This window comes from Triticum aestivum, chromosome 7D, assembly GCF_018294505.1.
Source record: "Triticum aestivum cultivar Chinese Spring chromosome 7D, IWGSC CS RefSeq v2.1, whole genome shotgun sequence".
In the NCBI taxonomy this organism is placed as follows: Eukaryota; Viridiplantae; Streptophyta; class Magnoliopsida; order Poales; family Poaceae; genus Triticum; species Triticum aestivum.
The window spans coordinates 431,557,514-431,629,602 of record NC_057814.1 but is presented as its reverse complement, the minus strand read 5'-3'; the positions used below and the strand labels follow the sequence as shown (position 1 = coordinate 431,629,602).

Sequence of the window (72,089 nt, the reverse complement as noted above, 5' to 3'; positions counted from 1 at the left end):
CTGGCCCTTCTTCGTCGGGGCGACGGTGTCTTCGTCCGTGGAGTCGGTTTCCGCACCAACGTCCTCGCTGGGGTACTTCCTCCCCTCTTCAGCTCGAGCGCACCTATCGGCCAGAACTTAAAGTTCGGCCACATCTTTGACCTTGTTCATCGCCAGCTCTTCACGCATCTTCCGGTTGCGCACATTTTGATGGAATGCGCTGATCACGGCAGTGGGATGAACATCTGGGATGTTGTACTGCACCCGGCTGAAACTCTATATGTACTTGCGCAGGTTTTCACCTTCCTTCTGGGGGATGATATGCAAATCGCTTGCCTGGCCATGAGCTTGATGGCCCCCAGTGAAGGCGCCAACGAACTCATGACACAAATCCGACCAAGAAGAAATGGAATCCGCCGGCAAGTGCATCAACCATGACATGACATTGGGCTTAAGTGCCAACAAGAAGTAATTGGGAAGCACCTTGTCATCGCGGGCTCCAGCAGCTTGCATCGCGATGGTGTAGATGCTGAGGAACTCCGATGGGTGAGTCTTGCCGTTGTACTTCTTGCCAACGTCGGGCTTGAACGTGCGGTGGCAGGGCCACTGGAACTGTCACAGCTCACGGGTAAAGGCTGGGCAGCCCACCTCGTAGGGTAGGCCACCATAGCCTCCCGGTGCCTTGTGGTCCATAGTGGGCCCTGCTCGCCTATCTGACTGGTGGCGCGCTTCACACCGGCATTCGATGGTGGTTCGAGCATCTTCAATGGGTTCATTCCCAGAGAACTTGGCGCTGATCGCAGTGGGTCCGTGGGTCGGACGACGCTATGGAAATGTTATCACAAGCGTCATCACGATGAACCGACACCCGCGGTAACTAGCGTGGGGGAGAAGAGTGCACCGTGGTTGCATCACCTCCGGCCCTTCCACCACTGGCATGCGGTGACTCGATGGAGCGTCGGCCTAAGGGCCCCGCCGGTCGCGGCTCATCTTTGTTGGCGACGCCGACGAGGCTCCGGATGGTGGCTCTCCACTCATCAAGCTTATCCACAGCAGGAGGAAAGTCGAGAAGCAGCTACGCGTGCGCCAAAGCTTCTGCTGGCGTGGGCGGCGGTGAAAGCTGCGTGGACCGTGATGCGCTCCGACTTCTAAGCACGTTAGAAGGAGCTCTATCACGGCCTTGCGGATGTATGCCATTTTCACCAGCACTTCGGCATGCACGCTGGCCTCCTTCGTCCCGCGAATGATGCGTGAGGCTCTTGCCACGGCGGAGCCCGGGGTCACCGGCGTGGTGACACTGCTCATCGCGCACAACTTGGGAAGAGCGCGTCATGGGTGCCGGCGTAGGTGTCTTGGAGGTCGTCACGCCGCCGGTAGGTGGCACGACGCCGCCCTTCGAGGGCCCCGCGCCGCCTGCGGGGGCCCCAGCTCCATCTTTGGATTTGGCGGCGTGCGGCCCGTCGTCTCGCGCACGAACGATGCCGCTCGCCAGGCTTTGACTGCCAGAGCGATGTGGGTGTTCGCGGGCCACACCTCGGCTTCCGTCCGCGACCGCCCTGCTACTTGCCCACCCTGGTACGGGCTGCCCGGCTACGGATGAACCGATCGCCGTCGTCTTCTTCTTCTTGGGAGCCATGGCGATGAAGAACTGCCAAACTAGCTGCTAAACCGGATTTCACAACTGCGCACCCCTACCTGGCGCGCCAAAGATGTCGGTGGAAAACGACACCTATGGGATCACTGGAATCCCTACTACGGTCGGCGGGCGCGAGGTTGTGGAAAGAGCGGGTTTAAGAGTCAGCACAAAGATCGTTTACCCAAGTTTGGGCCGCGAGGATGCGTAATACCCTAGTCCAGCTTTGGTGTATATTTGGGTGTTCTTGAGTCCTTGAACTAGCTATGATGTGTGGCTTGTCCAAAAGAACCGAATCCCCCTCTAGTATGCCTCGGGCCTCCTTTTATAGTCAAAGGGGACGCCACAGTGGCACACAGGAGGTGGAAAGGTGTACAGTGGCTGAGTCTATCCTCTGGCACCGTCGGACAAACGCATTTAATGCGCTGCCGACGTGCCCTTCTTGCTTTATCGGGGACGACAAGGAAGCTCGTCCCAGCTGTCGCCGCCTCACCTGGCTCTGACGCGCGTCCGAGCTCATGAGGCACTGCAGTGCCACGTTGGCTGGCTGCTGGGCCGGTGCGGTGGCAGAGTCTTCTCGAAGATCTGCATGCCACCACGCAGGTGCTTGCTGAGTCGGTCTAGAGGCCGCACGTCGCCACGCAGGTGCTCGCCTAGTTGGTGGGCTGGCAGTTGTATGGGAACGGCGGTGGAGTCTTGGCAAATGTGGGCCTGGCTGCGGCCCCGCGGATGTCTCCGACAAGTCTTGCCGGGGCCCCGGCACGGGTCTTGCCGTGGCATCACGGTCGTCCCCGGCAAGATCAGGGTCTTGTCGTGGCATCGCGGTCGTCCCCGGCAAGGATCTTGCCGGGGGTCTCGTGGGTATCCTCAGCAAGGATCTTGCCGAGGATCGCCGTCTTCTGGTTCTCATCTGATCGTGTGTGCTTCTGGTCTTCAGAAAGATCTACATGCCACCACGGAGGTGCCTCCCGAGCCTTGGTTCCAATGTGGTTGATGGTGTTGGAACCCTGGGCTCAAGGGTGGCGCGCTCTACTGGCGTTGGGCAAGTTGCCCCAACGAAGCTCTTGCCGGGGCTACGGAGGCTGCCCCGGCAAGGGTCTTGCCGGGGGAGTCCGCCTCGCCCTCTTACTCTTTGTGTCTCTGGTCTTGGCGTTGCTTTGATTGTCTTGTGCCTTCGGCTTCCCTCCTCTGCCCTGCTAAGTGTGGCCGCGGGCGCGGCCCTAACTGCCCGTGCACAAGTAAAGGGGTACAAAAGAGAGCCCCAACTTTTGTACACCGACATGAGAGTTCATAAATTTCTATAAAATAAAGCCACCACCGTGCTCTAAAAAGATATAAGTGAAGCACTAGAGCAATATTGCCTAGCTCAAAAGATATAAGTGAAGCACATAGAGTATTCTAATAAATCATGATTCATGCGTGTCTCTCCCAAAAGGTGTGTACAGCAAGGATGATTGTGGAAAACTAAAAATCAAAGACTCAGATCATACAAGACGCTCCAAGTAAAACACATATCATGTGGTGAATAAAAATATAGCCTCAAGTAAAGTTACCGATAGGCGAAGACGAAAGAGGGGATGCCTTCCGGGGCATCCCCAAGGTTAGGCTTTTGGTTGTCCTTGAATGATACCTTGGGGTGCCTTGGGCATCCCCAAGCTTAGGCTCTTGCCACTCCTTATTCTATAGTCCATCAAATCCTTACCCAAAACTTGAAAACTTCACAACACAAAACTCAACAGAAAATCTCATGAGCTCCGTTAGTATAAGGAAATAAACCACCACTTTAAGGTACTGTTGCAAACTCATTCTTTATTTATATTGGTGTAATATCTACTGTATTCCAACTTTTCCATGGTTCATACCCCCAAACTGCCCATAGATTCATCAAAATAAGCAAACAACACGCAAAAAACAGAATCTGTCAAAAACAGAACACTTTGTAGCAATCTGTAACTCTCCAATACTTCTGTAACTCCAACAATTCTGAAAATTTAGGAAAACCTGAGAAATTTGTGTACCAATCGAGAGCAAAAATAATCATATCAAAAGCATGTTTCGTTGATTTATGAAAATTATTTTCCTCGTCACAAAAGTTTCTGATTTTCAGCAGGATCAACACAACTATCACTATAAGCTACCCTAAAGGTTTAACTTGGCACAAACACTAATTAAAACATAAAACCACATCTAACCAGAGGCTAGATGAATTATTTATTACTAAACAGGAACAAAAATCAAAGAACAAAAATAAAATTGGGTTGCCTCCCAACAAGTGCTATTGTTTAACGCCCTTAGCTAGGCATTAAAACGCGAATAGATATAAGTATTGTCATCTTTGGTATGCAATCCATAAGTAGCTCTCATAATAGATTCGTTTGGTAATTTAATTTTCTTCCTAGGAAAGTGTTATATGCCTTTCCTTAACGGAAATTGGAATCTAATGTTTCCTTCTTTCATATCAATAATTGCACCAATCGTTCTAAGGAAAGGTCTACCAAGAATAATAGGACATGTAGGGTTGCAATATATATCAAGAACAATGAAATATATGGGAACATAATTCCTATTTGCAACAATAAGAACATCATTAATCCTTCCCATAGGTTTCTTAATAGTGGAATCCGCAAGATGCAAATTTAAAGAACAATCATCAAATTCACGGAAACCTAACACTTCACACAAAGTTTTTGGAATCGTGGAAACACTAGCACCCAAATCACACAAAGCATGTCGTTCATGTTCTTTAATATTAATCTTAATAGTAGGTTCGCACTCATCATAAATTTTTCTTGGGATAGAAACTTCTAATTCAAGTTTTTCTTCAAAAGATTGCATCATAGCATCGACGATATGTTTAGTAAAAGCTTTGTTTTGATTGTAAGCATGAGGAGAATTCAACACGGATTACAACAAGGAAATACAATCTATTAAAGAACAATTATCATAATTAAATTCCTTGCAATCCAAAAGAGTGGGTTCATTGCTACTTAAAGTCGTGACCTCTCTAATCCCACTTTTATCAATTTTTGCATCTAGATCTAAAAACTCCGAAGCATTGGGATGCCTTTTAACTAAAGTTGACTCATCTCCAGTCCCATATTTATCAAGATTAACATTGGAAAACAAATATTCAATAGGAGTCACATCAATAATCTTTAGATCTTCATCATTATTCTCATGAAAACTAGAAGAACACGCTTTTACAAACCAATCCCTTTTTGCACGCATCTTAGCGGTTCTTTCTTTGCACTCATCAATGGAAATTCTCATGGCTTTGAGAGACTCATTGATATCATGCTTAAGTGGAATAGATCTATGTTCCAAAGAATCAACATCAAGCGAAATTCTATCCACGTTCCTAGCCAAATCATCAATCTTGAGAAATTTTTCTTCAATCGAAGCATTAAAATTCTTTTGCGAACTCATAAATTCTTTAACACTATTCTGAAAATCAGAGGGCATCTTATTAAAATTTCCAGAAGAATTGTTGTAGGAATTGCCATAATTTTTAGAGGAATTACTAGGAAACGGCCTAGGATTAAAATTGCCTCTATACGCGTTGTTACCAAAATTGTTCCTACCAACAAAATTCACATCCATAGATTCATTATTATTCTCAATCAAAGTGGGCAAAGGCATATCATTAGGATCAGAAGAAGCACTCTTATTAGAAAATAATTTTTTATATAATCATCCACAAATTCAAACCATGTGTAGGGCAATTTTGTATCATCAATTTCATCCTCTCCCAAGATTGTGCAACATGCTCATGATCAAGTTGCTTAAATTTCATAATATCGTTCCCAAGGGAGATGATCTTAGCGGGAGGAAAATACTTAGAGATGAAAGCATCTTTACACTTATTCCATGAATCAATACTATTTTTGGGCAAAGATGAAAACCAAGTTTTAGCACAGTCTCTAAGCGAAAATGTAAATAGCTTCAATTTAACAATATCATTATCCACATCTTTCTTCTTTTGCATATCACACAAATCAACAAAATTGTTTAGATGGGATGCGGCATCTTCACTAGGAAGGCTAGAAAATTGATTTTTCATAACAAGATTCAGCAAAGCGGCATTAATTTCACAAGATTCAGCATTAGTAGTGGGAGCAATCAGAGTGCTAATAAAATCATTATTGTTGGTGTTGGAGAAGTCACACAATTTAGTATTATCTTGAGCCATCGTGACAAAGCAAGCAATCCAACACACGAGCACACAAAAAGCAAGCGAAGAAGACGAACGAAAGAAGAGGGGCGAAGAAAAGGCAAATCTTTTCAAAAATCGTTTTAGAGGTGGGGGACAGGAAAACGAGAGGCGAATGGCGAATAATGCAATGCAAGAGAGAAGAGTTTATGATGAGTACTTGGTATGGCTTGACTTGGCGTAGATCTCCCCGGCAACGGCGCCAGAAATTCTTCCTGAGGTGGCGCTGGTTTTTCCCTTGAAGAGGAAAGGGTGATCCAGCAAAGTAGAGTAAGTATTTGCCTCAGTTTGAGAACCAAGGTATCAATCCAGTAGGAGACAACGCACAAGTCACCGAATACCTGCACAAACAATCAACAACTTGCACCCAACGCGATAAAGGGGTTGTCAATCCCTTCACGGTTACATGCAAAAGTGAGATCTGATAGAGATAGATAAACGGTAAAGTAAATATTTTTGGTGTTTTTGGTTTATAGATTGGAAAGTAAAAGATTGCAAAATAGTAGATCAGAAACTAGTATGATGTAAAAGAGATTCAATATAATGGAAAAGAGACCCGGGGGCCATAGGTTTCACTGGTGGCTTCTCTCAAGATAGCAAAAATTACAGTGGGTGAACAAATTACTGCCGAGCAATTGATAGAAGAGCGCATAATTATGACGATATCTAAGGCAATGATCATGAACATAGGCATCACGGCTGTGTCAAGTAGACCGAAACGATTCTGCATCTACTACTATTACTCCACACATCGACCGCTATCCAGCATGCATCTAGAGTATTAAGTTCATAAAGAACGGAGTAACGCATTAAGTAAGATGACATGATGTAGAGGAATTAACTCAAGAAATATGATGAAAACCCCATCTTTTTATCCTCGATGGCAATGATACAATACGTGCCTTGCTGCCCCTACTATCACTGGGAAAGGACACCACAAGATTGAACCAAAGCTATGCACTTCTCCCATTGCAAGAAAAACCAATCTAGTAGGCCAAACTAAACCGATAATTCGAAGAGACTTGCAAAGATATCAAATCATGCATATAAGAATTCAGAGAAGAGTCAAATAATATTCATAGATAATCTGATCATAAATCCACAATTCATCGGATCTCAGCAAACACATCGCAAAAGAATATTACATCGAATAGATCTCCAAGAACATCGATGAGAACATGGTATTGAGAATCAAAGAGAGAGAAGAAGCCATCTAGCTACTAGCTATGGACCCGTAGGTCTGTGGTAAACTACTCACGCTTCATCGGAAGGGTAATGGTGTTGATGTAGAAGCCCTCCGTGATCGAATCCCCCTCCGGCAGAACGCCGGAAAAGGCCCCTAGATGGGATCTCATGGGTACAGAAGGTTGCGGCGGTGGAAAAGTATTTTCATGGCTCTCCCTGATGTTTTTGGGGTATAAGAGTATATATAGGCGAAGGAACTAGGTCAGGAGACCCACGAGGGGCCCACGAGGTAGGGGACGCGCCCTACCCCCCCCCCCGGGCGTGCCCTCCACCCTCGTGGCCGCCTCGTTGCGTCTCCGACTTCATCTCCAAGTCTCCTGGTTTGCTTCTGGTCCAAGAAAGATCATCGCGAAAGTTTCATTCTGTTTGGACTCCGTTTGGTATTCCTTTTCTGCGAAACTCTAAAACAGGCAAAAAAACAAAAACTGGCACTGGGCTCTAGGTTAATAGGTTAGTCCCAAAAATAATATAAAATAGCATGTAAATGCATATTAAACATCCAAAACAGATAATATAATAGCATGGAACAATCAAAAATTATATATACGTTGGAGACGTATCACTGACTTGTGTTAAGTTGCTAAAATCTGCCAAGACTTAAAACTGGGAAAAGGCTAGAGTTTTATTTGGTAAAGTAGTCTAATCACCCCCCTCTAGACATACTTTCAATCCTACAAATGCATAAAGCGTACGTGGCGGAAACGGCACGAGTGGTGGACGAGTAAAATGGCAGTTACCACCCCATGAACGTGGGACGTGGGCAGCCTGTGGGTCATGATTAAAATTACCCCACGTCGTCTCACATGACAAGCGGAAAAGACGGAAACTGATTCCATCACAGGTTAATGAAGAAGCAAGAAAAATGTCGAGAAGGACTTGGATCCCACCGCGGATGGACCAAAGTGTTCTCCTGTGTATTTGTTAGGGCCTGCCCCAACGATGCCTGGCGACACGTATGGGCCAGGCCCGGGGGCTCCTGTCAGTGCAAGGAACATTCATGTTTGTTGCCCGGACTTATACACAGGCACAATCGCATCCTATATCCATCACCAACAATACAAAGCCAAACTAAGCCAGAAAAGCAGCTCTTTGTGAGGTCAAAGAGTGGATCAAGAAGACCAAGATGACCAAGATAGTAGAGCACCACCTTGGGAAAGCCTCCCTTGTTGGGAAGGAGAGCCTGGCCGGGTCGAGGCCACCCCCAAGGACAAGTCCAAGATTTCCCTAGCAGGCTTGTTGGGTCCGCCAAGGGCAAATCACCCCGCGAAGGCACCATCGCTCTACCGCACCACGAATCAGCTATCAGTGCGGTGTCGAGCCTCCAAGTGATTAAGTGGCTTCCGCTAAGCACGTGGCAGCCATTTGGAAGACAGATTACCCGCATGACACCCGTCCAGAGGCGTGTTACGCAGATAAGCAGAAGGTGATTAAGCGCGCGACAGGCTTGTTGGGCTGCATCCTCAGCACGACACCTAGCGGTGCATTTAATGCACTTTGTCCTAACTGCCAGAGTTAAGTATGATAGCACTGTTAGCTATCTAATAAACAGATAAAGACTGTTTTGCCACTGTGTCACCCCTTAAGCTATAAAAGGAGGTCTGAGGCAACAAAGCAAAGGATTTGGACCCTAGCATACTTGTACATGCATAGCTGCTCTCCCCGAGGCCACCTTGTCGGGCTTGAGCGTTGCGTGTTCTTGGTGTCCTCCCACTCAATCCACCAAAAGCAGGAGTAGGGTTTTACGCCTCACGGCGGTCCGAACCTGGGTAAAAAGCTCCAGCGTCACCATCTCGTGTTCTTCATGGTCTCCGCTCTTTCTGCAATGTGAACTTCCCCCTTGCCGAACCACAAAGGGGCCAATGGCATTCATAATTTCTTGATATAAAATAAAAGGGATAGCACTCACACTAGCACCTAAATCACATAAACCATGATAACAATGATCTCCTATTTTAACTGAGACAACAGGTATATGTTTATCTTTTCCATCAGGTTTGACAATTCTAGCAGCTTCATCACATAAATAAATAACATGTCCATCAATATATTCTACCAAGAGATCTTTAACCATAGCAACACTAGGTTCTACTTTAATTTGTTCATAGGGTTTAGGTGCTTTAATATTACTTTTGCGAACCACGGTTGATACCTTAGCATGTTCCTTTATCCTAACAGGGAAAGCTAGTTTTTCAATATAAGTAGTAGGCACAACTGGATCAACATTGTAAATGATAGTTTCATCTTTAACTATAGCCGGTTCTTTAATTTATTCTTTAATAGGTAGATGATATTTAAACCACTTCTCTTTAGGGAGATCAACATGAGTAGCAAATGGTTCACAAAAGGAGGCTATTATCTCAGAGTCAAGTCCATATTTAGTGCTAAACTTGTGAAAAGCATCGGTATTCATAAAATATTTAACACAGTCAAACTCAAGCTTAATACCTGACTCTTTACCTTCGTGAAGTTCCCAATCTTCAAAGTTGTGTTTAATTCTTTCTAAAATATCCCACCAGATTTCAATAGTCTTCTTCATAAAAGAACCAACACAAGAAGTATGGAGAATGGATTGATCATTACGAGAAAGCCGAGCAAAAAAATTATGACTGGTAATTTCTCTTGAGAGCTCATGATTGGGGCATGAATATAACACTGACTTAAGACTCCCCCAAGCTAGAGAGATACTTTCCCCTTCACGTGGCCAAAAATTATATATATAATTCCGATCATGATGAACTAGATGCATAGGATATATAATCTTTGGTGAAATTCCAATTTCAGTCGATTCCAGTTCCAAGATCCAATATCATCGCATAGCCTATACCATGTCAATGCTTTTCACTTCAAAGATAAAGGGAAAACCTTCTTCTTAACTTCATCTCCGGGTAAACCTGCAAGCTTAAATAATCCACAAATTTTATCCACATGTATCAAATGCATATAAGGATGTTTCTGTTGGGGAACGTAGTAATTTCAAAAATATTCCTACGCACACGCAAGATCATGGTGATGCATAGCAACGAGCGGGGAGAGTGAGTCCACGTACCCTTGTAGACCGAAAGCGGAAGCGTTAGCACAACGCGGTTGATGTATTCGTACGTCTTCACGATCCAACCGATCCAAGTACCGAACGTACGGCACCTCCGAGTTCAGCATGTTGGAAATATGCCCTAGAGGCAATAATAAATGGTTATTATTATATTTCTTTGTTCATGATAATTGTCTATTGTTCATGCTATAATTGTGTTATCCGGAAATCGTAATACATGTGTGAATACATAGACCACAACGTGTCCCTAGTAAGCCTCTAGTTGACTAGCTCGTTGATCAACAGATAGTCATGGTTTCCTGACTATGGACATTGGATGTCATTGATAATGGGATCACATCATTAGGAGAATGATGTGATGGACAAGACCCAATCCTAAGCATAGCACAAAAGAACGTGTAGTTCGTTTGCTAGAGCTTTTTCCAATGTCAAGTATCTTTTCCTTAGACCATGAGATCGTGCAACTCCCAGGTGCCGTAGGAGTGCTTTGGGTGTGCCAAACGTCACAACGTAACTGGGTGACTATAAAGGTGCACTACGGGTATCTCCGAAAGTATCTGTTGGGTTGGCACGGATCGAGACTGGGATTTGTCACTCCGTGTGACGGAGAGGTATCTCTGGGCCCACTCGGTAGTGCATCATCATAATGAGCTCAATGTGACTAAGGAGTTAGTCACAGGATCATGCATTGCGGTACGAGTAAAGAGACTTGCCAGTAACGAGATTGAACAAGGTATTGGGATACCGACGATCGAATCTCGGGCAAGTAACATACCGATTGACAAAGGGAATTGTATACAGGATTGATAGAATCCTCGACATCGTGGTTCATCCGATGAGATCATCGTGGAACATGTGGGAGCCAACATGGGTATCCAGATCCCGCTGTTGGTTATTGACCGGAGAGGCGTCTCGGTCATGTCTGCATGTCTCCTGAACCCGTAGGGTCTACACACTTAAGGTTCGGTGACACTAGGGTTGTAGAGATATTAGTATGCGGAAACCCGAAAGTTGTTCAGAGTCCCGGATGAGATCCCGGATGTCACGAGGAGTTCCGGAATGGTCCGGAGGTGAAGAATTATATATAGGAAGTCAATTTTCGGCTACCGGGAAAGTTTCGGGGGTCACCGGTATTGTACCGGGACCACCGGAAGGGTCCCGGGGGTCCACCGGGTGGGGCCACCTATCCCGGAGGGCCCCATGGGCTGAAGTGGGAAGGGAACCAGCCCTTAGTGGGCTGGGGCGCCCCCCCTTGGGCCTCCCCCTGCGCCTAGGGTTGGAAACCCTAGGGGTGGGGGGCGCCCCACTTGCCTTGGGGGGCAAGTTTCCCCCCTGGCCGCCCCCCCCCCCTCTTGTAGATGGGATCCAGGGCCGCCCCCCCTCCCTCCCAGGGGGCCTATATATAATGGGGGGAGGGAGGGAAGCAGCACCACAGCCCCTGGCGCCTCCCTCTCCCCTGCAATACCTCTCCCTCTCGCAGAAGCTTGGTGAAGCCCTGCCGAGATCCCCGCTACATCCACCACCACGTCGTCCTGCTACTGGATCTCCATCAACCTCTCCTTCCCCCTTGCTGGATCAAGAAGGAGGAGACGTTGCTGCTCCGTACGTGTGTTGAACGCGGAGGTGCCGTCCGTTCGGCACTCGGTCATCGGTGATTTGGATCAAGGCGAGTACGACTCCATCAACCCCGTTCGTTAGAACGCTTCCGCTCCCGATCTACAAGGGTATGTAGATGCACTCCTTTCCCCTCGTTGCTAGTATACTCCATAGATGGATCTTGGTGATGCGTAGGAAATTTTAAAATTCTGCTACGATCCCCAACACAGCACACGTTCAGCTCGATGACGTCCCGTGAACTCCGATCCAGCAGAGCTTCACGGGGGAGTTCCGTCAGCACGACGGTGTGGTGACAGTGATGATGTTGCTACCGACGCAGGGCTTCGCCTAAGCACCGCTACGATATGACCGAGGTGGAATATGGTGGAGGGGGGCACCGCACACGGCTGGAATAGATCAACAGATCAACTTGTGTGTCTAGAGGTGCCCCCTGCCCTCGTATATAAAGGAGCAAGGGGGGGAGGCGGCCGGCCAGGAGGAGGGAGCACCAAGGGGGGAGTCCTACTCCCACCGGGAGTAGGACTCCTCCTTTCCTTGTAGGAGTAGGAGAAGGGGAGGAAGGGAGAGAGGAGGAGAAGGAAAAAGGGGGGCGCCCCCCTCCTTGTCCAATTCGGACTAGAGGGGAAGGGGCGCGCGGCTACCCTGGCCGCCCCTCCTCTTCTCCCACTAAGGCCCATTAGGCCCAATATACTCCCCGGGGGGTTCCGGTAACCCCCCAGTACTCCGGTAAATGTCCGAAACCTCCCGAAACACTTCCGGTGGCCGAACATAGTCGTCCAATATATCGATCTTTATGTATCGAACATTTCAAGACTCCTCGTCATGTCTGTGATCATATCCGAGACTCCGAACTACCTTAGGTACATCAAAACACAAAAACTCATAATACCGATCGTCACCGAACTTTAAGCGTGCGGACCCTACGGGTTCGAGAACTATGTAGACATGACCGAGACACGTCTCCGGTCAATAACCAATAGCGGAACGTGGATGCTCATATTGGTTCCCACATATTCTACAAAGATCTTTATCGGTCCAACCGCATAACAACATACATTGTCCCCTTTGTCATCGGTATGTTACTTGCCCGAGATTCGATCATCGGTGTCTCAATACCTAGTTCAATCTCGTTACCGGCAAGTCTCTTTACTCGTTATGTAATGCATCATCCCGCAACTAACTCATTAGTAACATTGCTTGGAAGGCTTATAGTGATGTGCATTACCGAGAGGGCCCAGAGATACCTCTCCGACAATCGGAGTGACAAATCCTAATCTCGAAATACGCCAACTCAACAAGTACCTTCGGAGACACCTGTAGAGCACCTTTATAATCACCCAGTTCGTTGTGACATTTGGTAGCACACAAAGTGTTCCTCCGGTAAACGGGAGTTGCATAATCTCATAGTCATAGGAACATGTATAAGTCATGAAGAAAGCAATAGCAACATACTAAACGATCAAGTGCTAAGCTAACGGAATGGGTCAAGTCAATCACATCATTCTCCTAATGATGTGATCCCTTTTAATCAAATGACAACTCATGTCTATGGTTAGGAAACTTAACCATCTTTGATTTAACGGGCTAGTCAAGTAGAGGCATACTAGTGACACTATGTTTGTCTATGTATTCACACATGTATTATGTTTTCAGTTAATACAATTCTAGCATGAATAATAAACATTTATCATGATATGAGGAAATAAATAATAACTTTATTATTGCCTCTAGGGCATATTTCCTTCAGTCTCCCACTTGCACTAGAGTCAATAATCTAGATTACACGGTAATGATTCTAACACCCATGGAGTCTTGGTGCTGATCATGTTTTGCTCGTGGAAGAGGCTTAGTCAACGGGTCTGCAACATCAGATCCGTATGTATCTTGCAAATCTCTATGTCTCCCACCTGGACTTGATCCCGAATGGAATTGAAGCGTCTCTTGATGTGTTTGGTTCTCTTGTGAAATCTGGATTCCTTTGCCAAGGCAATTGCACTAGTATTGTCACAAAATATTTTCATTGGACCCGATGCACTAGGTATGACACCTAGATCGGATATGAACTCCTTCATCCAGACTCCTTCATTTGCTGCTTCCGAAGCAGCTATGTACTCCGCTTCACACGTAGATCCCGCCACGACACTTTGTTTAGAACTGCACCAACTGACAGCTCCACCGTTCAATATAAACACGTATCTGGTTTGCGATTTAGAATCGTCCGGATCAATGTCCAAGCTTGCATCGACGTAACCATTTACGACTAGCTCTTTGTCACCTCCATAAACGAGAAACATATCCTTAGTCATTTTCAGGTATTTCAGGATGTTTTTGACCGTTGTCCAGTGATCCACTCCTGGATTACTTTGGTACCTCCCTACTAAACTAATAGCAAGGCACACATCAGGTCTGGTACACAGCATTGCATACATGATAGAGCCTATGGCTGAAGCATAGGGAACATCTTTCATTTTCTCTCTATCTTATGCAGTGGTCGGGCATTGAGTCTGACTCAACTTCACACCTTGTAATATAGGCAAGAACCCTTTCTTTGCTTGATCCATTTTGAACTTCTTCAAAACTTTATCAAGGTGTGTGCTTTGTGAAAGTCCAATTAAGCGTCTTGATCTATCTCTATAGATCTTGATGCCCAATATATAAGCAGCTTCACCGAGGTCTTTCATTGAAAAACTTTTATTCAAGTATCCTTTTATGCTATCCAGAAATTCTATATCATTTCCAATCAACAATATGTTGTCCACATATAATGAGCTCTCACTCACTTTATTGTAAATACAGGCTTCTCCAAAAGTCTGTATAAAACCATATGCTTTGATCACACTATCAAAGTGTTTATTCCAACTCCGAGAGGCTTGCACCAGTCCATAAATGGATCACTGGAGCTTGCACACTTTGTTAGCACCTTTCGGATCGACAAAACCTTCCGGTTGCATCATATACAACTCTTCTTCCAGAAATCCATTCAGGAATGCAGTTTTGACATCCATTTGCCAATTTTCATAATCATAAAATGTGGCAATTACTAACATGATTCGGACAGACTTGAGCATCGCTACGGGTGAGAAAGTCTCATCGTAGTCAACCCCTTGAACTTGTCGAAAACCTTTCGCAACAAGTCAAGCTTTGTAGACAGTAATATTACCATCAGCGTCAGTCTTCTTCTTGAAGATCCATTTATTCTCGATGGCTTGCCGATCATCGGGCAAGTCAACCAAAGTCCATATTTTGTTCTCATACATGGATCCCATCTCAGATTTCATAGCCTCAAGCCATTTTGCGGAATCTGGGCTCATCATCGCTTCCTCATAGTTCGTAGGTTCGCCATGGTCAAGTAAGATGACCTCCAGAATAGGATTACCGTACCACTCTGGTGCGGATCTTACTCTGGTTGACCTACGAGGTTCGGTAGTAACTTGATCTGAAGTTTCATGATATATCATTAGCTTCCTCACTAATTGGTGTAGGTGTCACAGAAACCGGTTTCTGTGATGAATTACTTTCCAATAATGAAGCAGGTACAGTTACCTCATCAAGTTCTACTTTCCTCCCACTCACTTCTTTCGAGAGAAACTCCTTCTATAGAAAGGATCCATTCTTAGCAACGAATGTCTTGCCTTCGGATCTGTGATAGAAGGTGTACCCAACAGTTTCCTTTGGGTATCCTATGAAGACACATTTCTCCGATTTGGGTTCGAGCTTATCAGGTTGAAGTTTTTTCACATAAGCATCGCAGCCCCAAACTTTAAGAAACGACAACTTTGGTTTCTTACCAAACCACAGTTCATAAGGCGTCGTCTCAACGGATTTTGATGGTGCCCTATTTAACGTGAATGCAGCCGTCTCTAAAGCATAACCCCAAAACAATAGCGGTAAATCAGTAAGAGACATCATAGATCGTACCATATCTAGTAAAGTACGATTACGACGTTCGGACACACCATTACGCTGTGGTGTTCCAGGTGGCGTGAGTTGCGAAACTATTCCGCATTGTTTCAAATGTAGACCAAACTCGTAACTCAAATATTCTCCTCCACGATCAGATCGTAGAAACTTTATTTTCTTGTTACGATGATTTTCCACTTCACTCTGAAATTCTTTGAACTTTTCAAATGTTTCAGACTTATGTTTCATTAAGTAGATATACCCATATCTGCTCAAATCATCTGTGAAGGTGAGAAAATAATGATACCCGCCGTGAGCCTCAATATTCATCGGACCACATACATCAGTATGTATGATTTCCAATAAATGTGTTGCTCGCTCCATAGTTCCGGAGAAGGCGTTTTAGTCATCTTGCCCATGAGGCATGGTTCGCAAGTACCAAGTGATTCCAAAAGTCCATCAGTATGGAGTTTCTTCATGCGCTTTACACCAATATGACCCAAACGGTAGTGCCACAAATAAGTTGCACTATCATTATCAACTCTGCATCTTTTGGCTTCAACATTATGAATATGTGTGTCATTACTATCGAGATTTAACACGAATAGACCACTCTTCAAGGGTGCATGACCATAAAAGATATTACTCATATAAATAGAACAACCATTATTCTCAGATTTAAATGAATAACCGTTTCGCATCAAACAAGATCCAGATATAATGTTCATGCTCAACGCTGGCACCAAATAACAATTATTTAGGTCTAAAACTAATCCCGAAGGTAGATGTAGAGGTAGCGTGCCGACGGCGATCACATCGACTTTGGAACAATTTCCCACGCGCATTGTCACCTCGTCCTTAACCAGTCTTCGCTTAATCTGTAGTCCCTGTTTCGAGTTGCAAATATTAGCAACAGAACCAGTATCAAATACCCAGATGCTACTGCGAGCTCTAGTAAGGTACACATCAATAACATGTATATCACATATACCTTTGTTCACCTTGCCATCCTTCTTATCCGCCAAATACTTGGGGCAGTTCCGCTTCCAGTGACCAGTCTGCTTGTAGTAGAAGCACTCAGTCTCAGGCTTAGGTCCAGACTTGGGTTTCTTCTCTTGAGCAACAACTTGTTTCCTGTTCTTCTTGAAGTTCCCCTTTTTCTTCCCTTTGCCCTTTTTCTTGAAAGTGGTGGTCTTGTTGACCATCAACACTTGATGCTCCTTCTTGATTTCTACCTCCGCAACCTTTAGCATTGCGAAGAGCTCGGGAATTGTCTTATTCATCCCTTGCATATTATAGTTCATCACGAAGCTCTTGTAGCTTGGTGGCAGTGATTGAAGAATTCTGTCAATGACACTATCATACGGAAGATTAACTCCCAGTTGAATCAAGTGATTGTTATACCCAGACATTTTGAGTAATGTTCACTGACAGAACTATTCTCCTCCATCTTGCAGCTGTAGAACTTATTGGAGACTTCATATCTCTCGATCCGGGCATTTGCTTGAAATATTAACTTCAACTCCGGAACATCTCATATGCTCCATGACGTTCAAAACGTCGTTGAAGTCCCGGTTCTAAGCCGTAAAGCATGGCACACTGAACTATTGAGTAGTCATCAGCTTTGCTCTACCAAACGTTCATAACGTCTGTAGTTGTATCTGCAGCAGGCATGGCACCCAGCAGTGCTTCCAGGACATAATTCTTCTGTGCAGCAATGAGGATAATCCTCAAGTTACGGACCCAGTCCGTGTAATTGCTACCATCATCTTTCAACTTTGCTTTCTCAAGGAACGCATTAAAATTCAACGGAACAACAGCACGGGCCATCTATCTACAACAACATAGACAAGCAAAATACTATCAGATACTAAGTTCATGATAAATTTAAGTTCATTTAATCATATTAATTAAGAACTCCCACTTAGATAGACATCTCTCTAATCATCTAAGTGATCACGTGATCCAAATCAACTAAACCATAACCGATCATCACGTGAAATGGAGTAGTTTTCAATGGTGAACATCACTATGTTGATCATATATACTATATGATTCACGCTCGACCTTTCGGTCTCAGTGTTCCGAGGCCATATCTACATATGCTAGGCTCGTCAAGTTTAACCCGAGTATTCTGCGTGTGCAAAACTGGCTTACACCCATTGTAGATGAACGTTGAGCTTATCACACCCGATCATCACGTGGTGTCTCGGCACGACGAACTTTGGCAACGGTGCATACTTAGGGAGAACACTTTTAGCTTGAAATTTAGTGAGAGATCATCTTATAATGCTACCGTCAATCAAAGCAAAATAAGATGCATAAAGGATAAACATCACATGCAATCAATATAAGTGATATGATATGGCCATCATCATCTTGTGCTTGTGATCTCCATATCCGAAGCACCGTCATGATCACCATCGTCACCGGCGTGACACCTTGATCTCCATCGTAGCATCGTTTTCATCTCGCCAACTATTGCTTCTACGACTATCGCTACCGCTTAGTGATAAAGTAAAGCAATTACAGGGCGATTGCATTGCATACAATAAAGCGACAACCATATGGCTCCTGCCAGTTGCCGATAACTCGGTTACAAAACATGATCATCTCATACAATAAAATATAGCATCATGTCTTGACCATATCACATCATAGCATGCCCTGCAAAAACAAGTTAGACGTCCTCTACTTTGTTGTTGCAAGTTTTACGTGGCTGCTACGGGCTGAGCAAGAACCGTTGTTACCTACGCATCAAAACCACAACGATATTTCGTCAAGTTAGTGTTGTTTTAACCTTCACAAGGATCGGGCGTAGCCATACTCGGTTCAACTAAAGTTGGAGAAACAGACACCCGCCAGCCACCTGTGTGCAAAGCACGTCAGTAGAACCAGTCTCGCGTAAGCGTACGCGTAATGTCGGTCCGGGCCGCTTCATCCAACAATACCGCCGAACCAAAGTATGAAATGCTGGTAAGAAGTATGACTTGTATCGCCCACAACTCACTTGTGTTCTACTCGTGCATATAACATCTACGCATAAACCTGGCTCTGATAACACTTGTGTCCTACGCACACGCAAGATCATGGTGATGCATAGCAACGAGCGGGGAGAGTGAGTCCATGTACCCTCGTAGACCGAAAGCAGAAGCGTTAGCACAACGCGGTTGATGTAGTCGTACGTCTTCACGATCCAACCGATCCAAGTACCGAACGTACGGCACCTCCGAGTTCAGCACATGTTCAACTCGATGACATCCCGTGAACTCCGATCCAGCAGAGCTTCACGGGAGAGTTCCGTCAGCACGACGGCGTGGTGACGGTGATGATGTTGCTACCGACGCAGGGCTTCGCCTAATCACCGCTACGATATGACCGAGGTGGAATATGGTGGAGGGGGGCACCGCACACGGCTGGAATAGATCAACAGATCAACTTGTGTGTCTAGAGGTGCCCCCCTGCCCCCGTATATAAAGAAGCAAGGGGGGAGGCGGCCGGCCAGGAGGAGGGCGAGCCAAGGGGGGAGTCCTACTCCCACCGGGAGTAGGACTCCTCCTTTCCTTGTAGGAGTAGGAGAAGGGAAGGAAGGGAGAGAGGAGGAGAAGGAAAAAGGGGGGCGCCCCCCTCCTTGTCCAATTCGGACTAGAGGGGGAGGGGGCGCGCGGCTGCCCTGGCCGCCCCTCCTCTTCTCCCACTAAGGCCCATTAGGCCCAATATACTCCCCGGGGGGTTCCGGTAACCCCCCGGTACTCCGGTAAATGTCTGAAACCTCCCGAAACACTTCCGATGTCCGAAAATAGTCGTCCAATATATCGATCTTTATGTCTCGACCATTTCAAGACTCCTCGTCATGTCTGTGATCGTATCCGAGACTCCGAACTACCTTCGGTACATCAAAACACAAAAACTCATAATACTGATCGTCACCGAACTTTAAGCGTGCGAACCCTATGGGTTCGAGAACTATGTAGACATGACTGAGACACGTCTCCGGGCAATAACCAATAGCAGAACATGGATGCTCAAATTGGTTCCCACATATTCTACAAAGATCTTTATCGGTCAAACCGCATAACAACATACGTTGTTCCCTTTGTCATCGGTATGTTACTTGCCCGAGATTCTATCGTCGGTATCTCAATACCTAGTTCAATCTCGTTACCGGAAAGTCTCTTTACTCATTTTGTAATGCATCATCCCGCAACTAACTCATTAGTCACATTGCTTGCAAGGCTTATAGTGATGTGCATTACCGAGAGGGCCCAGAGATACCTCTCCGACAATCGGAGTGACAAATCCTAATCTCGAAATACGCCAACACAACAAGTACCTTCGGAGATACCTGTAGAGCACCTTTATAATCACTCAGTTACGTTGTGATGTTTGGTAGCACACAAAGTGTTCCTCCGGTAAACGGGAGTTGCATAATCTCATAGTCATTGGAACATGTATAAGTCATGAAGAAAGCAATAGCAACATACTAAACGATCAAGTGCTAAGCTAATGGAATGGGTCAAGTCAATCACATCATTCTCCTAATGATGTGATCCCGTTTAATCAAATGACAACTCATGTCTATGGTTAGGAAACTTAACCATCTTTGATTTAACGGGCTAGTCAAGTAGAGGCATACTAGTGACACTATGTTTGTCTATGTATTCACACATGTATTATGTTTCCGGTTAATACAATTCTAGCATGAATAATAAACATTTATCATGATATGAGGAAATAAATAATAACTTTATTATTGCCTCTAGGGCATATTTCCTTCAGTTTCGTTATGTCTCCTGCATAAGGATTAGTTAGCAGTTGTTCTATCATACCCGACGGAATTTCATAACTAACATTTTTAGTAGGTGCAATAGGTTCAGGGGCAACTCTTTGTGTTTCCGGTCGAGGTGAAGATACCCCGAACAAACCCCTCAAAGGATGGTATTCCATAGTAACAAGTGACAATAAATCTTAGCACGTAATATAAATTTTTCCTTACCGATTTCCACTTACCAAGAGCGCTTCACTCCCCGGCAACGGGGCTAGAAAAGAGCCTTGATGACGCACAAGTATAGGGGATCAATCTTAGTCCTTTCGGTAAATAAGAGTGTTGAACCCAACGAGGAGCGGAAGGAAATGACAAGTGGTTTTCAGCAAGGTAATTTCTGCAAGCACTGAAATTGTTGGTAACAGGTAGTTTGATAGCAAGATAATTTGTAACGGACAAGTAATGGTAACGGTAAATAAAGTACAGCAAGGTAGCCCAATCCTTTTTGTAGCAAAGTACATGCCAAAACAGTCACTTATAATAAGCAAAGCTTCTTGAGGGCACGTGGGAATTTTATCTAGTCACTTTCATCATGTTGGTTTGATTCGCGTTCGCTACTTTGATAATTTGATATGTGGGTGGACTGGTGCTTGCGTGTTGCTCTTACTTGAACAAGCCTACCACTTATGATTAGCCCCCTCGCAAGCATCCGCAACTACGAGAAAAGTATTAAGATAAAATCTAACCATAGCATTAAACATATGGATCCAAATCAATCCCTTACGAAGTAGCGCATAAAGTAGGGTTTAAGCTTCTGTCACTCTAGCAACCCATCATCTAATAACTACTCCACAATGCATTCCCTTAGGCCCAAAGATGGTGAAGTGTCATGTAGTCTACGTTCACATGACACCACTAAGGGAATCTCAACATACATATCATCAAAATATCGAACACATATCAAATTCACATGATTACTTGCAACATGATTTCTCCTATGACCTCAAGAACAAAAGTAACTAATCACAAATGATATTCATGCTCAAGATCATAGGGGTATTAAATAGCATAATGGATCCGAACATATAATCTTCCATCAAATAAACCATATAGTAATCAACTACAAGATGTAATCAACATTACTAGTCACCCACAGGTACCAATATGAGATTCCCGTACAAAGATTGAACACAAGAGATGAAGTAGGGTTTAAGAGGAGATGGTGCTGTTGAAGATGATGAAGATTGGCCTCCAAAGATGAGAGGGTTGTTGGTGATGATGATGGCTTCGATTTCCGACGGAATCGCTCCACCGAAGGGCAAAAGTGCTCCTGCCCAAGTTCTGCCTCCAGACGGCGGTGCTCCCTCCCGAAATTCCTCCCCCTATTTTTTCTAGATAAAAAGACCTTATATACCACAAGATGGCCGGAGGTGGGCTGTGCTGCCCACCACCCACCAAGGCACGCCCTGGTGTCTTGTGGGCACCAGGTAGCCCCCGTCGGTAGTTCTTTTCTCCAATATTTATTAAATATTCCAAAATAATTCTCCGTAAAATTTTAGCTCATTTGGAGATGTGCAGAATAGGTATCTCTGACGTCTCTTTTTCAGGTCCAGAATTCCAGCTGCCGGTATTCTCCCTCTTTATGTAAACCTTGCATATTATGAGAGAAAAGACATTAGAATTACTCCATAAAGCATTATTATGCATAAAAATATTATAAATAACAGTAGTAAAACATGATGCAAAATGGACGTATCATGTCGCCATAGGATGTTGGAACATTTAACTCAAAAAATTGTTTTGAAAACAGTTGCACCATGCAATACTAAAGTTGCACCATATAGTAATAGAGTTGCACCATGTAACTTCAAAGTTGGCATTGAAAAACCCATCAAAACATACCCATCCGGGACCTTGTTTCGAGGAGCACGTCGCAAGGATTCCAACGGTGAAAATGGATTTGAATTCCGACAGGTGGTTTAAAAGTTATAGCTTTTTGAATTTTATTTGAAACAAAATTAAAGGCAAAACAGTCAAGGCATTAACTGTTGGATCCATTTCCTCAAAATGGGCAAGTCCAAAATTGACGTTGACGTGACCCGACAAGCTGACACATGCGCTCTGTTGGTGTGGGTTTTTTTGTCGCATAGGCCGGCCGCTCCAATTCACCAAAAAGTGCATGCGCACTATGAAGCATTTAGGCTTTTATTTTACGTCAAACTGAATCTCTGTGCAGACCAATGAGGTTGTGCTGCTAGCAATCAAATATTTATGATCTCTTCATGGAGATATTAGAGATTGGATTCTGCATCTAAGTTTTGTTATGCAAATGATTGTACCGTGTTCTTTTAGAAAATAATATTAACAGTAGCACTCTCAGAGAATGATGTCACTCACAACCTCTACACTGAATGTAATCTTTGGCCAACTTTGGGGACAAAAGTTTAGTAGTAGATGGTACCTGTGCAACTCTGAAATAATCCCGTGTTGAAGCTGCAGATGTGACTTTTTAGGAAACTTTGTTCTCAGAAATAGACTTTTCATGAACTTTTTACAACTTGAATTTATTTTGTACTATAAGTTATGGTGAAATATGAAAGTGTATGTTTTTCTGGCCTTTACATTATTTTGTTCTGTGGGTTTTGTGGCTCTCTCATGCATGAGGTTGTCTTCCCCACATATTAGTATGATGAAAATTGAAGCATTCTGATTATTCATTTATTTGAATTGTTATTTGTGAGCAAAGGGACATCTTTAACTTTTGGTTCAATAAATCAATATACAGTGTGCTCCTCTTCAACTTTCTGGTATGCCGGTTCTTGAGCCTTTCCTCAAACCCCTCTTCCTTAGATTGCTCATTATCATATTGTGTCTTTGAGACCTCATAAAATGGATTTACAACATGGATGAATATTTAGTTTTGATGCTATGACTCTCTAAACTCTAATTGTGCTTCAACATGATTTATATATCAAACCAAGTTATTTAATTTTTCACCGTTCTTTGCTATCTCTTAAGTTTTGCCAATTTGTGTTGTTTCATGATTGACTTCAGAAGACTAACGACTCTATCTCCTCCCTTTTTAGGTAAACAACTCTTATGTTCTATTTGGCTACCATTTGTAGACCAAAGCCCGAAATGACCATCAAAATTACAAACTTGCTCAAGCATTTTCACCAAACAACCATCCTTAGATATAGTAGTCCTTTTCTTTCGTCGCACAATAAGGATTCTTACTCTTTCGGAAGAAACTATATATTGAACTAGAGAATACCCCGCGCGTTGCAGCGAGAACCGATTGCAATATATTTCAGTGATTTGATTGTATGAGGCTTCCATAGCTGAATTAATAATATATGAACTAAAGCTAAAGATAAATACTATATATTGTGTTTAATTATTGTGTAGTCAGAAAATATTTTAAATATAAGTGGCATGACGTATGGAAAACTTTTTTCATGCATGTTGAGTGAACCGTTGATGAGGTGCTATGTGTGGTGAGGTGAAAGGTGTGCGTGATATCATCTAATTATGAGAACTTTTTATCATGCATGTAGTGAGGGATCAACTTCTTATGTAATAGGATTTGGTTCCATATAGCACATGATTAACTTTTTTTTATTTTGCGGGGAGTTACCCAAGATTATCTTGATTGAAAACATATATTTCATTTGGACCATGCTCATCTATTAATGTTGGATGAATTCGCCCCTATACCTACACCAAATTGCATACTCATATTGCGGCAGAAACGAGCAATTTCTTACTCTTTTTCTCCTTACCATGTGCCCCTCTCTTTCAAATAGTTTATTACATTATCATCCCGCTGGGGGTGTTGTAGTATGACTAAAGTTTGGGGAGAAGTGTGGTCTTGTAAACTTCCAGTAAAAATTAAAAATTTCACCAAGAAGTGTGTACACGGCATTCTGCTAGGCGCTAGCCATGTTTTAAAGACTAGTCTGCGCCCTATTTGTCAAGAACCCTGTGAGGACATCGAGCATGTTTTTATTCGAATGCAAAGAAGCTAAAGTAATTTGGAAGAAGATGGGCTTATGGCCGCAATTGTAGAAGCATGCGCCTATGACCGGTCTGGTAGTGTTGTGATTGATTTTTTGATCGCTTGCAAATTCATTAGTTCAACTGAGTGTTCTATGACGGATTTGAGAGAGGTGATTCTCACTACAGCATGGTACATTTGGTGAATTAGAAGAAAGAAAGTTCATGGAGGAAAGGTACAACTGATACCACGTGTGATTATATTGATTCAGGTTTTGATAGCAAACCTTTCTCGAGCTTCAAAGAAACTAGAAGAGAGGAAGAAGAGTAACCGGAGCAGAGCAAGGGGAGGTTTTGTCTCTTTCTATGTGGACGCTGGGTTTGATCAGGATATTGGACACGGAGCTACAGGAGTGGTTATCAGATTTGATAAAGGACGTTTTCTTGCAGCGAGTAATCAAAAGCTTGATATAGCTCTAGATGCACCTACGTCAGAAGCTACAACAATTCTGCATGGGATCTAGTAGTACCTAGCTAACCAAGTTGGTGCCCAGAGGCTGATTATCCAATCTGACTATCTAGAAGTCATCAATACTCTGAAAGAGGAGGTTTCTCGGCTACTGCTGCTGCTCCAATATTACAAGATATTTGCATTCAAGCTTCTTCTTTTGCTAAAGTTTTGTATGAATTCTGTCCTAGGGAATATAATATGGTCGCTCATACTTTAGCCAAAGAGAGTGTTTCCCAACCGCATGTTTGGTTTGAGAAACCACAGAGTTTTATCGTCCCCTTGTGTGGTCAATTTAGTGAAACTAGCCATGATGGCATTCCTAAAAAAACAATGTACTGCATAGAGGGAGTACAGGTAAACTACATGGAGGAGTACAAGTAGATTGTGGATGAGTACAATTGCACTACACATGGGCACATTGTCCTGGGGAGCATAAATGCAATATATAGCATAACACAAATATACTACAGTTTCAGAATATAATTTGCATCCCAAAAAATTAGTCAAAATATATCAACATGGAATCTTATTTTGAACATCTAGATGAGGAACACAACCGTGAAAATTGTTCACATTTGATCTCAGTTCAAGAGATGATTCATTTTGAAAAACAATGATCTAAAAGAAAACATGTACATCCCCTCCCATGAAAAACATAGCCTAGACGCTGTTGGCGGGTGTTCCACCATTTGGGCACTAGAGGTGTTCGAGGATAACCTTCGCAAAATGTATTTTAAGTAGTGATTTCACTACTTTGAAGATGAAAGTAACATAACAGGCCAAATATAAATTTTAAATAAAGTGGATTTTTCAATTTCCAAATACAGTTTATATGTATCAATCATGTGTTTCAACACAAAAACATCAAATAATGCACAGTGACAGAAATACAGAAAATAGATTCAATTTTCTTGGCGCCCTCGTCACCAGTACCTCCAGCTAATTCTTTTGATCTGAAAGCAAAGGTGGCAAAGGATGGCCATAATAAGTTGGCCGGGACTCGCAACGCACATAAATTGCAGTTTGTATGTATTCCCTCCATCCCAAAGTTGTACTAAATCAGCTACACTTATTTTGGGACGGAGAGGGTATTTTTTAGGCGGCTTAGATAAAGCTTTGTATTTGCCCTCTCCACACAGTGCGAATTAGTTGCGTAAGCACCAATTCAAATAACAAAAAGCATTTCATAGGTACCTAGGCAATACAAATGTCGAGGGGCATAATTAGGAGAAGCTTGGCACTCCTGAGAAGGCATGCCATTATCAACGTAATCAGTGGAAGCGCCTAAACAACTTAGGTAGCGACTAGTAGAAGTGGGAGACGCTAGCAGTCTGTTGCGGGAAGTGGAACACACTAGTCGTGAAGAGAGTTACCACTGTCAAGATAACAACGCAGGGCTAACTACTGACCAAGAATGTGACCGATCTCCTTTCTTCCTTCAGCGGTAGTTTCTTGAGCCTGCGTATTTTCCCGGACAGCATTCCTTTCAGCAGTAACTTCATTTGGAGTGGTTGGCAAGATCTCCGCACCATATGGAGTGGTTGGAATGAGCTGCGGAATGTGAAGAGGCTTCCATTCTTGATAATGACAAGGGGGCACCTTCTGAGCAATAATGCGACTGAGCTCCTTTCTTCCTTCAGCAGTACCGAGGTTTATTCTTCCTCCAGCAGTACCAAGGTTCATTCTTCCTTCAGCAGTACCGAGGTTCATTCTTCCTTCAGCAGTACCGATCTCCTTTCTTCCTTCAGCAGTAGTTTCTTGAGCCTGTGTATTTTCCCGGACAGCATCCCTTTCAGCAGTAACTTCATCTGGAGTGGTTGGCGAGATCTCCGCGCCATCTGCATCTGCTAGAAATTTTCAACAAATCAGTAATTAACATTGGGACAGCAATAACTAAAATATATTTTTTGCAACCCTTCCCCGGACCCTGCGCAGGCAGGAGCTACGTGCACCGGGCTGCCCTTATGAAATAGGAACGCTCTAATACTGGAATTACTTATGCAAGAACTATCAGCCTAAAACACAACGCTAACCTCTGAAGTTACCCATTATCCATGGTCATGAAAAAGGGCTTGTTTGTAGATGTATAAGAACTGAGATGATGTACAGTAAGGTTAGGTAAGCCTCTTAAATCCAAAAAACAATTTATTCAAAAAAATTAGCAAAACTGTACTAGACAAAACACTATAATACTAGCCGTGAAATAGTGTTGAGATCGTTCTGTGATTTTTCAGTGGTTGCCACAAGGAATGGCACCCCCTAAAAATATTATTGAAAAATATTAGCAACTAAAGGATACTGCATAATCAAGCAAGCATTTCAGGATATTTATGTGCAGGCTTAGCCGCTTAGGGCCAGAGCTTAGGGTTTCTCACATTGATGAACTTCTAAAGTTTAGTAACACCTTAGACCCTACAGCATGCTTTCCATCATCCAAACTAGAGTACACAAGTGACTTCCTCCAAGGCTTTAGCACTTTACTGATATTCTTTATAATCCATAAAAAATCACTACAGAGTACATGTTTTGAATTTTTAATCTTCAGCAATGAACTGAGAACTTTAAAATAATAAAAAATATACACCAGTAAAAATTGCACTGTCTTCACCAAGATAACACAACCAAGAGCTGAGAATTCTCACCTGTGATAGGACAGTGTTGCTCCTTATAGATGCTGCTTTGGTTGGGTACTGTCAGACTCACCGCTGTTGAAGATGTACAGTCAGTTTGCTGCTTGGAGTCAACACTTAATGTTGCAAGCTTCTCCAGCACTTCTTCAGTTTCCAGTGCTCCTTTAGCCTCCTCAACCAAGCAGTCCAATTCGTACAGCAAATCCATCTTGTCCTCACGGAGAACAACAGCGTCATTGTACATTGCCAAGACAGTTTTCTTATCAAGAGTACCTTCATATTTAGATGCGTCACGCCCCATCACTATTAACTCGTCATGTGTGAACATCTGAAATAAACATACTTCAGACCATAAATAAATGACAACTCACTGCTAAATGGTAAATTTCCAGCATATGCATGCTAATTTTTCGCAGAATAAAGTTAAGACTCACCTCATAAGGGTCACCAGCTTTAAGTCCTCCATGAGGATCAATCATTACTTTCAAAGCTAATGCTAGTTTGAATAAACTCCATTCCTCGGTATCAATTTTAGAAAACTCCTCGAAATAGGCATCAACCATTTCGTGCAACACAATTGCAACTGCATCTTCACGTAAATCAGTATTACGTACATCGCGGGTCTTCTTAATAATATGCTCATTAAGCTGGATAAAAATGAGAAATGCTTAATCACTGAAAGAAGCATGCGAAGGCAAAAAATTCTAGCAGATGAATAAAAAAATTGAGATTCTCAAATGTTGGCTGCTGATTTCTTTGTTTCAAGGGAAACCTTTCATCACTTGAAATAAAGTATTATGAGTGCACAATCAATCAGAAAGGAACATTACATGACAAGATAGCAATAAAATATAAAACATTGCATATCAGACCACAGAATGACAAGCACTAAGCTCACCATCTCTGCCTTGATCTTAATGCCGTGTCGATCTAAGACCATATACAATCCTTTGCTCACGAGGAGCTGGTCATCCCTAGACATCTTAGATTTTTCTTCAGGAAAAGAAGTATGCATGAGATTCTGCAGACCCCACATCACCTCCATCACATGATCATTGTACACACAGGTTAGACCCTGAAAAAGAAAATGGTGATCAATACTGTTGCACATGCACAAACAACAAGGGACCTTGCAGAGATGCACAAACCAGTGATTCTTCAATTATTTCTTTATATTCAGACCTTCCAACAACTAGTTTGTCATCATAGAAGGAGCACTTCATGATCATCTGGGCGAGTTTGGCGCCTAATCGCCGGGTAGTAAGGTTAATGGCACTGGATTTGTCCTCAAACATTTGGAAGTCGTGAAGCCAGATGATCTGAGGAACAAGGGCAAACATGTTTAGAGACAAAAACACAAAGCTTGTCAAATACTCATAATTGTGAAATGTGTCTCAGTTGTGACAGGAGGCGGGGTAATTCAGTAGGATTGTCTCAACCACAACAGACCAAATATATAGCCTTTCTCAAATCTTCGTTTATTCATGCCCATTCAATAGAACTCTTAACCTGTTCATGCGTTATGTAGTGCTTACTGCTTGGTATTTTTTATTTAAAAAACATTGTGGCAGCAGTAGTATCATGTCAGTGCTCGAAATTAGTTTTCAGGCACAGACCCGAATGATTCATGGGTTTTGTCTTATCATGAGTTCACTTAGCAACAGTGGCGATTCTACTAGGGGGGCTTTAATAGGCTTAAGCCTACCCTCCAAAAATCCTATTTCAGCTAAACATGCTACTTGACAATTATACTGAGATGTTTTACATGTAAATTTTGATGCATTTGCTAATTAGGCTTAGTAACTTGATGTTTTGAGCCTATCCGTCATTTTCGTGCTAGATTCACCACTGCTTAGCAACCCTAAGAAGTTGCACAACTCCCCAACAACCAGCCTGCTACACTTATAGGCTACTATGTTTCTTGATGTTTGTCACTTCAGTTTGAAGTAATAACTAATGTGTAATAAGTTGATGCACATATTATACCCCCATATTGCAAAAAAAAAAGAGTGATGGAAGCCGTACAATTAATTCCGCAAGCATTACTCTATTCAATTGGCAAAAGGCTGAGCAAAGAAGAGGAAAATTGTGGGGTTACTAACATATTCAAGCCAAAATTCACTAACGAAGTATGTCCAGATGTCCGGCAGAGAAAACAGAATAAGTTAAATGGATGATGCTGGACTTTTCATCAACAAAGAAGAAGTTAAGGAGCATCAGCGCCGAATAAAGAACAAGTAGCACCTGGATATCTTTGTCGAGGTAATCCTCGGCAAAAGAGAAAATTGCGAAGCCGGAGGGTGTCTCCAATAGCAGCTTAACTACGCCAGGAACACCGTGTTCCTTGTCTGCGGACAAAACAAGCAAACATAAGTAAGCGTGGTGCCGGGCGGTGGATCCGAGGCTGTGGGGCGGCTTCGGATTCACCGGAGGCGGAAGGGGAGGGTTTTCCGGGCTGTGAGGAGGCGGCGGTTGCGATAACCGCAGACGAACTCACCGGGCCCTCCTCACGATCCGCGTGTAGAGAGAGATGGCGGTCGACGGGCGTTGAAGCCATGGTGCGCTTTCGCGAGAATCAGCGGCGAAAAGAGATGCGGCAGGATGGGAAACTAGGGTAAACACAATACAAGGGAGTCCCTTTTGGGGATAGAGGAGAGTCGAGTCGATGTGGGAGCGGAACGATGGACAACCTTCTAGCCCGGCTGAGCCCAAACTTCCGCGAGAACTCTCGGGCTGCTAACGGAAGCGGCCCCAAATAGCCCAAAGCGATTAAGATATGGGCTTGCCACGGTTTCCCTCGAATCAGAAAAAAATAAAGTAGCGCACGGTTTTTTTTCCTGCTTATCACTAGTATATTTTTTTCATGGTAATATGTGTCTTATATATTTGTATCATAAGAAACACTAGCACAAATGCCCGTGCGTTGCACCAGGTGAAAAAAAATCATAATCTTTAATGGCGATGACCAAATTTTGTTCACCTCTCATCGCATGATTTTGAAATTTTGTTCCCAAATGCAAGAAAATATTTTTTGAAATTTACTCAGAAAATGGGGCAATGTTCAAATTTTCGAAAAAATCTTGTGGTTGTCAAAAAACTTTGTAATTCAAAGAATTATTCTGAATTTCAAGAAATGTTTTTCAAAAACATACTATAATATTCTGTCCATCCCGGTAGTTAATTCTTCAAAAATCACACGGGTATTTAGTCACAAAGACTCAGAAGCATTACCCTTTAACTACGTACCTTCAATCATTCATGAACAATTTTACAAATTTGGGAACATATTTAAATATCATGAACATTTTACTATTTACAAATATTTTTTAAAGATTGTGAACTTTTTTATATTGCGAACGGTTTTAAAGCATTTTCTTTTTGAATTGGCTAACAATTCTAGAATAGACAAACATTTTTTTCCGAAATTGGTGGATTTTTTTTTAAATTCACCAACATTTTTTGAAATGCATGAACATTTTATGAATCCATAAACACTTTTTTAGTTCACGAACTGTTTTTAAAATTTTAGGTCATTATTTAATATGCATTAACATTTTTTGAATTAGCAAACATTTTGTTCAATTTCATTAGTAATTTTTAATACACGGACTTTTTCAAAATCGTGGACTTTTTTATTCTATGAACATTTATTTCAAAATTGCGAATAATTTTTGAATATGCGAACATTTTTAGACAAATCCCGAGCATTTTTTGAATTCACAAACATTTTATGTGAACATTTTACTTCATAATTCTCAAATTTTCTAAATTTCAAAAGTTTTCTGAAGTTCCAAACTATTTAAAGTAGAAAAAACAAAAATGGAAAAGAAAAATAAAAATAAAAAACGAAATTAAGAGAAAGTCGCCCGCACATGGGCCGGCCCCAATGGGCGCGTTGTGTCTTCTCCAGCATGCAGAGCGTGGTATAGTTTCCCTATGCATGGGCTGGCCCAGGCAGGGGGATTCCCTGCAAAACGTTTTTTGTCACTTATAGGTGGCATTAATGTGTAATATTTTGCCCGTGCGTTGCAACGGGAGAAAAAAGAATATCTCGGCTGAATCCTTCTTCATGGAAAATTCCGAAGAATTATTGGCATCGGGTAATACCACATGAAAAAAAACCTAAGGATTGAAATAGATAGGGCTTATAAATCCTTTACATTTCTAGTTCTTTGATTTGGAAGTTTGGTAATCCGAGTGAACCCTAAAATTACAGGAGCTATGGCTCAAAGTTTGTTTAATATTTTCAATGGTCAAGCAAGTCAATGAAGACGACATTATGTGGATAGTCAAGTTACATATCTAAATACAACCTTTTAGTTGGCATTAGTGTTTGGAGTGCAGTCAATTACTACACCTTAACACCAAAGGATGAAGTGAATCTTATTTTTGGGGATCGATCCCATGCGCTTCGCTTCGAACGTTCTTCCCATCTCTTTCGCTCTCTCATCCTGATCGATCTCGCACGGGCCGTCCTCACTGCCGTCGTCATCGTCGCCTAACCAATGGCACAAAGATGGGCGACATGGTGGCCACGACAGAGCACATCGGCATGTGCCCGTGCACTAAGCATCGGAAGGCGGAGGGAGTGTATGAGGCTTCCGTTGCTGCTAGGGTTGGAGAGGGAAGGAATACTTGGATAATGACTAAATGTTGATCTCGTGACACACCAAACAGATCAGATTCGGCTATTTTAATGAGCAGATGGGCTAGACATTGAAATTTTGAAACATTGAAGAAAAAATGCTGCAATAATTATAAGAACAGAACACTCCCAAGGATCTTCTTTTTTTAAATATATTCAATGACCTTAATGTAAACAACATGTCTTAAAGTAGTTCATGGCCATGGGCTGCAAACTAAATAAATATGTCAAACAGATCTCTTCCAAGGTTCAAATGGTTCTTTGAACCATCTATCACAATGAAAATTTGCATAATCTAGGGCAGCTCGGCGGCATACGTCTAGCTAATATGACTCATATGGAACAATAAATCATTTTTGTATGTTGATCAATGAAGCAAATAATCAAACTGAAATTCTATTTATATTTAACACTCAATTCCATCTCGGTAATAAAGAAAACTGAAATTCAATGCACTTCATTATTACGATGAGCTTTACATGTATTTTTCTTCATAATGTACTCTTCCTGCTGGAAACAGATTCCTCTGCCTCGCCAGTCAAAACTGCAGCCTTCTCGCTACTGTTGCTTCCATCGAGAGAGACCGAGTGTACCAAACAATTGGTACAGCGAGCGGAGAAACTTTACATAAGTAGGAAAAGTGTTTCAGGTGGTAGAAAAAACTAAGATATGCTGGTGTCAACCTTCTCACGCTTTTGATTCAGGCTCGCAGCCAAGTGTGCAGCTCGTCGATTGTGAGGTTGCAGGATCTGATGAAGTCGCTCGCCTTGCCATTGAAAATCCTACTGTTTCTCTCCTTCCAAATCTTCCACCAAAATAAGCATGCAAAGAGATCTTTAATGCATAGCGATGTTGTAAAGAATATGTAGCCACCACTGTAGCAAGGAATGAGTGTCATAGCTCGGCTGTAGGTCGAAACGATAACTAAATTTCATCAGAAAGAATCCCTAAACAGCAGCAGAAAAAGGGCAGGTTGCAAATAAGTGTACAGTAGACTCAAGCCGCATAATCCTGTTTGTTGATGGATTTGTCATCTCTACGGTCCTTCTGCAGGAACCATGCGATCTGATTGTGTGGCGCACAATGGATCAACCACCACTGCTGAATATGCTTCTTCTCGGCCAACATGTCGTGCATCTCGACTAGCATCCGCCTTCGGCGCGCCTTCCCCGACCACGCAGCCGCCCCCTCCTACCTCAGCAACAACATGCACCTTTTCTAAGGCCTTCTTCATGGTCGCATCAGAATTTCCTATGTGAAGCAAGTTAACACCAGCTTTAACTTCACAAAAATTTCCTAGCTCAGCTAATTTGCATAAACCATGAAATCTATAGAAAGTTCCATGTGTTAGGCCGAAAAAATAACACATCAGGACTCTAGAAAGAATGACAGTTTGATGTTTTAACTAATCCATTAAAAATGGAGTGCATTCAAATGGAAAAATGAATCGCATAAAAGACTATTTACCTTCTTTGAGTAGTATAGAAGCACATAATATACAGTTCAGGGAGGGCGAGGCATCACTCGGCACCTTCTTTTTCTAGGGACTACAGCGTGCTTAAGCCAGCCTGAACCACTTAATAAAACTGAGAACTATACAAAGCCAAATTATACACTGGGATTAACAAAAAAGAAAAGGAAGGAAAAAAAATAGAATCTCATAGATAGGTGATACAACATAGTGAGCCAATCCATAAAGAGCCCTCTCTTAATTTCATTTGAATACCTGTTGGACCACAACATAAGATCATCAGCAATCTTGCTAGCAGTAATGTGCAATTCCTCAAAAACATCAGGGAAGAGCTTGTAGTTCCCGCGCCTCCATATATTCTAGAGGACCGCGATAAGCACAGTAGAGTGAATCTTGTCGAAATAATTTTTCTTCCTAGAGATATTTGACCGAATAAACATTGAGTGGATGGAATTTCAATGTTCAGACCACAACAAAGGCTAGGGAGGAGCACCTGATTAACATATAAGCAATATTCTCAAATTCATCACAGGAAAGGAAAATTGACTGACTGGCATATGAGCACTATACAATCTTGTCGTCCATTACCACTCTACCTATCAAATTGAGTAGCAATATTACTATTAGTAGCTATAGGCAGTGTATATCAGGACCAATCAGCAGCATACATGTATCAGTATCAACATATGAAGCAATCAGCCACACCATGTTTTCACCACAACACCGCCAATAAAAAGAATCTACCAAGCGCTGCCTCAATATATGACTTACAGATTAGAGAAGAGCCAATAAAAAGCCTCAATATATGACTTACAGATTAGAGAAGAGCCAATAAAAAAATCTGTCATCATGTTGGTAGATGCACTTGATTGATGATTCTTCTACCTATTAGTGCTAAGCAAACACGCATTACAAAGGACCATGGCATATTGACGGCAACCAAAACGGCATTAGGGTGCCAGATGATAGGTTGTGACCTGTGAGGTTGCGGATGTGATGGAGCAGATAGATTTCGAAGAGCAGCAGCAACTGGATCATGACTTGGGTCCATGATGGTCGTTCTCGTCCAATACTATGGCTCTCCCCATCGCTCGGCCATGGCATCTATCTATGGCGTTGGTAGCCTCCACCACCACAGCGCCCCTCCCCACGCTCGCACCATGCCGCCACACAAATCCAACGCCCCATCGCCGTTGCCCCTGTCAATCCCCCTCAAATATCTCTCGATCTCGATCTAGTGGAAAATAATTGTGAGAGAGAACGAACCCGAAGAAGGGAGTCAGTTGTTGGTTTCGTCGCAAGGATCGGGCGTCGCGGGAGATGCGGCGAATCTCGTCGATCTCATCAGGAATCGGCGACCACGGTGTTGGAAATATGCCCTAGAGGCAATAATAAATGGTTATTATTATATTTCTTTGTTCATGGTAATTGTCCATTGTTCATGCTATAATTGTATTGTCCGGAAATCGTAATACATGTGTGAATACATAGACCACAACGTGTCCCTAGTAAGCCTCTAGTAGACTAGCTCGTTGATCAACAGATAGTCATGGTTTCCTGACTATGGACATTGGATGTCATTGATAACGGGATCACATCATTAGGAGAATGATGTGATGGACAAGACCCAATCCTAAGCATAGCATAAAAGATCGTGTAGTTTCGTTTGCTGGAGCTTTTCCAATGTCAAGTATCTTTTCCTTAGACCATGAGATCGTGCAACTCCCGGATACCGTAGGAGTGCTTTGGGTGTGCCAAACGTCACAACGTAACTGGGTGACTATAAAGGTGCACTACGGGTATCTCCGAAAGTGTCTGTTGGGTTGGCACGGATCAAGACTGGGATTTGTCACTCCGTGTGACGGAGAGGTATCTCTGGGCCCACTCGGTAATGCATCATCATAATGAGCTCAATGTGACTAAGGCGTTAGTCACGGGATCATGCATTGCGGTACGAGTAAAGAGACTTGCCGGTAACGAGATTGAACAAGGTATTGGGATACCGACGATCGAATCTCGGGCAAGTAACATACCGATTGACAAAGGGAATTGCATACGGGATTGATTGAATCCTCGACATCGTGGTTCATCCGATGAGATCATCGTGGAACATGTGGGAGCCAACATGGGTATCCAGATCCCGCTGTTGGTTATTGACCGGAGAGGCGTCTCGGTCATGTCTGCATGTCTCCCGAACCCGTAGGGTCTACACACTTAAGGTTCGGTGACGCTAGGGTTGTAGAGATATGTGTATGCGGAAACCCGAAAGTTGTTCGGAGTCCCGGATGAGATCCCGGACGTCACGAGGAGTTCCGGAATGGTCCGGAGGTGAATAATTATATATAGGAAGTCCAGTTTCGGCCACCGGGAAAGTTTCGGGGGTTATCGGTATTGTACCGGGACCACCGGAAGGGTCCCGGGGGTCCACCGGGTGGGGCCACCTATCCCGGAGGGCCCCGTGGGCTGAAGTGGGAAGGGAACCAGCCCCTAGTGGGCTGGGCGCCCCCCCATGGGCCTCCCCCTGCGCCTAGGGTTGGAAACCCTAGGGTGGGGGGCGCCCCACTTGCCTTGGGGGGCAAGGCACCCCCCTGGCCGCCGCCCCCACCCTAGATGGTACTTGGCCGGCGCCCCCCCTCCCAGGGGGCCTATATAAAGGGGGGAGGAAGGGCAGCAATAACACAGCCTTGGGCGCCTCCCTCCTCCCCTGCTACACCTCTCCCTCTCGCAGAAGCTCGGCGAAGCCCTGCCGAGACCCGCTACATCCACCACCACGCCGTCGTGCTGCTGGATCTCCATCAACCTCTCCTTCCCCCTTGCTGGATCAAGAAGGAGGAGACGTCGCTGCACCGTACGTGTGTTGAACGCGCAGGTGTCGTCCGTTCGGCACTCGGTCATCGGTGATTTGGATCACGGCGAGTACGACTCCGTCATCCATGTTCATTGGAACGCTTCCGCTCGCGATCTACAAGGGTATGTAGATGCACTCCTTTCCCCTCGTTGCTAGTATACTCCATAGATGCATCTTGGTGAGCGTAGGAAAATTTTAAAATTATGCTACGATTCCCAACAGTGGCATCATGAGCCAGGCCTATGCGTAGTTACTATGCACGAGTAGAACACAAAGAAGTTGTGGGCGTTGATGTTGCCAATTCTTCTTGCCGCTACTAGTCGTTTCTTGTTTCGGCGGCATTGTAGGATGAAGCGGCCCGGACCGACCTTACACGTACGCTTACGTGAGACAGGTTCCACCGACTGACATGCACTAGTTGCATAAGGTGGCTAGCGGGTGTCTGTCTCTCCTACTTTAGTCGGAACGGATTCGATGAAAAGGGTCCTTATGAAGGGTAAATAGAAATTGGCAAATCACGTTGTGGTCATACGTAGGTAAGAAACGTTCTTGCTAGAAACCTACAAACCACGTAAAAACTTGCAACAACAATTAGAGGACGTCTAACTTGTTTTTGCAGCATGTGCTATGTGATGTGATATGGCCAGAAGATGTGATGAATGATATATGTGATGTATGAGATTGATCATATTCTTGTAATAGGAATCACGACTTGCATGTCGATGAGTATGACAACCGGCAGGAGCCATAGGAGTTGTCTTTATTATTTTGCATGACCTGCGTGTCATTGAATAACGCCATGTAAATTACTTTACTTTGTTGCTAAACGCGTTAGCCATAGAAGTAGAAGTAATCGTTGGCGTGACGACTTCATGAAGACACGATGATGGAGATCATGGTGTCATGCCGGTGACGAAGATGATCATGGTGCCCCGAAGATGGAGATCAAAGGAGCATGATGATATTGGCCATATCATGTCACTATTTGATTGCATGTGATGTTTATCATGTTTTTGCATCTTATTTGCTTAGAACGACGGTAGTAAGTAAGATGATCCCTTATGATAATTTCAAGAAAAGTGTTCCCCCTAACTGTGCACCGTTGCGAAGGTTCGTTGTTTCGAAGCACCACGTGATGATCGGGTGTGATAGATTCTAACGTTCGCATACAACGGGTGTTGACGAGCCTAGCATGTACAGACATGGCCTCGGAACACACGCAATACACTTAGGTTGACTTGACGAGCCTAGCATGTACAGACATGGCCTCGGAACACGGAGGACCGAAAGGTCGAGCATGAGTCGTATAGAAGATACGATCAACATGGAGATGTTCAGCGATCTTGACTAGTCCGTCTCACGTGATGATCGGACACGGCCTAGTTAACTCGGATCATGTTTCACTTAGATGACTAGAGGGATGTCTATCTGAGTGGGAGTTCATTGTGTAATTTGATTAGATGAACTTAATTATCATGAACTTAGTCTAAAATCTTTACACTATGTCTTGTAGATCTAATGGCCAACGTTGTCCTCAATTTCAACGCGTTCCTAGAGAAAACCAAGCTGAAAGATGATGGCAGCAACTATACGGACTGGGTCCGGAACCTGAGGATCATCCTCATAGTAGCCAAGAAAGATTATGTCTTAGAAGCACCGCTAGGTGATGCACCAATCCCAGAGAACCCAGCAGCGTGCTGATGATTACTCCCTCGTTCAGTGCGGCATGCTTTACAGCTTAGAACCGGGTCTCCAAAAGCGTTTTGAGAAACATGGAGCATATGAGATGTTCAAGGAGCTGAAATTGGTTTTCCAAGCTCATGCCCGGGTCGAGAGATATGAAGTCTCCGACAAGTTCTTCAGCTGTAAAATGGAGGAAAATAGTTCTGTAAGTGAGCACATACTCAGAATGTCTGGGTTGCACAACCGCTTGACTCAGCTGGGAGTTAATCTCCCGGATGACGCGGTCATTGACAGAATCCTTCAGTCGCTTCCACCAAGCTACAAGAGCTTTGTGATGAACTTCAATATGCAGGGGATGGAAAAGACCATTCCTGAGATATATTCAATGCTGAAATCAGCGGAGGTGGAGATCAGAAAAGAACATCAAGTGTTGATGGTGAATAAAACCACTAAGTTCAAGAAGGGCAAGGGTAAGAAGAACTTCAAGAAGGACGGCAAGGGAGTTGCCGCGCCCGGTAAGCCAGTTGCCGGGAAGAAGCCAAGGAATGGACCCAAGCCTGAGACTGAGTGCTTTTATTGCAAGGGAAGTGGTCACTGGAAGCGGAACTGCCCCAAATACTTAGCGGACAAGAAGGCCGGCAACACCAAAGGTATATGTGATATACATGTAATTGATGTGTACCTTACCAGTACTCGTAGTAGCTCCTGGGTATTTGATACCGGTGCGGTTGCTCATATTTGTAACTCAAAACAGGAACTACGGAATAAACGGAGACTGGCGAAGGACGAGGTGACGATGCGCGTCGGGAATGGTTCCAAGGTCGATGTGATCGCCGTCGGCACGCTACCTCTGCATCTACCTACGGGATTAGTTTTAAACCTCAATAATTGTTATTTAGTGCCAGCTTTGAGCATGAACATTGTATCTGGATCTCGTTTAATTCGAGATGGCTACTCATTTAAATCCGAGAATAATGGTTGTTCTATTTATTTGAGAGATATGTTTTATGGTCATGCCCCGCTGGTCAATGGTTTATTCTTGATGAATCTCGAACGTGATGTTACACATATTCATAGTGTGAATACCAAAAGATGTAAAGTTGATAACGATAGTCCCACATACTTGTGGCACTGCCGCCTTGGTCACATTGGTGTCAAGCGCATGAAGAAGCTCCATGCAGATGGACTTTTGGAGTCTCTTGATTACGAATCATTTGACACGTGCGAACCATGCCTCATGGGTAAGATGACCAAGACTCCGTTCTCCGGAACAATGGAGCGAGCAACCAACTTATTGGAAATCATACATACCGATGTGTGCGGTCCAATGAGTGTTGAGGCTCGCGGAGGATATCGTTATGTTCTCACTCTCACTGATGACTTAAGTAGATATGGGTATGTCTACCTAATGAAACACAAGTCTGAAACCTTTGAAAAGTTCAAGGAATTTCAGAGTGAGGTTGAGAATCAACGTGACAGGAAAATAAAATTCTTACGATCAGATCGTGGTGGAGAATATTTAAGTCACGAATTTGGTACACACTTAAGGAAATGTGGAATAGTTTCACAACTCACGCCGCCTGGAACACCTCAGAGAAATGGTGTGTCCGAACGTCGTAATCGCACTCTATTGGATATGGTGCGATCTATGATGTCTCTTACCGATTTACCGCTCTCATTTTGGGGCTATGCTTTAGAGACTGCCGCATTCACTTTAAATAGGGCTCCGTCGAAATCCGTTGAGACGACACCGTATGAATTATGGTTTGGGAAGAAACCTAAGCTGTCGTTTCTAAAAGTTTGGGGATGCGATGCTTATGTCAAGAAACTTCAACCTGAAAAGCTCGAACCCAAGTCGGAGAAATGCGTCTTCATAGGATACCCTAAGGAAACTATTGGGTATACCTTCTACCTCAGATCCGAAGGCAAGATCTTCGTTGCCAAGAACGGGTCCTTTCTGGAGAAGGAGTTTCTCTCGAAAGAATTGAGTGGGAGGAAAGTGGAACTTGATGAGGTGATAGTCACCCCTTCCGAACCGGAAAGTAGCGCAGCGCGGGAAAATGTTCCTGTGGTGCCTACACCGACTGGGGAGGAAGTTAATGATGATGATCATGAAGCTTCGGATCAAGTTACTACTGAACTTCGTAGGTCCACAAGGACACGTTCCGCACCAGAGTGGTACGGCAACCCTGTCCTGGAAATCATGTTGTTAGACAACGGTGAACCTTCGAACTATGAAGAAGCGATGGCGGGCCCGGATTCCGACAAATGGCTAGAAGCCATGAAATCCGAGATAGGATCCATGTATGAAAACGAAGTATGGACTTTGACTGACTTGCCCGATGATCGGCGAGCCATAGAAAACAAATGGATCTTTAAGAAGAAGACGGACGCGGATGGTAATGTGACCATCTACAAAGCTCGACTTGTCGCTAAGGGTTATCGACAAGTTCAAGGGGTTGACTACGATGAGACTTTCTCACCCGTAGCGAAGCTGAAGTCCGTCCGAATCATGTTAGCAATTGCCGCATACTATGATTATGAGATATGGCAGATGGACGTCAAAACGGCATTCCTTAATGGCTTCCTTAAGGAAGAGTTGTATATGATGCAGCCGGAAGGTTTTGTCGATCCTAAGAATGCTAACAAAGTATGCAAGCTCCAGCGCTCAATCTATGGGCTGGTGCAAGCATCTCGGAGTTGGAACATTCGCTTTGATGAGATGATCAAAGCGTTTGGGTTTACACAGACTTATGGAGAAGCCTGTGTTTACAAGAAAGTGAGTGGGAGCTCTGTAGCATTTCTCTTATTATATGTGGATGACATATTATTGATGGGAAATGATATAGAATTCTTGGAAAGTATAAAGGCCTATTTGAATAAGTGTTTTTCAATGAAGGACCTTGGAGAAGCTGCTTATATATTAGGCATCAAGATCTATAGAGATAGATCAAGACGCCTCATTGGTCTTTCACAGAGTACATACCTTGACAAGATATTGAAGAAGTTCAATATGGATCAGTCCAAGAAGGGGTTCTTGCCTGTATTGCAAGGTGTGCAATTGAGCACGGCTCAATGCCCGACCACGGCAGAAGATAGAGAAAAGATGAGTGTCATCCCCTATGCCTCGGCCATAGGGTCTATTATGTATGCCATGCTGTGTACCAGACCTGATGTAAACCTTGCCGTAAGTTTGGTAGGAAGGTACCAAAGTAATCCCGGCATGGAACACTGGACAGCGGTCAAGAATATCCTGAAGTACCTGAAGAGGACTAAGGATATGTTTCTCGTTTATGGAGGTGACGAAGAGCTCGTCGTAAAGGGTTACGTCGACGCTAGCTTCGACACAGATCTGGATGACTCGAAGTCACAAACCGGATACGTGTATATTTTGAATGGAGGAGCAGTAAGCTGGTGCAGTTGCAAGCAAAGCGTCGTGGCGGGATCTACATGTGAAGCGGAGTACATGGCAGCCTCGGAGGCAGCACAGGAAGCAGTCTGGATGAAGGAGTTCATTACCGACCTAGGGGTGATTCCCAATGCGTCGGGCCCGATGACTCTCTTCTGTGACAACACTGGAGCTATTGCCCTTGCGAAGGAGCCCAGGTTTCACAGGAAGACCAGGCATATCAAGCGTCGCTTCAACTCCATTCGTGAAAGTGTTCAAAATGGAGACATAGATATTTGTAAAGTACATACGGACCTGAATGTAGCAGATCCGTTGACTAAACCTCTCCCTAGAGCAAAACATGATCAACACCAGGACGCAATGGGTGTTCGATTCATCACAATGTAACTAGATTATTGACTCTAGTGCAAGTGGGAGACTGTTGGAAATATGCCCTAGAGGCAATAATAAATGGTTATTATTATATTTCTTTGTTCATGGTAATTGTCTATTGTTCATGCTATAATTGTATTGTCCGGAAATCGTAATACATGTGTGAATACATAGACCACAACGTGTCCCTAGTAAGCCTCTAGTTGACTAGCTCGTTGATCAACAGATAGTCATGGTTTCCTGACTATGGACATTGGATGTCATTGATAACGGGATCACATCATTAGGAGAATGATGTGATGGACAAGACCCAATCCTAAGCATAGCATAAAAGATCGTGTAGTTTCGTTTGCTAGAGCTTTTCCAATGTCAAGTATCTTTTCCTTAGACCATGAGATCGTGCAACTCCCGGATACCGTAGGAGTGCTTTGGGTGTGCCAAACGTCACAACGTAACTGGGTGACTATAAAGGTGCACTACGGGTATCTCCGAAAGTGTCTGTTGGGTTGGCACGGATCGAGACTGGGATTTGTCACTCCGTGTGACGGAGAGGTATCTCTGGGCCCACTCGGTAATGCATCATCATAATGAGCTCAATGTGACTAAGGCGTTAGTCACGGGATCATGCATTGCGGTACGAGTAAAGAGACTTGCCGGTAACGAGATTGAACAAGGTATTGGGATACCGACGATCGAATCTCGGGCAAGTAACATACCGATTGACAAAGGGAATTGCATACGGGATTGATTGAATCCTCGACATCGTGGTTCATCCGATGAGATCATCGTGGAACATGTGGGAGCCAACATGGGTATCCAGATCCCGCTGTTGGTTATTGACCGGAGAGGCGTCTCGGTCATGTCTGCATGTCTCCCGAACCCGTAGGGTCTACACACTTAAGGTTCGGTGACGCTAGGGTTGTAGAGATATGTGTATGCGGAAACCCGAAAGTTGTTCGGAGTCCCGGATGAGATCCCGGACGTCACGAGGAGTTCCGGAATGGTCCGGAGGTGAAGAATTATATATAGGAAGTCAAGTTTCGGCCACCGGGAAAGTTTCGGGGGTTACCGGTATTGTACCGGGACCACCGGAAGGGTCCCGGGGGTCCACCGGGTGGGGCCACCTATCCCGGAGGGCCCCGTGGGCTGAAGTGGGAAGGGAACCAGCCCCTAGTGGGCTGGGCGCCCCCCCATGGGCCTCCCCCTGCGCCTAGGGTTGGAAACCCTAGGGTGGGGGGGCGCCCCACTTGCCTTGGGGGGCAAGGCACCCCCCTTGGCCGCCGCCCCCACCCTAGATGGGACTTGGCCGGCGCCCCCCCTCCCAGGGGGCCTATATAAAGGGGGGGAGGAGGGCAGCAATAACACAGCCTTGGGCGCCTCCCTCCTCCCCTGCTACACCTCTCCCTCTCGCAGAAGCTCGGCGAAGCCCTGCCGAGACCCGCTACATCCACCACCACGCCGTCGTGCTGCTGGATCTCCATCAACCTCTCCTTCCCCCTTGCTGGATCAAGAAGGAGGAGACGTCGCTGCACCGTACGTGTGTTGAACGCGGAGGTGCCGTCCGTTCGGCACTCGGTCATCGGTGATTTGGATCACGGCGAGTACGACTCCGTCATCCACGTTCATTGGAACGCTTCCGCTCGCGATCTACAAGGGTATGTAGATGCACTCCTTTCCCCTCGTTGCTAGTATACTCCATAGATGCATCTTGGTGAGCGTAGGAAAATTTTAAAATTATGCTACGATTCCCAACACACGGGGCGGAGCAGATGGATGGGGGCGCGGCGGCGGAAGGAACCCTCGCGCTCTCGTGTGGGGGAGCAGTTTCAAGGACGTGCTTCGTACGAAACGTTTTTTTTTTCACTTATGGCCAGGCTATGGCAGAGTGCGGGTTGATTTCTATAACATTTAGGGGGTTTTCTGCAAATTTAGCGACGACGTACGACCAGGCCGCTGCGTTTGATTTTTTTTTCTTTTCTTACGGTGAAACTAACGTGGACTGCGGGTTGCTTTCTGTAAACCACAAGGACATTTGTGTAAAAAGGATGCGACGGTGAACCCAAGAAACTCAATTCATGCTTTATTATTATTAGTACAAATGCCCGTGCGTTGCACCGGGCGAAATGGGCACAACCTACTTCATGCTTCATTGTGCACCATTTTTTCATACTCAATTTAAATAAATGTCAAATCTTGGCCTCATTTCATCCTTTGTCAGGGGAGGTTATCATCGAGGAAGACAATTACAACAGGACCGGTCACCTCAGGGCTGTTGTTCAGGCATGCTGCTGCCGCGGATAATTTTTTTTTAAATATGGGCAAAAGCTTTGCCTCATTTCACTACTAAGATGTACGATTACAACACTTGCCCGAGGACACAATAACGTGCAAGGAATTACTCTCGTGGCATGATCATCTCAAGTGTTTTGCCCCAACATGCCGCCTCACGCTTGATCTTTGCAAAGATCATTGTTGGCAAGGTGTAAATGTTCCAGAAAACCCCGGCCATTCCACTCGTTCCAAATCTCCCACGACGTGAGCATCACGATGGATATGAGTGACTTCCTTTTGTGTCCGTTGGTTTGGATCACGGCGGACCACCAATGGGCACACTTTGAAAGTTTGGCCAGTCATCGAAGGATAGATCATGGTCCAGATGCACAAGGAGTATCGGCACCCTCTGTCCAAGCTCAGGCGACCAGTAGCCGCTGCCGCTAATTGTGTTTTTTCTTTCTAGAGAACAAACTGGCCGGCTACTTCAGCTTCATCAATTTGATATTATGAAGTGGTGAAAACAAAAGATGACTGGTCCAAATGATAAGTACAAACATTTATTTAATCATTGCGCACCATAACAAAAAAAATAATTGAAGACCATCTAGACACAAAAGTGAGGGAACGAAATGTATGGCAATGAGCATAAATTTAAGAATAAGGCACTGAAACTGAGTTGGCCGTGAATATACATTTTTTTAAAGATCAGGTACCCCACAATACTAACAATTGTAAATCTTCCTATTTGAAGAGCCCTGCACCTGTTTAGCAATACCTACATGTATGTGCTATCAACAAATAGCCATTAAATGGTAGTAAGCAAGAAATTCCTAGAATGTACATTTGATCCCAGCAAAGAACGCAACTGGTATAGAAGTTATGGTTCTCCATGTGCTTCCAGATGGGCCTAACTATGGAGATGGTGCTTCCGGTAACGGTGCTGAGCGCAGGCCATCTGGCTGTCGGCTCGTTGTCCTCAGTCACAAGCATGTTTCTGATGTTGATAGGGACGACCTCCTCGAATCTGCATCACCTTTACAACAAATTAAGCTTCCGAGTAACTGAGATTAAACTGCACTTTAATACTTATGGTACTTAAGGTGCAACCTCGCCGTGTTAGGCTGCGTGTGCGGCAAATTCTGTGAAAATGAAACCTACAAGCATTTGAAATAAAATCTGTAAAATTTGCCTTGCAGCTCCTGGTTACTTCTAATTTGAGAGGTCCAGAGGTTCACCCTATAGAAAAATTAAGATTGCAACACAATGTTTACAGCATACATCCTCATGTAAAAACGAAATGATTGATGCAAAGCATGTCTAACCATCGACCAAAACAAACACAAAAATATGCTAACAAATACGCAGGTTTGGAGTGAATACAACTTAATTTGTTTCAGGCCAAATGAAACTATAGACGATCATGTATGTTTCACAGAAATAATCAGGCCAAATTAAACAACAACACGATCATTTAATAAGCAAATTACTAAAAACTCACTTCTAGGATATATAGTTAGATTTGTAGGAAAACATCATATGAATCTTGTCTTATCTATTTAAACATCGTCAATCAATTGGGAGGTCTGCTGTCATACATCATGGACCATGTAACTAAAGGAACCTGTGCATCTAATGTACTCCAAGCAGCGAACTATACGGCCATGGCCAAACGGTTTAAAGTCTCACTTTCTGATCTAACAACATAACAGTACACAATATACAATTAAATATCAAATGTATGAAAGTATATCCAAAGTTTAGTCATCTTAATAATAAAGAAAAGGAAGAATGCTTAGATACACTATATACAGACAATCAGAGGCATTCAAAGAAGACATCCAAATAGTTAAACGTGAAAATAAACACCAAAGCCAACTCTCTCGCGAGAGCTGCTATACTGATTCCATGAATCCGATGCTGCCGGAGGCGATACAGATCATCCCAACTCGTGTGCCTCCACTTCCTATAAGACATAATTATTCAAGTCAAGAGTGTGCTTATCTAAAAAAAAGATTAAGACCAGTGCTCATAAATATGCATAACTGAATTTTCCCTGATCAAACGTTAGGATTGAAGTGGATTTCAGTATTCAGTGACGAATTTAATGGCCGAAGAACAGAGAGCCACCTGAAGATAGCATATGCTCTTGTCCTCTGTTGGTTGGGAGATCATGAATGCAGTTTGACTAAAATATAAGGTGTATTCATGTCTTCTGGAGCATCTCGTGAGGGTGCCTTTCTTTTGAGAAGAAACATGTCCGTATTATCTGCATTTAACCAATAAATTACAAAAGAGACAACGGAAATTGATGTACTAACTACAAGTTAATACATACAATTGTTGCATCTTGTAGAAGTATTTATTGAAGAACAATACAGAAAAAGGGGTACTAGGCAGAATTCGAATCGAGTATGACTAATTGACTAGATAAAGAAAACTCAAAATTATGTTGCTAATTTTATAAGGCGAGAGAGGGGATCAAGCGAAGAAACATTTACAGCGTAGTCCAATTTTTTTATGGTAGTGGGAGGAGTCAGGCGCTGTAGTCTGTAGGCTGTAGCCGTGCGCCCGTGCACAGGGGCCGGGCCGTGCAGCGTCGGGCCCCATGCCGTTGATCGACGGCCTGCTGGTTGCCGGCTTGCCGCTGTTGCACCTGCACGAAGGCGTGACGGTGTGAGCCGAGACCTCCTAGCTGACGCTCGTTAGCGTCAAATCGACGACGTTTCGCCAAGGACGAGCGACCTGAATGGGCCGGCCCATTTGGTGTCATCATAAAAATATCAGAAAAGATGTCCCACGGAGGACTCTAACTCACAACCCCAGAATAGCGAGTAACTGAACTTTACCACCACACCAACTAAACATTTGTGATTAATTGCCGCGCGAACCTTTAAGAACTATAAAGGCAGCATAAAAAAACAAAAGTTTTTCACCATTGAACATTTTTGGGTTTACTTTGAATAATTTTTAAATACAATTGAACATTTTTGTGATATATGCTGAATAGTTTTAAATACACAGTGAACATTTTTGTCATATACGATGAATAATTTTTAAATACACATTGAACATTTTCATTATATATGCTGAACATTTTTTAAGTACACAATGAACATTTTTGAAAATACGTTGAACAATTCCTTAATATATGGTGAACATTTTGTTAAATGTATGACGAACATTTTTGTAATACACAATGAACATTTTCTAATGCCTGGTGACTTTTTCATAAATACGGTGAAGACTTTCTTAATATACAATGAACATTTTTGTGATACGCGGTGAACTTTTTATATAACACACAAAAAAGGAAGAAATGGATAAAAGAAAATAAACAAAAAAGGAAAACCAAAGGAAAATGGAACCAAAACAAAAAAAAGAACAAAACCTCAGAAAACCGGACAAAACATTGAAAATACGGAAGTAAAAACCCACAAAAGAAAAACAAAAAAACCCGGCAACAAACAGCAAAGGAAGAGACAGCCAACAACGAACACACGAAACCCGTACGTGGGCCGGCCCAACCAGAGGTTCGCTTCAGCGAAGGGACAACCTTTTGACGCTAACGAGCGTCAAATAGGATCTGCCGCGTGAGCCGGCCGCCCAGCCGTCAGGATCACGGAAGACGATGGGATTGGGATTTGGGAGTTGGGATCGCTGTTTTTCTTTTCTTCAGTGAATGAAAAACTGAAAAGTCACGAAGTCGAAGACCGATCCCCCAGCCGCCTCTACGTTCGTGCGAGCGAGATCGAGCGTGAATGGTTTTTTTTTTTGAGGCATCGAGCGTGAATGGGTGAGTTTTGAAAGAGTGTGAATCGGTGAGTTGGGCTGCCAGCGTACGTACGGTGAACCGCTGGCTGGTTGCTTGGTTTGATGGGCCACCCTGATGCACACTTGATGGGCTACTTGCCTCAGACCTTATGCCTTATAATTAGGCGGGTATTAGGCCGGTCGCCTAGCAGCCGTGTGATTAAATCAATTCGGAGCGCACGTTACCTCTAAAAATGAATCGTAGTCTTCCTATTACTGGGTCAATTAAACAGAAAGGAATCCTCTTCTGCCATTGACGTCCCTCGCTCGCCATGGATACAAGAGCGCCTCCGCCCTGAAGCACCGCCGGCTCGCCGTCCTCGTCGGTTCCAGCAGGACGACGTTGCAACGTCCAGCCGTCGCCCCATGCAGCAACGTCCGCCGTTGGAGAACGCCCGATGCCTCCGTCGTTGTAGCAACTAGCCATCACCGTCTCGTAGCACCCATCGCAGCACCCCTCCCCGCCCCCACCCCCATGCTTCTCACCCCGCGACTCTGTCCAACACCCCGCCATGGCCATGGGGTCGTCGAGCTCCTGCGCGAGGGGTGCCGCCGTGGCCTTATTCGCCAAGCTTCGTCACAGGGGCATCATGCCGGTTGCAGCTCCCGCCGACAGCGGACGTAGCACCGTCGTAGTTGCTCGTAGCCACAGAACCAGTGCCATAGCCACCGAAATCGGCCGTAGCAAACGCCATTGCTGGTTTCACTGGTTGCAGTATTTATCGATGCCGATTGTAGCAAATGCCATTGCCGGTTGTAGCACTGGTCTCGTCCCTGGTCACCGTCGTTGCAGCTTTTGTGGGCGCTGGTGGCATCTATGCCTATTGTTGGTTCCAGCTTTTTTCTACGACGGATGCAACATTGCTCGGCGTCAGTCGTAGAAAAACGCCATTTGCCCGACGTAACATCTTGAGGTCACGGTTCTAGCTCGTCTATTCCAGCATTTGTAATCACGATTGCAGCTATGAAGTCAAATGGTTCCAGCATCTCGCCTCCGTTGGTTCCAGCAAATCCGGCGATGCAGCTCCTCCGCCGTGCTGGTCCCATAGCCGGTTCCAGCAAGAAAATTGCCAGACACAGCAAAATTGGCACATGGTTCCAGCAAAAATACCGATGTCCGCTGCCACCCTCTGTTGGTTGTAGCACCGCGTGCTGGTTGCAGCTCCCTGCAGTGCTGGTTGTAGCTCCCCGCGTAGCTGGTTCCAGCAAAAAAGTGGCGTGGTTGTAGCATCGTTATTCACTGGTTCAGCCCATGACCGCCGGCATCCCTCGCCCTCCACCATCGCAGCTCCATTCCCATGCAGCAGCGTGCAGCCCCCCATCAGTTCGGATGGTCGAAGCTCATGATAGCGAGGATTGAAGAAGCTTGTGCGTGGTGGTCGATGGTGCCAGGGATTCAGCACGCACACGAGCTTTTGCTACGGGCTGAGATAAAAAAGAATGGAGTAGTAAAGAAACGGAGGAGGAAGAAAGGTCCCAGAATCCCCTCCTCGCGAAGAGATGAGGATGAGTCGTGTGTGGTGGGAAGTGGGCCACGTGACCCAGCCAGCTGTAGCCAAAAACGAAAACGAGTCGTTCAATCTGGCTTTAATCAACGACGCGCGTGCAGCCGGGGGAACGATTCGGCCGGCGCTGAAAGACTGCGGATGTCGCCTAGAGAAGGGTAAATAGACGCTTTAAAATAATTACAGTTTAGGCTTGAACAAATGCGGAATAAACCTAGCGGTTAATTTGTCAAGCACAAAACCTACAACAACTAGGCTCATCTATGTGCACCAATAACTTATGCTAAGCAAGATAAACAATTAGGTGATAGCAAGATATATGACAAGAAACAATATGTCTATCACAAAGTAAAGTGCATAAGTAAAGGGCTCGGGTAAGAGATAACCGAGGCACGTGGAGACGACGATGTATCCCGAAGTTCACACCCTTGCGGATGCTAATCTCCGTTAGGAGCGGTGTGGAGGCACAATGCTCCCCAAGAAGCCACTAGGGCCACCGTAATCTCCTCACGCCCTCGCACAATGCAAGATGCCGTGATTCTACTAAGGGACCATTAAGGCCGGTCACCGAACCCGTACAAATGGCAACCCTTGGGGGCGGTCACCGAACCCGTACACTTTGGCAACCCTTGGGGGCGGTCACCGGTACCCGTCAAATTGCTCGGGGCGATCTCCACAACCTAATTAGAGACCCCGACGCTTGCTCGGAGCTTTACACCACAATGATTGAGCTCCGAACACCACCAACCGTCTAGGGCGCCCAAGCACCCAAGAGGAACAAGCTCAAGGGTACCAAGCCCCCAAGAGTAATAAGCTTCTCAACTTGTAACTTTCATGTATCACCGTGGAGAACTCAAACCGATGCACCAAATGCAATGGCAAGGGCACACGGAGTGCCCAAGTCCTTCTCTCCCAAATCCCACCGAAGCAACTAATGCTAGGGAGGAAAATGAGAGGAAGAACAAGAAGGAGAACACCAAGAACTCCAAGATCTAGATCCAAGGGATTCCCCCTCACATAGAGGAGAAAGTGATTGGTAGAAATGTGGATCTAGATCTCCTCGCTCTTTCCCCCCCAAAACTAGCAAGAATCCATGGAGGGATTGAGAGATAGCAAGCTCGGAGAAGGTCAATAATGGGGGAAAAACTCGAGCTCAAAGGATAAGGTTGAATGGGAAGAAGACCCTCTTTTATAGGAGCTCCCGAATCCAACCGTTATGTGCTCAGTCCGCACACGAGCGGTACTACCGCACTAGGCAGCGGTACTACCGCTAGGCCCAGTGGTAGTACCGTTGGAGCTTTGCACAAAGGCTGGAAAGAAGGGGCAATGAGGAGGAGGCCCCCGAGCGGTATTAGTAGTGTAGGTAGAGCGGTACTACCGAGCGGTAGTACCGTGCCTACTGCCGCTCCTACTACCGCCCAACCCGACACGAAAGGCGACGCCCTCGAATCGAGGCGGTACCAGCGCAGAACAGGAGCAGTACTGCCGCTGATGGCCACGAGCGGTACTATCGATGAACAGCGTTACTACCGCTTGAGGCTGTCAGCGGTACTGCCACTGACTCCTCCCAAGTGCCACTTCCACGAAAACAAATAAACTCCAAGGAAAACCAGAACTGCCACAACTTCTGCAAATGAGCTCCAAATTGAGCAAACTCAAACTTGTTGGATACAAGACAACGAGTAGCATCAAAATAGCGTCTGATTATAGTAAGAAGAGGCAGGGGAGGTATGCCTAACAAAAAGAGGAGAGAAACCTCCAACAGAGAAGAACCGGCAGAACCTCTAACATCGAAAACAGCATAGAAGATGCATGAGAACTTCGTTTTCGATGAACTCGAGCTTGTCATCAGGATGATCATAAGCTCCAAATCTCACAAGGAGAACCAAACAAGAACCAAGAAAGATGATGCAAGGATGCAATGGTTTGAGCTCTCTAGTAATGATACGATAAAGCTACTCATCAAGAGCCCCCCTTGATAGTACGGCAATCGATCCTAAAGCCCGGTCTCCCACTACCACCAAGAGACCGATAAAATAGAAAACCTATCAAGGGCAAACATTTGCCTTGCACATGGTCCACTTGAGCTAGATGATGACGAACTTGTCCTCCTCAAGATGAACCACCTTTCTTGATTGCGTTGGGTCGATGAAGACTAGATGATTGCTCCCCCATACTCCACTATGGGTGAGCCACTCTTGGCACATCTTCACAAGTCCATTAACACCAAAATGGACGGCAAGCTTCAAGCATTTTTGATCTCTTCGTGATGCTCCACTCAACTTGCACACCGCAACCTAACCCCACAAAGAACTCTCACGAAGACCACGGGTTAGTACACAAAGCGTAATTGACAATGCTTACCATACCATGGGATCACTTGATCCCTCTCGGTACATCTTCTATGCTTTGTGTGTTGATCAACTTGATTCACTCTTTGACTTAGCCTTGATCAACCTCTCACAAGACCAATCTTTAGGTAATTCCTTGAATAGCACCTTGGTCAACACAAACTCTCCTAGAAACCAACACAAGTACTCCAAAAAAAGCCTATGGACAAAACGTTCAAATATAACTCAAGGCAACCATTAGTCCATAGAGATTGTCATCAATTACCAAAACCAAACATGGGGACACCGCATATTCTTTAAGGCGCGCCGGTTCTAAACGTTTTCCTTATAATTAGCAGCAAAATCTTTTTTGGACTTGTAGCTGGGAGCTCCTAATCAGCGCCTTCAGCACCGGTTGGGAGAAGTGGCGCCCGCTATAGCGCCAAGTGGGCCGGCCCACGAAGGGGCACCACACAAAATGGTTATGAAAAATGCGCGAAAAATTACAGACCCGCAATGGGATCAAACCCGCCACTACACTACCTACAAGTTATCGCCTAACCACTAGGCTATGTACTTGCAAGTGACAGAATCCATCGCTCAATCTTTAACAACTATCGTACCTGCTCATACATGATTTTCTTTAAAAAAAGGAACTTCACATATTTCGGAAAAAGTTCACGAACATGCAAAAAAACGTTGCCCTATTCAAGAAAAGTTTAGTGATTTTGAAAAAGTTCATCAATTTTAAAAAATAGTTCACATAGAATTGAAAAAAGTTCATTGATTTTGAAAAAAAGTTCATTGATTTTGAAAACAGTTCATCAGATTTGAAAAAAAGTTCACCGATTTTTGAAAACAGTTCATCAAATTTTAAAAAAAATCATCAGATTTTAAAAAAGTTCATTGATTTTGAAAATAGATCATCAGATTCGAAAAAAGTTCATCGAATTTGCATAAAAGTTCATCAAATTTGAGAGAAAGTTCACAAATCTGAAAAAAGTTCATCGATTTGAAAAGAAAATTCATCGAACTCGGAAGAAGAAAAAGGAAAAAACAGAAAACGAAAAAGGAAAAAGGAAAACAGAAAAAGGAAAAAAGGTAAAATAAAATAAAAGTTCATTCTAAACAATTCAGGTGTGTTGGCGTGCTGGTTGCACCCGCGGTACTACGTGTGCGAGGTCCCTGGTGACACAGGTCTTTTTGCTGATTAAAATAGAGCGCCGCTTTCCTGAACAAGTTCCCCGTCTCGTGGGATCGATCGCTGGTTCAGGCCAGTTGGTTCTTTCCCATCTCGCGGTCAATGGTTGACCGGGCAGTTGACTATTTCATAAATTCTTTTTTCAGAAAAAAAATACCCCCCAAAAAATCACTAAATTCAAGCAAAGTTCACGAATTCAAAGAAAGTTCATCTCTTTTGAAAAAATGTTCAGCAATTTCGAAGAAAAATTCATTAAATTTGAAAAGAATTTGAAAACTAGTTCATCTAATTTCAAAAAAGTCAATGATTAAAAAAAGTTCATCAAAATTGAAAAAAACTTAATCGGATTTAAAGAAAGTTCATCGATTTTCAAAAAAGTTCACCGGATTTGGGGAAAAAATCACAAATTTTAAAAAGTTCATCGAATTTCAAAAGAAATCATCAATTTAAAAAGGAAAATTTCACGTATTTGCAAACAATTCAACGAACCAGTATGAAAAAAAACTGAAAACAAAAAAGGAAAAAAAGGAAAACGAAAAAAAGGGAAAAAAGGGGAAACGGGAGATTATATAGTAAATAAAAGAGAAAGTTCCTTTTGAACAGATCCTGCTGGGGTGGAATAGTTGTTGCTCCAGAAAAACTCGATCTGAGGGGCGCGGGTTCGAATCAGCACCAACGCTTTTTCTTTTTGCTGAATTAAAGCACAGAGAAGAAACCCGAGTTGGCCCATCGCGGGAGCGCTGCAGGCGCCCGTCTATGCCTGTGCCACAGGTTGGCCCATTGGGCTCCGCCCCTGTGTAGTGCTAAGCATAGGCTCGGCTGCACCGTCGCTCTACGTGACATTACTGTGTTGTTTTTATCTAGCCTACAAGATTGTATGTCTTTTTTCCAGAAAGTATCAGGTCTGTTATAAAAGTTTACTAGAAGTACGAATCACCTCAAATATAATAAAAATTACATCGAAAATTTTAGACCACCGGACGACCACTATTGCCACAAAGAGCCACCGACGCGTTCTTGTCGATGACAGTCGAGAAATCTTCATGCACGCGCCCCTAAGGACCATCGCGTAGAGCCGCAGTCGTCGCCGTTGAACCCTTGCATAGATTTAAAGCATCTGGCACCAAATATCACCACATTACGAGAAATTCTAACCTCACAGCTCCAAGGAGACCTCAATAAGGCCTGCGCTAAAGAACCTTTCCCGTTGCCTCGCATTGACCAGATCATTGATGCAACTGCAGGACACGATTCATTGTGTTTCCTAGACGCCTATTCTGGATACCATCATATTAAAATGAAGGAATCGGATCAGACTGCGACAGCGTTCATCACCCCGTACGGCCCTTTCTGCTTCAACACTATGCCCTTCGGACTCAAAAACGTTGGGGCCACTTACCAACGTATGATTCAAACATGCTTGGAAAAACAAATTGGCAAAAACAGTCGAAGCATATGTGGACGACGTGGTCATCAAGACAAAACACGTCAAAACACTAGTCGACGATCTTCGCCTCACTTTTGAAAACCTCCGGACATACGACATATGGCTCAATCCAGAGATATGTGTCTTCGGCGTTCCAGCCGGAAAATTGCTAGGGTTCATTGTTTCCCATAGAGGAACTGAAGCAAACCCAGCTAAGATAAGAGCCTTGTCACAGTTGGCCATACCAACCGAATTAAAGCATGTCCAAAAACTAGCAGGGTGCGTCGTGGCCTTGAACCGCTTCATCTCCAGATTAGGAGAAAAAGCATTACCACTCTAAAAGCTACTAAGACGCACTGATAGCTTTGAATGGACGGATGCTGCCACAGCCGGATTAGAAGAAATCAAGGCCCTACTCGCAAGCAACCCAATCCTAGCTGCCCCAGGCGTTGGCGCGCCTATGTTGCTATATATCTCGGCAACCAACCAAGTCATCAGTGCCGTACTCGTCGTTGAACGAGGGGAAGAGGGACATAAATTCCCCACCTAAAAACCAGTCTATTATGTATCGGAGGTCCTTACACCATGCAAATCCCGATACCCCCACTACCAAAAAATAGCCCATACGGTCGTCATGGCATCCCGAAAACTACGACATGCTACCTCTTGAGCTTGTGTTGGTTTTCCCTTGAAGAGGAAAGGGTGATGCAGCAAAGTGCGTAAGTATTTCCCTCAGTTTTGAGAACCAAAGTATCAATCCAGTAGGAGACAACGCACAAGTCACCGAATACCTGCACAAACAATCAACAATTTGCACCCAACGCAATAAAGGGGTTGTCAATCCCTTCACAGTCACTTGCAAAAGTGAGATCTCATAGAGATAGATAAACGGTAAAGTAAATATTTTTGGTATTTTTGGTTTATAGATTGGAAAGTAAAGATTACAAAATAGTATATCGGAAACTAGCAAGATGTAAAAGAGGTTCAATAATATGGAAAAGAGACCCGGGGGGCATAGGTTTCACTAGTGGCTTCTCTCAAGATAGCAAATATTACGGTGGGTGAACAAATTACTGACGAGCAATTGGTAGAAAAGCGCATAGTTATGACGATATCTAAGGCAATGATCATGAACATAGGCATCTCGTCCGTGTCAAGTAGACCAACTCCTGCCTGCATCTACTACTATTACTCCACACATCGACCGCTATCCAGCATGCATCTAGAGTATTAAGTTCATAAAGAACGTAGTAACGCATTAAGAAAGATTACATGAATGATGTAGAGGAATTAACTCAAGCAATATGATGAAAACCCCATCTTGTTATTGTTGGGGAACGTAGCAGAAATTCAAAATTTTCTACGCATCACCAAGATCAATCTATGGAGTAATCTAGCAACGAGGGGAAGGGGAGTGCATCTACATACCCTTGTAGATCGCGATGCGGAAGCGTTGCAAGAAAGCGGATGAGGGAGTCGTACTCGTAGCGATTCAGATCGCGGTTGATTCCGATCTAAGCACCGAAGAACGGTGCCTCCGCGTTCAACACACGTGCAGCCCGGTGACGTCTCCCATGCCTTGATCCAGCAAGGAGAGAGGGAGAGGTTGGGGAAGACTCCATCCAGCAGCAACACGACGGCGTGGTGGTGATGGAGGAGCGTGGCAATCCCGCAGGGCTTCGCCAAGCACCGCGGGAGAAGAGGAGGAGGGGGAGGGGCAGGGCTGCACCGAAAGAGAGATGTTCTCGTGTGTCTTGGGCAGCCCAAACCTCAACTATATATAGGGGGGAGGGGGCTGCGCCCCCCTTAGGGTTTCCACCCCCAAGAGGAGGCGGCCAGCCCTAGATCCCATCAAGGGGGGGCGGCCAAGGGGAGGAGAGGGGGGCACCCCACTAGATGGGCCCTAAGGCCCATCTGGACCTAGGGTTTGCCCCCTCCCACTCTCCCATGCGCCTTGGGCCTTGGTGGGGGGCGCACCAGCCCACCTGGGGCTGGTCCCCTCCCACACTTGGCCCACGCAGCCTTCTGGGGCTGGTGGCCCCACTTGGTGGACCCCCGGGACCCTCCCGGTGGTCCCGGTACATTACCGATTTCATCCGAAACTTTTCCGGTGACCAAAACAGGACTTCCCATATATAAATCTTTACCTCCGGACCTTTCCGGAACTCCTCGTGACGTCCGGGATCTCATCCGGGACTCCGAACAACATTCGGTAACCACGTACATACTTTCCCTATAACCCTAGCGTCATCGAACCTTAAGCGTGTAGACCCTACGGGTTCGGGAACCATGCAGACATGACCGAGACGTTCTCCGGTCAATAACCAACAGCGGGATCTGGATACCCATGTTGGCTCCCACATGTTCCACGATGATCTCATCGGATGAACCACGATGTCGGGGATTCAATCAATCCCGTATGCAATTCCCTTTGTCTAACGGTATGTTACTTGCCCGAGATTCGATCGTCGGTATCCCTATACCTTGTTCAATCTCGTTACCGGCAAGTCTCTTTACTCGTTCCGTAACTCACATCATCCCGTGATCAACTCCTTGGTCACACTGTGCACATTATGATGATGTCCTACCGAGTGGGCCCAGAGATACCTCTCCGTTTATACGGAGTGACAAATCCCAGTCTCGATTCGTGCCAACCCAACAGACACTTTCGGAGATACCTGTAGTGCACCTTTATAGCCACCCAGTTACGTTGTGACGTTTGGCACACCCAAAGCATTCCTACGGTATCCGGGAGTTGCACAATCTCATGGTCTAAGGAAGTGATACTTGACATTAGAAAAGCTCTGAGCAAACGAACTACACGATCTTGTGCTAGGCTTAGGATTGGGTCTTGTCCATCACATCATTCTCCTAATGATGTGATCCCGTTATCAACGACATCCAATGTCCATGGTCAGGAAACCGTAACCATCTATTGATCAACGAGCTAGTCAACTAGAGGCTTACTAGGGACATGGTGTTGTCTATGTATCCACACATGTATCTGAGTTTCCTATCAATACAATTCTAGCATGGATAATAAACGATTATCATGAACAAGGAAATATAATAATAACCTATTTATTATTGCCTCTAGGGCATATTTCCAACAGTTATCCTCGATGGCAACAATACAATACGTGCCTTGCTGCCCCAACTGTCACTCGGAAAGGACACCTCAAGATTGAACCCAAAGCTAAGCACTTCTCCCATTGCAAGAAAGATCAATCTAGTAGGCCAAACTAAACCGATAATTCGAAGAGACTTGCAAAGATATCAAATCATGCATATAAGAATTCAGAGAATAACCAAATAATATTCATAGATAATCTTGATCATAAATCCACAATTCATCGGATCTCGGCAAACACACCGCAAAAGAGTATTACATCGAATAGATCTCCAAGAACATCGAGGAGAACATGGTATTGAGAATCAAAGAGAGAGAAGAACCCATCTAGCTAATAACTATGGACTTGAAGGTCTGTGATAAACTACTCACGCTTCATCAGAGAGGTAATGGTGTTGATGTAGAAGCCCTCTGTGATCGAATCCCCCTCCAGCAGAACACCGGAAAAGGCCCCTAGATGGGATCTCACAGGTACAGAATGTTGCGGCGGTGGAAAAGTGGTTTCGTGGCTCCCATGGATGTTTTTAGGGTATAAGAGTATATATAGGCGAAGGAACTAGGTCAGGGGAGCTACGAGGGGCCCATGAGGGTGGGGGTCGCCCTACCCCCTGGGCGCGCCCTCCTGCCTCGTGGCTTCCTCGTTGCATCTCCGACTTCATCTCCAAGTCTTCTGGTTTGCTTTCGGTCCAAGAAAGATCACCGCGAAGGTTTCATTTCGTTTGGACTCTGTTTGGTATTCCTTTTCTGCAAAACTCTAAAATAGGCAAAAAAACAGAAACTGGCACTGGGCCCTCGGTTAATAGGTTAGTCCCAAAAATAATATAAAATAGCATATAAATGCCTATTAAACATCCAAAACAGATAATATAATAGCATGAAACTATCAAAAATTATAGATACGTTGGAGACGTATCAAGCATCCCCAAGCTTAATTCATGCTCGTCCTCGAGTAGGTAAATGATAAAAACAGAATTTTTGATGTGGAATTCTACCTAACATATTTATCCATGTAATTTTCTTTATTATGGCATGAATGTTCAGATCCGAAAGATTCAAGACAAAAGTTTAATATTGACATAAAAACAATAATACTTCAAGCATACTAACAAAGCAATCATGTCTTCTCAAAATAACATGGCCAAAGAAAGCTATCCCTACAAAATCATATAGTCTGGCTATGCTCTATCTTCATCACATAAAATATTTAAATCATGCACAACCCCGGTTTCAGCCAAGCAATTGTTTCATACTTTAGTATTTTCAAACTTTTTCAATCTTCACGCAATACATGAGCGTGAGCCATGGACATAGCACTATAGGTGGAATAGAATGGTGGTTGTGGAGAAGACAAAAAGGAGAAGATAGTCTCACATCAACTAGGCGTATCAACGGGCTATCGAGATGCCGGTCAATAGATATCAATGTGAGTGGGTAGGGATTGCCATGCAACGGATGCACTAGAGCTATAAGTGTATGAAAGCTCAAAAAGAAACTAAGTGGGTGTGCATCCAACTTGCTTGCTCACAAAGACCTAGGGCACTTTGAGGAAGCCCATCATTGGAATATGCAAGCCAAGTGCTATAATGAAAATTCCCACTAGTATATGAAAGTGACAACATAGGAGACTCTCTATCATGAATATCATGGTGCTACTTTGAAGCACAAGTGTGGAAAAAGGATAGTAACATTGTCCCTTCTCTCTTTTTCTCTCTTTTTTTATTTGGGCCTTCTCCCCTTTTTATGGCCTCTTTTTTTATTTTTATTTTTTGTCCGGAGTCTCATCCCGACTTGTGGGGGTATCATAGTCTCCATCATCCTTTCCTCACATGGGACAATGCTCTAATAATGAAGATCATCACACTTTTATTTACTTACAACTCAAAAATTACAACTGAATACTTAGAACAAAATATGACTCTATGTGAATGCCTCCGGCGGTGTACCGGGATGTGCAATGATTCAAGAGTGACATGTATGAAAAAAATTATGAACAGTGGCTTTGCCACAAATACGATGTCAACTACATGATCATGCAAAGCAATATGACAATGATGGAGCGTGTCATAATAAACGGAACGGTGGAAAGTTGCATGGCAATATATCTCAGAATGGCTATGGAAATGCCATAATGGGTAGCTATGGTGGCTGTTTTGAGGAAGGTAATGGTGGGTGTTATGGTACCGGCGAAAGTTGCGCGGCACAAGAGAGGCTAGCAATGGTGGAAGGGTGAGAGTGCGTATAATCCATGGACTCAACATTCGTCATAAAGAACTCACATACTTATTGCAAAAATCTACAAGACATCAAAACAAAGTACTACACACATGCTCCTAGGGGAAGGTTTGGTAGGAGTTAACCATCACGTGATCCCGACCTCCACTCATAAGGAAGACAATCAATAAATAAATCATGCTCCAACTTTATCACATAACGGTTCACCATACGTGCATGCTATGGGAATCACAAACTTTAACACAAGTATCTCTCAAATTCACAATTACTCCACTAGCATGACTCTAATATCACCATCTTCATATCTCAAAACAATCATAAAGAATCAAACTTCTCATAGTATTCAATGCACTTTATATGAAAGTTTTTATTATATCCATCTTGGATGCCCATCATATTAGGACTAATTTTATAACCAAAGCAAATTACCATGTTGTTCTAAAAGACTCTCAAAATAATATAAGTGAAGCATGAGAGTTCAACAATTTCTATAAAGTAAAACCACCGTCGTGCTCTAAAAAGATATAAGTGAAGCACTAGAGCAATATTGTCTAGCTTAAAAGATATAAGTGAAGCACATAGAGTATTCTAATAAATCATGATTCATGCCTGCCTCTCCCAAAAGGTGTGTACAGCAAGGATGATTGTGGTAAACTAAAAAGCAAAGACTCAAATCATATAAGACGCTCCAAGCAAAACACATATCATGTGGTGAATAAAAATATAGCCTCAAGTAAAGTTATCGATAGACGAAGACGAAAGAGGGGATGCCTTCCGGGGCATCCCCAAGCTTAGGCTTTTGGTTGTCCTTGAATTTTACCTTGGGGTGCCTTGGGCATCCCCAAGCTTAGGCTCTTGACACTCCTTATTCCATAGTCCATCAAATCCTTACCCAAAACTTGAAAAGTTCACAACACAAAACTTCAACAGAAAATCTCATGAGCTCCGTTAGTATAAGAAAATAAACCACCACTTTAAGGTACTATTGTGAACTCCTTCTTTATTATATTGGTGTAATATCTACTGTATTCCAACTTCTCCATGATTCATACCCCCCGATACTACTCATAGATTCATCAAAATAAGCAAACAACATGCGAAATACAGAATCTGTCAAAAATAGAACAATCTATAGTAATCTATAACTCCAAAAATTCTGAAATAAATTGGTGGACGTGAGGCATTTGTCTATTAATCTTCTTCAAAAATAATGAACTTAAAAGTACTCTTCTGTTAAAAATGGCAACTAATCTCGTAAGCACAAAGTTTCTGTTTTTTTCAGCAAGATCAAATTAACTTTCACCCAAGTCTTCCCAAAGGTTCTACTTGGCACAAACACTAATTAACTTTCAGGATGTTCTTGACCGCTGTCCGGTGCTCCACTCTGGGATTACTTTGGTGCCTCCCTGCTATGCTTATAGCAAGGCACACATCAGGTCTGGTACACAACATTGCATACATGATAGAACCTATGGCTGAAGCATAGGGAATGACTTTCATTTTCTCTCTATCTTCTGCAGTGGTCGGGCATTGAGTATGACTCAACTTCACACCTTGTAACACAGGCAAGAACCCTTTCTTTGACTGATCCATTTTGAACTTCTTCAAAACTTTATCAAGGTATGTGCTTTGTGAAAGTCCAATTAAGCGTCTTGATCTATCTCTATAGATCTTGATGCCCAATATGTAAGCAGCTTCTCCGAGGTCTTTCATAGAAAAACTCTTATTCATGTATCCCTTTATGATATCCAGAAATTCTATATCATTTCCAATCAACAATATGTCATCCACATATAATATTAGAACTGCTACAGAGCTCCCACTCACTTTCTTGTAAATACAGGCTTCTCCAAAAGTCTGTATAAACCATATGCTTTGATCACATTATCAAAGAATTTATTCCAACTCTGAGAGGCTTGCACCAGTCCATAAATGGATTGCTGGAGCTTGCACACTTTGTTAGCACCCTTCAGATTGAAAAAACCTTCTGGTTGCATCATATACAACTCTTCTTCCAGAAATCCATTCAGGAATGCAGTTTTGACATCCATTTGCCAAATTTCATAATCATAAATGCGGCAATTGCTAACATGATTCGGACAGACATAAGCATCTCTACGGGTGAGAAAGTCTCATCGTAGTCAACTCCTTGAACTTGTCGAAAACCTTTTGCAACAAGTCGAGCTTTGTAGACAGTAACATTACCGTCTGCGTCGGTCTTCTTCTCGAAGATCCATTTATTTTCTATGGCTTGCCGATCATCGGGCAAGTCCACCAAAGTCCACACTTTGTTCTCATACATGGATCCCATCTCAGATTTCATGGCTCAAGCCATTTCGTGGAAACTGGGCTCATCATCGCTTCCTCATAGTTCGTAGGTTCACCGTGGTCTAGTAACATGACTTCCAGAACAGGATTACCATACCACTCTGGTGTGGATCTCACTCTGGAAGACCTACGAGGTTTGGTAGTAACTTGATCTGAAGTTTCATGATCATCATCATTAACTTCCTCACTAATTGATGTAGGAATCACTGGAACTGATTTATGTGATGAACTACTTTCCAATAAGGGAGAAGGTACAATTACCTCATCAAGTTCTACTTTCCTCCCACTCACTACTTTCGAGAGAAACTTCTTCTCTGGAAAGGATCCATTTTTAGCAACAAATATCTTGCCTTCGGATCTGTGATAGAAGGTGTACCCAACAGTTTCCTTTGGATATCCCATGAAGACGCACTTCTCTAATTTGGGTTCGAGCTTATCAGGTTGAAGCTTTTTCACATAAGCATCGCAGCCCCAAGCTTTAAGGAATGACAACTTTGGTTTCTTGCCAAACCACAGTTCATAAGGCGTCGTCTCAACGGATTTTGATGGCGCCCTATTTAAAGTGAATGCAGCCGTCTCTAAAGCATAACCCCAAAACGATAGCGGTAAATCAGTAAGAGACATCATAGATCGCACCATATCCAATGAAGTACGGCTACGACGTTCGGACACACATTTCGCTGTGATGTTCTAGGTGGCGTTAAATGTGAAACTATCCCATGTTGTTTCAAATGAAGACCAAACTCGTAACTAAAATATTCTCCTCCACGATCAGATCATAGAAACTTTATTTTCTTGTTATGATGATTTTCCACTTCACTCTGAAATTCTTTGAACTTTTGAAATGTTTCAGACTTATGTTTCATCAAATAGATATAACCATATCTGCTCAAATCATCTGTGAAGGTAAGAAAATAACGATACCCGTCACGAGCCTCAACACTCATTGGACCGCATACATCGATATGTATTATTTCCAATAAGTCAGCAGCTCGTTCCATTGTTCCGGAGAACGGAGTTTTAGTCATCTTGCCCATGAGGCACGGTTCGCAAGCACAAAGTGATTCATAATCAAGTGATTCCAAAAGTCCATCAGCATGGAGTTTCTTCATGCGCTTTACACCGATATGACCCAAATGGCGGTGCCACAAATAAGTTGCACTATCATTATCAACTTTGCATCTTTTGGCTTCAATATTATGAATATGTGTATCATCACTATCGATATTCAACAAAAATAGACCACTCAGCAAGGGTGCATGACCATAAAAGATATTACTCATATAAATAGAACAACCATTATTCTCTGATTTAAATGAATAACCGTCTTACATCAAACTAGATCCATGTCGGAGTAAACGGCCACGGGTAGCCTCCCCCTGGCTCTTTGAAAATTATCAGGCCGATCGTGCCTTCAAGCACCCAAAGGATAGGGCCGCCTTCCCCTGGCCGGCTATCTCACGAACCGACTACTGGAAGACGGCCCAGCCCTAAAAAACCTTCCCGAAGAGAACCACAAGAGGGCCGACTCCAAGAAGTCGGACACAAGAAGGCCGGCTCCTGGCAGGCGGCCAAGATTGCACCCTCAAAGTCTGCACCCTCATAACGGTGACAAGACGGGGCGTGGCTACAGTAAAGCCTGCCACCCCCGAATCCCGGAGCACGCATGGCTACAGTGCGCTGTACGGGTCGGCCATCCCCCGTCCGGCGCGACACTGTTGCCATGGTGACCATGACGCCCACGACAGGCTATCAGTACGGCTCGCGGGCGGGGGGCCCCTTCAGCCAGAGAGACGCTCGAAGGCGGCCAGGCCTCCCCCAGTCGGCCTGGGGTGTAGCCGGCTCCCAATAGCCGGCTACCTCACTCCCTCGAAGTATGTGCACCATAAAGGAGACAAGACGGGGTAAGGCTACAGTGAGAGCCCGCCGGACGGCGGCACTGTAGCCATGCTTACCTCGACGAAGCCCTCGTCATCAGGGGCGAAGCTACAGTAACTGGCAGCCAGCGGGACCCACCAATCGGCGGGCCCCAGCAGCCGGCGGAGAAGCCGGCGGATACAGACATTGACGATCTGGACCCGCATCCAGGCGGATTACCATTGTACCCCTGGGGGTAGGCCTATATAAACCCCCCAGGGCACCCATGCAAAGGGTTGATCTCTTAGAGTTTCGAACACCACATAGAGAGAGGAGAAGAGCTAGCCTTGCCTTTCTTCCTCCTCTGACTAAACAGCTCAAGGAGCCACTTGTAGCCACTTGTTTTGATCTAGTGATCATGCGGAGACCCCGCAAAGCAGGACTAGGTGTGTTATCTCCACGGAGAGCCCCGAACCTAGGTAAGATTCGCCGGCGTGCATGTCTTCGCCTTATCCCGTTTCTAGGCACCGGCGACGTCTTACTGGCTCCCAGAATGATAAGCCACCCGTTGGCATATGTCGCACCTACCACCCGACATTTGGCGCCCACCGTGGGGCCAGGTGCACCGTCGTCCGGAGACCTGTTCTCGACGGGAACCCTTTTCCTTCCCAGCGAGCGTAGCCAGCCCGGCACGCCCGATGGCGCTTGCCCCGACGCGCTGCAAGGCGCCGATGACGCCTGCGCGGCGAGCTGCCTCGCCGATCTTCTCGGTGAGGCTCGCATCTCCGACGAGCCTGCGTCCGACGCGGGCACAGATTGTCCCGAAAGCCGCCTCATCAGCCTCCTCGACCAGCTTTACGTCTCCAGCGAGCCTGCTGCAGACTTGGAGTCGGTCGGCTCCACCGACCCGATGCTTGTCGACTCTGACACGGCATCGCTTGACGCCTTCCCCACCAACATGGTGATCATCGACGACCCTCTCCCTCGAGCCGACAGTGGCGGCAGCACCGTCACTGAGGTGCTGGTCATCAGCCACGGCGCCACCTTAGGCGAGAACGCCCACGACGCCCTACAAGCGGCGCTACACGATCTGTCCGCCCCCATCCCGGCCGACGCCGAGACACTGGAGGCACGCCGCCTCGCCCTCATCGCGGAGGGCCAGAAGATAGCATCCATGAGACGCCTCACTGAGGCTCACCAGCGCGAAGTCGACCGCGCCGCCTTTGGTACGCCGCCTCCTGGCGGGACGAGCCGAGCCGGCATCGTCAAGAAGCGCGGCGCAGCCATCGCCAGCATGCTGGGAGCAGACCGCCCAGTCTACGCCACGCCACTCGAGAACCTGCGTGCCGCTCAGGCGGACGTGGACGAGCTGAACGGGCTGGGGGGCGACGAGCTCCCCTACATGACTAGACGCATCCAGCAGCTGATCGACGCGGCCGCAGAACGGCATGAAGCCAGCGCCCGCGCTGAAAGTCTCCCCCCATGCCGAGAGCACGGCGCGACATCCCGGACGCCGACTGCAGACGGCGCCCGCGTGAGAAAAGACAAGGAACCGGCTGCTAGCCACAGTCGGACTCGGCTCATCATCGAGCGCGACGCAGAAGGCCGCCCCGAGCTGTGGAACGACGAGGCGATCCGCCTCCTCCCCCACTTCGTGGGGAGAGATATCCCACCCCGCAGCCTGTCACGCATCCGACTCTCGGCGGCCGGCTAGGCCACCGCGAAGGAGTCGGCGAGAATGACACCCGCCACCGGATCGACCGCCTAGCGCGATCCCTGGCGCTAGAAGAAGAAGATGATCTTGGCCCGCCTTGTTTTGGCCCCCGCATCCGCGACGAGCCCTTCCCCAAAGGGTTCTCGCTCCCAAGAGACACGCCAAAATACAACGGCTCCGTGAAGCCGGAAGACTGGTTGATCGATTACTTCACCGCAGTCCGCATAGCGAACGGCAACAGGCGCGTTGCCATGAAGTACGTCCTGCTCATGCTTCAAGGCACGGCACGCACTTGGTTGAACAACCTCAAGCCCTACAGCCTCAACAGCTGGCTAGACTTCATGGAAGTCTTCATCCACAACTTCACCAGCACATACAAGCAGCCTCCCAAGCCCCGCCAGCTCTCCTTGTGCGTCCAAGGGCCCAGCGAATCAACTCGCGACTACCTCACGCGTTGGGCCGAGCTCCGCAACTCCTGCGAAGGGGTGCACGAGGTTCAAGCCATAGAGTACTTCACCGCCGGGTGCCGAGAGGGCACCCTCCTCAAGCACCGACTCCTCTGCGACGAGCCGACTACCCTCGACGAGCTGCTGATCATAGCAGACAAGTACGCCACGGCCAACTCTTCAATGAAGACTGAGCTTCGAGTGGATGCATCTGGAAAGGTGCTCGCTCCGGCTCCCAAGACACCGGCTGGTGACTCCAATCGACGCCCGTACGACCACAAGCGCCAGGCCCCTATGCCGCCTTCCACCAGTCGGCAAGTAGCCACAGTCGGAGACGAACAACCTGAAGGGCGGCCCATGCCCAAGAAGCAGAAGGGTGGCAAGCCGGCTTGGCAGCCGACTTTCTCCTACGAGCAAACCCTTGATGCCCCCTGCAAGTTCCACAGCGGTGTGAAGCCGTCCAATCACACGACTCGGAAGTGTCATTGGCTCACGCGAATCTCCAAAGGCGAAGGGCTGGTGCCGCCTCCACCTGCTGGCCAGCCGCCTCCAGCCCCTCAGCAGCCGTCTGCTCGACCAACAGTCGGAGCCATTCAAGATGAGTTCCCAGATGAACACGCCGCCTACGTCGTCTTTACAAGCCAAACTGAAGACAGGCGCAGTCGGCGCCGACAACACCAAGAAGTCAACACAGTCGCCTCTAACAACCCAGAGTTTATGCATTGGTCTGAGAAGCCTATCAGCTGGAGCCGGGCCGATCACCCAGAGGTGATGCCGTCTCCCGGCTCTTATGCGTTGGTGTTAGACACCACCCTCGCGACGGAAAGGCGGGCTGCCCGTTTCTCCCGTGTACTGATTGGCGGTGGGAGCAGCATCAACATACTGTACCGCGACACCATGGAGAAGCTGAATGTCAAGACGAAGCATCTCACGCCAAGCCGGACTGTGTTCCATGGCATCGTACTCGGCCCGTCCTGTTCACCAATAGGCAAGATCAAGATAGATGTTCTCTTCGGAGACAAGGATCACTTCCGCCGAGAAGCAGTCTGGTTTGAAGTGGTGGATCTAGAGAGCCCTTACCACGTGTTGCTTGGCCGACCTGCCCTGGCCAAGTTCATGGCTGTGCCCCACTACGCCTACCTCAAGATGAAGATGCCGAGTTCGAAGGGGATCATCACCATAGCCGGAGACTACAAGAAATCCTCTGAGTGTGCTGCAGCCAGTAGCCGGCTGGCCGAGTCCCTCGTGATTGCTGAAGAAAGAAAGATGCTGGACCGAGTCGTGGCCATGGCCGGCAAGCAGCCGGCCCTGTCCCCTGACCCCAAGGAGTATGATGCTCAAGGCTCCTTCCAGCCGGCCAAGGAGACAAAGAAGATACCTCTGGACCCAGAGAACCCGGAGAGGTTTGCCGTCATTGGGGCAAACCTGGACAGCAAATAGGAAGGCGAGCTCGTCGATTTCCTCCGTGAGAATCGGGACATCTTTGCATGGTCCCCAAAGGACATGCCGGGTGTTCTGAGGGATTTCGCCGAGCACAAGCTACACGTCCGAGCAGACGCAAAACCAGTCAAGCAACCTCTCCGCCGACTATCAGAGGAAAAGAGAAGGATTGTAGGAGAAGAGATGGCCCGGCTTCTGGCGGCCGGCTTCATTGTGGAGGTGTTTTTTCCAGAATGGCTTGCCAACCCGGTCCTGGTGTTGAAGAAGAACAATAAATGGCGCATGTGTATAGATTACACCAGCCTCAACAAAGCCTGCCCAAAGATCCGTTCGCCTTGCCTCGGATCGATCAAGTGATAGACTCCACAGCCGGATGCGAGCTGTTGAGTTTCTTGGATGCTTACTCAGGCTACCATCAGATCAAGTTGGATCCAGCCGACCGCCTGAAGACCGCCTTCATCACACCATTCGGAGCTTTGTGCTACATGACTATGACATTCGGCTTAAGAAATGTCGGTGCCACTTTTCAGCGTTGCATGTAGAAATGCCTCCTCAAGCAACTCGGCAGAAATGCCCACGTCTATGTAGACGATATCATGGTGAAGACGGAGAAGCGCGGCACCCTGCTGGAAGACCTCAGAGAGACATTTGATAACTTGCGTCGGTTTTAGATCAAGCTCAACCCTGAGAAATGTGTGTTCGGAGTACCAGCCGGCCAGCTCCTAGGCTTTTTGGTCTCCGAACGCGGCATCGAGTGCAACCCGGTTTAGATCAAGGCCATTGAGAGAATGGAGATTCCTACCAAGCTGCGAGACGTCCAAAAGTTTACCGGGCGCCTGGCCTCCCTAAACCGCTTCATCAGCCGGCTAGGAGAGAAGGCTCTCCTCCTGTACCGACTCATGAAAATGTCCACCCACTTTGAGTGGAATGACCAAGCAGACCAAGCTTTTCATGAGTTGAAGAAGATGCTGACCACGCTGCCTGTCTTGGCGGCGCCGACTGAGAAAGAGCCCATGCTCCTTTACATCGCCGCGACTAGCCGAGTGGTCAGCACAATTATTGTGGTCCAACGCCCAGAAGGAGGCCGAGCTCAGTTAGTCCAGAGGCCGGTGTATTATTTGAGCGAAGTACTATCCACCTCGAAGCAAAACTACCCGCACTACCAGAAGATGTGCTATGGCGTATATTTTGCCGCCCAGAAGCTGAAGCCCTACTTCCAAGAGCATCCCATCATGGTCGTATGCACTGCCCCGCTTGCCGAGATCATAGGCAGCCGGGATGCATCCGGCCGGGTGGCTAAGTGGGCCATTGCGCTGGCTCCTTACACGATTTCTACCAGCCCCGCACCGCCTTCAAGTCCCAATCATCGGCCGACTTCCTTGTCGACCGGGCCGAGACCCAGTACCTACCGCCGGCTCCCGACTCCACTCATTGGTGGATGCACTTCGATGGATCCAAGCGCACCGGCTTGGGAGCCGGCATCGTCCTCACCTCTCCCAAGGGCGACAAACTCAGATACACATTGCAAATCCATTTTGCCGCCTCCAACAATGTGGCCAAGTACGAGGCGCTCATAGATGGGCTCCGGCTAGCCAAAGAGCTTGGCATCCGCCGGAGCCTGTGCTATGGCGACTCGGATTTGGTTGTCCAACAATCATCTGGCGACTGGGATGCCAAGGACGCAAACATGGCGAGCTACCGTTGTAACGCCCACTTACGTCAAACATAACCCAGAAACCGTGTTCACTTCCCGGACACCGCCGAAAAGAGACCATCACGATTACACACGCGGTTGATGCGTTTTAAATAAGTCAAGTGTCAAGTTCTCTACAACCGGACATTAACAAATTCCCATCTGCCACATAACCGCGGGCACGACTTTCGAAAGATAATACCCTACAGGGGTGTCCCAACTTAGCCCATTATAAGCTCTCACGGTCAACGAAGGATATTCCTTCTCCCAGGAAAACCCGATCAGTCTCGGAATCCCGGTTTACAAGACATTTCGACAATGGTAAAACAAGACCAGCAAAGCCGCCCGATGTGCTGACAAATCCCGATAGGAGCTGCACATATCTCGTTCTCAGGGCACACCGGATGAGACATCCTATGAGTAAAACCAGCCCTCAAGTTTCCCCGAGGTGGCCCCGCAGTCTACTCGGTTCGGACCAACACTCGAAGGAGCACTGGCCCGGGGGGGTTAAATAAAGATGACCCTCGGGCTCCGGAAACCCAAGGGAAAAAGGCTTAGGTAGGCAAATGGTAAAACCAAGGTTGGGCCTTGCTGGAGGAGTTTTATTCAAAGTGAACTGTCAAGGGGGTCCCATAAATCACCCAACCGCGTAAGGAACGCAAAATCAAGGAACATAACACCGGTATGACGGAAACTAGGGCGGCAAGATGGAACAAAACACCAGGCATAAGGCCGAGCCTTCCACCCTTTACCAAGTATATAGATGCATTAATTAAATAAGAGATATTGTGATATCCCAACATAAACATGATCCAACATGGAGCAAACTTCATCTTCATCTGCAACTAGCAACGCTATAAGAGGGGCTGAGCAAAGCGTAACATAGCCAAACAACGGTTTGCTAGGAAGGGTGAGAAGGTTAGGGGTTGACATGGCAATTTGGGAGGCTTGAAGAGCAATTGATAGGTAGCGCAGCATAGCGATAGAACGAAGCAACTAGCATAGCAATGATAGTAGTGAGATCCAGGGTAACGGTCATCTTCCCTGAAATCCCGCTAGGAAGAAGAACGAGTCCATGAAGAAAATGAAGCCACGAAGACGAACCAATCGTAGACGAACGAATCCTCATGATCGCAACGAAACGGGAACTATTGAGAAGAAGCAAACAACATGGTAAACACACCACACATGAACAAGGCATGATGCACAACCAAGTATGATGCATGTCCGGTTTAAATATGCATAGCATGGCAAAGTGCAACAAACAATACTACAAGTTAAGTGGAGCTCAATATGCAACGAGTTGCATATTGAAGAAACACCACATTTAATTATTTAGTTAACTCTCGGTCATGTACCCAACGATATTAAATGTTATTCAACATGGCAAGGGGTGAAGCATAAGAAAACTACCTATCTAGGCAAGTTTAAATGAGGCCGGAAATAACAAACAACAAGTCCGGAAAATCCCCATGTGCATATAGAAATTTAAATGCAAACACAATTTTAAACATTTAAATGTTGTTATCATGATGCGAATGACATATGCAAGTTTTAAGCAATTTTATGAAAATGTTGACATGAGCATGATATGAGACATTTGTCGACATGGCGGAAGGGAAAGGGTGCCACGGCAACGAATCCAAAAATGATGTCACAGCAACATATTTGTTCCGATAGCTCACGGAGATACCGGTGCAAAAGAAGTGGGCGTGAGCGTGTCATGCAAGGATGGTGGGGTGCTCCCGGATTCCGGGTTCCCACGGTACGGCGGCATGGCAATCGAGAAACGTGCAAAGACCTCTCTCGGACACGGTGCAAACACGAGCATCTCATACAACACACATGCATTCGTTCACAGGCGTCGTCTCGGGGTTATACCTTCGAAGCGTGCCTTTCGGAACGGATCAAGTTCGTTGAGGGAAGTAATGGTGCACGGGCCCGTAGTTGTACACGGATCTTCGGCGATGGTAGTGGTACACGATCGTAGAGGAACTTGGCGTATCCGGGGGCTCCAGATGTCGTGGTACTTGGTGACATGCACGGGATGGTAGTTGTACACGTTCGTATACTTCCAGTGTCGTTCGTAGAGGTACTTGGCGTCTAGTGCGGTACTTGGCGAATCCCAGACGTAGAGGTACACTTGTTGAAGCGGAACTTGACGAAATCCCTCTGGAGGTAGCCGTCCGTGGTCGTACTCATGTTGACATGCAACACAATGGTCTTGATGGATCGTAGTCGAACTTGGCGGTCCGTATGGTTCACCGTAGATGAACTTGGCGACAGAGATTCTTGTGCTCACGAAACGGCAAAGAGACACAGCAGCAGCGCTGCTGCTCGGGGACGTCGCGGTCGGTCAACGCAGAGGCCGGAGATGGCAGAACAGCAGCAGGCAGAGAGGGTCGACGAGAGGTTGCAGGCGAGGTGGTGTCCATGGCAGCGGAAGGGAAGCAGTAGGCTGGACCGTGCAGCAGCGGACGAGGGACTCCGGGACGACATGGAGGTCGAGGATGATGAGCTCGAGGCGGCGCTGGAGCATGGTGGCCGGACGAAGCAGGGAGGCGCGATGGAGGTCGCCGGCGCAGAGAAGTCGCAGGCGAGGTGCAGGCGTAGCAGAGGAGACGAGGCGACGCTTGGGGCTCAGGGTCGCGGGGAAGGAGTAGCTCCGGTGCTGCGGCACCGGAGACGGCAGGGGAGCGACGTCCTGGGGCAGCGCGGTGAGGGGAAGCCCGACGGCAGT

The 72,089-nt window shown here is 45.4% G+C and overlaps 1 protein-coding gene across 3 annotated transcripts; it reads right to left on the bottom strand.

Annotated features, from left to right (window-relative positions):
- Positions 1 to 26,069: 26,069 nt before the first annotated feature.
- Positions 26,070 to 30,242, bottom strand: LOC123165726 (uncharacterized). Of its 3 annotated transcripts, none has more exons than XM_044583434.1 (7): positions 30,033 to 30,242; positions 29,780 to 29,883; positions 28,684 to 28,854; positions 28,434 to 28,610; positions 27,970 to 28,182; positions 27,548 to 27,863; positions 26,070 to 26,752 (listed from the first exon to the last, which is right to left on the bottom strand). In XM_044583434.1, the coding sequence occupies exons 3-7, from the start codon at positions 28,828 to 28,830 to the stop codon at positions 26,307 to 26,309; spliced, it is 1,299 nt and encodes a 432-aa protein (XP_044439369.1). In that variant the 5' UTR covers positions 28,831 to 28,854; positions 29,780 to 29,883; positions 30,033 to 30,242; the 3' UTR covers positions 26,070 to 26,306. The 3 variants fall into 3 exon arrangements, with proteins under 3 accessions (XP_044439369.1, XP_044439370.1, XP_044439371.1); XM_044583435.1 differs by having other exon boundaries at positions 26,070 to 26,749; positions 30,033 to 30,206; XM_044583436.1 differs by having other exon boundaries at positions 28,718 to 28,854; positions 30,033 to 30,206.
- Between the last annotated feature and the right edge of the window lie 41,847 nt (positions 30,243 to 72,089).

Excerpts from the sequence above, each read along its gene's own strand:
- LOC123165726 (XM_044583434.1), bottom strand. The coding sequence starts at position 28,830 with ATGTTTGAGGACAAATCCAGTGCCATTAACCTTACTACCCGGCGATTA. Across the intron at positions 28,183-28,433 it reads TTAAGATCAAGGCAGAGATG|CTTAATGAGCATATTATTAA; the intron begins GTGAGCTTAGTG and ends ATTTTTATCCAG. Across the intron at positions 27,864-27,969 it reads AAGCTGGTGACCCTTATGAG|ATGTTCACACATGACGAGTT; the intron begins GTGAGTCTTAAC and ends TGTTTATTTCAG.